Consider the following 60,948-nt stretch of genomic DNA (forward strand, 5'->3'; position numbering starts at 1 on the left):
CCGTATCTATTTTCTAAAGATATGTTATGCCACGACCCATAAATTGCAATCACCTTAAGGGAAACCAAGAGTCGTTGGCCGACCATGACCCCAGGGAATTGCCCCGTTGCCCTTAATGGGATTGGGAATGGACAGAAATACCCTTGAACGCGCAACTTGACACGATGTAAATCCGACCCTATTACCCTGCCCATCACATCATACAAAATAAAATGTATAAACACAAACCTATATATGTAATTTAATGGCCAATAATTCGATACCATCTGTTCCTATTTCTTTTTTATTTTTTATTTTTTTAAATAACAAAGAGTCGTCACTTTCACTTTCATATGCAAATAACGATTACAAGTGATGGAAAAATCTATAGACTAGCGGCTTCTCAGTCTCAGTCCGCTTCATCATGGTTTTTAAAAACGAATCGCTGATCGAACTGGTTAGGAGTTTGGTTATTGGTTCCAACGGTTTAATCATTCAATTTAAATGGTTGATCCATTCTAATAAAAAAAATTAAAAAATTAAAAAATGGTAAAAACAAGCTGATTCAGCAATTTGTTAATCAAAATCAACAGTTTTAACGGTTTTAGAGGAAAGCAGAACTGATCAAATGGCCAGTTCCCGGTTTTTAGATCCGACCGTCCGATCCGATCTGATGTGGTTTTAAAAACAGTGTTCCACATCTCTTGCATCATCAAATATTGTTCTCTCTCTCTCTGTCACGTTGATGAAGTTACTTTTGTCATTTTGTTGATGAATTGACGGGGGACTAAGTACTAACGAAAAAGTCATTAGTTACTGTGTAAGCGGGGACTTATGTGGATTCTTGCATTGGGAATCTAGCATTTTAAGAGTAGTGGAATAAAACTGTAGATCCTCAATATATTGCAGACAGAAGCTGGCCCCCATCTAAGATCTAACCATTCAATTGACCTAGAAAATTAAGGGTTGACCCATCAACACTTTTGAATGCAAGGTAGTTGCTATTAGACTAATTGGGTCATTCAATGTTTGAAAATTTAGCACCAAGTAATCACGGGTCACCAGTGTCTCGATTCTCTTCGCCCCAAATTTCCTTGCTAGGCCATTAACAAAGTCAAACGATTTCTTGTTAGCTTAGTACAGGGTTCTTACCAATAACCCTTGATCTGACCTGAATTCAATTGTTAACTAACAGGCCGTTTGCCTGGTCTGAATTTGTTTTCAGGTTTAGTTTGAAAGGAGTGACTGCAAAACCTTGCATTTTGTATTATTTTGTATGTATTTTTATTATATATATTTGTATTTCTATTTCTTCTGAACTGAGTCTTAAGGTTTGGTTCATTTTTCAGTATCTCACAAGCCAAAAGATGATGAATTAGGTAATTGACCAATTTCTCTATATTTTCATTCTTCTATAATAGATTTCACAGAAAATAAATTCCTCAAAGAGCATCAGATCCTCAACGGTGGTAATTAAGTTGTTTATTCACCCACCAAAAACGTTAATCCTCTTTCACCTATCCTTACCCGAATAAATGGAAATGTGACCCAACACTGACTGACACTGGAAGCTACTTGAACAACTTTTGCCCGGGAATCACATGCTTGGATAAAATTCTCAAAGAAATCTCTGGAATTATACATGGGTTTCTATCCTTCACACAGGTATACTTGAGCATCAACAGTGAATGAACACCATTTTGCAATGTTGACGTGTCTTGGATACTAATTGATGACTTGGACAACTTACTAACTTATGATTCGATATATATGTTATACTTGGACTCATCTATAAATTAATCAAGTCTTTACTTAGGGCCCGTGTTTGGTGTGTCTTTCCGCGTGGTCTTTTGATTGTTTATAAGTTGTGAAGGCCAATTTTTGGTCTATTTCCGTTTGTCTTGCGGAAGATCTAGCCACCAAAAGACGGTGCACCGAAAAAACGCAAGAAGGCCATTTCAGGCTGATTTCGGGAAGTTTAAAATGACTGTCAAAACTACAAGAAGCTTCAAATGACTGTCTTCGGGCTGCCCAGATCTTATATCAAAAGCTTAATGCTTATTTTGACTGTCAGAATTGTAAGAAGATCTTCTCAAAATGACCCACCAAGCTTTTAAGCTGGAACCAATTGACAAGACAAATAAACCTGTGCGTCTAGGCCCATAACAGTATATCACTTGTTTTTATCAAGGGATCATGATTTACTAAGCAATTAATGAATCATATTTAGGGATGACAAATGGGCGGGTTTGGAGAGGGTTTAGTGAATTTTAGACCCTACTTACATTCCTAACCTCCTTACCCATATCTGTTTCAAAACCCGTAGTGTGTTGGATTTTAGGAATCCAAGCCCTTCTCACATATAAAAATGCAAAACCCTCCTCGACCCTACCCTCCCTGCACTCAAGGGTAGAAGCGGGTTGGATTTAGAATCCACATTTAATTTCCTATTATTTCTTGTCATATATAAACAATAAATAAGTAAAATGACACAAATATACAATAAAATTTTTAATTATTTGATTAAAACATATAGAAAATGCATAAACTATCAATTATCCTTCACATAAAATTCAAAATGTTATTAAATTCAACACCTAGTACATAAAGTTTATATGCTTTCCAATAATATGCGAGTCGGGGAGGGTCGGATTTAACATAATATCATACCTTACCCATACCTGTACAAGTTGTAGAATTCCAAAACCCATATCATTGGAGAGGGTAGGGGCGGGTACCCATTGGGTAGGGTAAAATTTGCCAATTCATATTGAAACAAATGGCAAATCATTATTTTATATGTTGTACTCTTCATTAAGGAATCTGGATTTCCTCCTCACATAATCTTATTCAAGCCCACCTAAAAACACTTGCAGTGCTGTATTAATAACATTTTCCCATGAATGAAAGCATATAAATAAAAAAAAAATATTCCTTATATGCAATTACAATGTGCTGTGACAGCGGGTGTGAGAAGGAAATCCGAGCTCTTGATTAATTAATTGTTTTTTTCTATACCACTTAGAAGAAAATTATTTAACACTCTAATCTCTTTTAAGAATAGACTTCTAATTAATATTAGAACAGAAAGATGATTCAACCTTTCATCCCCATACCATCCAGATCTGTTTCCAACAAACTTTTCAAGGAGCCTTCCAATAAGTCTCTACATCCACACAATGGAAACATCTCCTCATGAATGACATTGGTGATTTTCTTGATGTGTGGCTGTAATGGATTGTTGGGACTTAGAAGTAGATTTGAAATACAAAATATTTATTTATTTTTACATCCCAAACTTTAGTCTAGGTGGAGGGGCAGCCACCTTAAAATTTTATTAACTATTATCAAACGAAAAATTTATAGATACAATTAATAAGGCAGGACTTAACTCGCCTTGCTTCAAACCCAGAACATAAAGCTCTAAACCTGACTCTGTGAAGACCCACCTTAAAATGCTTGTTCTCTTCTTTTCTTTTGAATATGCATGTTTCTAAATTTCCATTTAAGAGATGGCTTACACTTAACACTGTAATACTATTCTCTGGGTTGGATGGGTTAACTCGTTGAGCTAAATAAAATATATGTACTTTCTATCTAAGCCTTTAGAATATTAGGGCAAATAAATGAATGTATATATTTCAGAGAAGAGAATAGGGACACAATAGAGTGAGAAGGAAGGAAAGAAAGTAAAAAAGAAAAAAAAAAAAAGAAGGCATCTCTCTCTACTCTGATTTCGTTTCTGTTCTCTCCCTCCCTCTGATTTCATTTTTGTTCTCTCTGTTTTCTTTTCTCGTATTTTGGTCTTTCTCTCTTTTTCCACCCCACCAACCAACCAGTCAATTTTCTCTTTTCTTCGTTTTCCCCTCACCGATCAGTCAACACCTATTTTTAACATTTTATGTTATTTTGGTTTTTTTTTAAATAACATAATTTTTTGTTATAAACTGTGAACTGTTGCTTGGGTCAAACGGTTCAACCATTCAACTATTGGTCAGTGGTTTGCTAACCCAAGCAATGAGTTTTTTGAAAGAATTTAGGCCATGGGCTAAATGGAACCAGATAGGGATGCAAACAGATCAGATCATATTCAAATTAGGGTAATTCGAATATGGTACAACACTGTTCATAGCAAATCCGATCCTATTTGTTTTCTTTAAAAATTATTTAAATTATTAAAAGAAAAATAAAACATATCAATTTAAATAAAGAAAAACAAAAATGGATCCCACTCATTTCGTACCTCTCCGCCTCAAAAGCCCCAACCTTAGACAACGATCAACCCAGAATGTTGACCGCATCGTTGCTATGATGGAAACGCTAGGACAGTTAGCATAAGCTCCCCCAGCAACTCGCCCTGCTACGCAGGTGCCTATGATGGTTGATCCTTGGATCGAGGACCCCAAAAGACACCACACAGACTGACAAAGGGCCTAATTAGATCACAAGTGCCTTTAGCCATTCCGGAAGTCTGATTCTCCAGCACGGCCTTGTGTATGCAATGCCCATAGAAGATCCCACCACTCCAACACTAGAATATCAGTGAAGGAATGGCTCAACCAACGTTTGTAGCAACCTTCGGTCTCGATAGCCGAATCCAGCTCAGTTTGAGGCCGACAAGCACCCCTAAAGTGGAGAAGTCCAGAAACATGGTCTTAGCCGATTGGGATGTTGAGATTAAAAACCTACGAGAAAGGTTGGCCGAACTGAAACACAGCCAAGCAGGTCATAGTGCATCTCTTCCAACAGCCCGACCAATAGAATAACACCATGGTCAGCACCTCTCAAAAGAGTTCGTCCTCGTGCAAGAGATCATGGACAAGCTCCACCTAGCTGGATGGAAACCTCCTCAATTCAAGAACTATGATGGGGCCTCGGATCCTAACGATTAGCTCGAAGGGTTCAAGGCAATAACGTTGCTGCACAACTCATTTAAGGGTCTCATGTGCAAGGCCTTTGTTGCAACCCTTCATGGAGTTGCTAGAACCTAGTATGCTTCACTCTTGTTGTGGTCCATAGCCACCTAGGAGCAGCTGGGGAGCGCAATTCCTGGCGCAGTTCACCACTAGCCAAAGGTATTGGAAGACCTTGGCCAACCTCATGCAAGTTCGGAAAAGGGAAGGAGAAACCCTCAGAGATTATCTAGCAAGGTTCAACACTAAAACACTTCAAGTCCGGACTTTAAACCATTCGGTGGGCATGGCTGTCATCATGAACGGATTGTGCTCTTTGATGTTCAGCTTCTTTCTGCAGGAAAATCCTACGCTCACTCTGACTGCACCCATGACGCACGCGCAGAAATATATGAACGCCGAAGAAGCTCAAGCACTGCACAGGAAGGAGGAAGACCAACACTACTAGAAGTGGAGGGATCACAATGATCGGAAGCCGGACCGGGAAAGTAAAAGATAGGAACACCAAGCTAATTGTAGGCTGATGACCCTACTGTCGATGTATCACAACTTCACTCCACTCAATGCATCGTGGGCCAAGATATTAATGCAAATATGCAACCGTAGCTTCATTAGGTGGCCCAAAAAGACGAAGTTTCAAGGCAATAAGAGAAGTCGATACAAGTACTGCGATTTTTCGCTAAGACCACGAACACGAGATCGAGAGCTACCATTACCTTTGCCACCACCTGAAGACCTTGTCCGACATGGGTACCTTCGTGGATTCATCAACATTAAAGAGCATAGGCCCAAAGAAGAGCCACACCGCACCAGAGCTCCCCCAACCCAAGCTCCCCCTACCAGGGTCATTGTCGTCGTCTCGTGCGGGATGGCCTTTGGAGGGGAGAGCGGCTCAAAATAGACAACCTGTAGCGAGAAGCTGGAATGTCAGGAACTTAACACATTGACAACAATCGACACCGAGCTCTAATGGTGGCCGGAAAGCTTTGTGCAAACTTAAGGTCAATGATTAAACACCCATACACAGTTCGGCTAAACTTTAATGGAATGGGAACACAGATCCACTGCGTACATACAGACACACACACACCAGCCCAGACTAGATTCAACGGCCAAAAACATAAGACCACAGTGCATCCATGTCAGGCCGCTGCACGCATTGACCAAATTGGGTTTGAGAAGTCGTGGCATGGTGGCAACCTCGTCAAAGGCCCAATAGATCTTAAACGACCGAGGCCTAATAGTCATCACATGAAAGACCCAACCACAAATAGTTGAGGTCTGAACAATCCCTCAATGAGCATCGCAAGAACAATGTTCCTACTACACAATGGCAAGAGGACGACCACCGAACTCTATGCACCCACCCAATTCTTAGTCGAGGTAGAGCCAACCGAGGACCATAGTCAGCCCAGTCAAAGAGAGTGAACTCTCCAAGACCAAGTGCCACCGAGCTCACCGACAACGTTAAGAGCTTGGAATCACCTTGGCAGCATAAGACCGAGGCCACGAAGTTTGTGACCTTAGCCATCTAGCATCAAGTCCGAGACCTCGACCAACATGAGATCGAGGCCATGAAGTTTGCAACCTCTACCATCTAGGATCAAGTCTGAGACCTCAGCCAACATGAGACTGAGGCCATGAAGTTTGCGACCTCGGCCATCTAGCATCAAGCTCGAGACCCTGGCCAACATAAGATCGAGGCCATGTCACAAGATCATAGTTCACATTTAATTCACTTCGAGTCCTGAAGTGCAAAACAAGCTCGCCATTTTGAACTAAAAAAAGATAGAGATTGGGCAACAGAGGTTGATTTTCATTAACACAAAAAGTCAATACATTGGTAATAAGCCCAACATACTGAGCTGAATACAACAAATCAGAAAAGGCGAAAGCAAAAAAAGGGGAAGGAGTAGAGCTCGATGGTTAGCTCTTCGTCGGGGGTCCTTAACTTGAACATGGTCTTCCACCACCGCAACTCCAGTCACTCTGGTGTTCTCTTGAGCCGTCTCCTCGGGATTGAAGGGGCCAAACTTTTGCACCATGCTCACCACCTCGGGGAACCGACACATCACTTTCTTCTAATAGAGAGCGAAACCCTCTTGCTGAGAGTTGGTGGTGTAGTCGTCTAGCTCATTCTGATGGGACTCTGAAGCCCGGTACATGGTGACGCCTTCCTCCTTGGACCTAGCTACCTTCACTTCAGCCTCCTCTAGCCCTCTCTTTAGTTGTTCATGAGCCTCCTTCGAGTCATGAATGCAACTTCTAAGTTTGTAGACAGTCTCGTTCCTCTCCTCAATCCCCGCTTCAACTCCAATAGCTCGGCTTTCAGTTGAGCATTCTCGACCTCCCTCGCCTCATATAGCTTCTACAGCTTCTAAAAATGGTCGACCAGGCCAACAACTGAGCACACCGATTGCAGACTAAGGTACAGTTAGCAGAAAGAAAGGAAAAGAAACTAGGCAAAGCAAGACGAAGCCGAGCTTACCCCCATGTGATCTAGTGTATGGCTGAACTCTCCAGGAAGCTATTGGCCTCCCTCCTGATGTTGGGGAGCATCACACCCCGAACAAGTTACTCAGCCACCTTGTCGATCTCAAGGGTGTCATCTAGCCATACCAAACAACACGACATGTATATACTAGTCGACCTGTCACCCTTGATCAAAACGTTCTCTGGAGTGTCCCCCCTACGATGAAGACCACGCGAGTTAAGGAGTGGCCTCATCAGAATCAACCACCACTACCTCCTTCATCGACTTAAACCTCTTCGTTTGTTGAGGCGTGCCCTCTGTTGGACAACATTGGGGTCCTCAACCGCCAACAATGCACCTAAGGCCCTTGCTACTTGGGCCTTCCTCACGGCTGCAACCTTCATGCATCGAACTCTATCCTTAGCGTCATCCATATTGGAATCTTCACAAATCATCACGAACAATCAAAGTAAAAATGAAAAGAGGCTTACTGAGAAAGGACTATGCAATCTACGGACCAGACTAAGATTGGTCGATCGATGGACACATAGGCCCATCAAGGGTCAACATTCGGGACGATGTGTACTCCCTAATGTGTACCTGTACTATCCTCCTTATGGCAACAACCTCCTCCTCTAACAACTCGGCCTGGGAAGGGCCCTTATCCTTAGTCCTTAGTGTGGATAGGGTATGGAGGAACAACCAACCTCATTGACGCTTAACAAAATAGAAGTCCTCTTTCCAATGTTTGGTGGAAGAGGGAGCCCGACAAGCACTTTGGTGTTGACCTAGAAGACAAATAATAGTAACCTTGCTTGTGCTTCTTCAGGTGGAGGAAGTACCTAAACATTGGTAGGGTAATCTCGACCTCTTTAAGAGTGCAATAGTAGAGAAACCCGACTAGTAGACCTGTTCATGGGCCGGGCTTTTACTCTTCATTAACAGAATTTTTTCAGGTCCGAGCCCAAGCCCAGCCCAACCAACGGGCCTATAACTTGGGCCCAAGCCCAGCCCTCATAAAATGCCCAAAGCCTAGGCCTGAGCCTAAAGCCTGACCTAACAAAATGATTATCCCTTGTTAGGTCGGGCTCGTGGTGATTGCAACGTTCAACAGCCCGGCCCTCAATAGACGTTCAATGTATTATCCCTTCACAAAGGTCGCTTTCATCTCATGGTGATAGCAATAGAGGCAGAATGGCTAGAATTAGCTTTGTAGATGTAATGGAGATGCAGTCTAGTCAGTAGAAGGCAAAAAAGCTCTACATAGAATTTAATGGTTTTTGGAAATAAACTTCAAACTTACCACTAGAGAGAGAGAGAGACACAATACTAGAATATTGGATACCTGTAAACCAGTGGCAATTCTTCCAAGCTTGGAGGATAAGGAGACATGACACAAAGCAATGTGTCTCTCCAATTGGTTGCTCTTGACTGATACAAATTAAATTACTGTTGAATCTTACCTTTCGTGTGGGATCTCGTTTATAAAACTCTTTCTTCACCTCAACATCCTGCTTGTGAAATCTATGTATCCCTTCAATCGTTTCATGCAAATTACTGAGAGGGATTCCATGATTCATTACCTAAAAGAAGCCCCATGCCTTTGAAGCATGCCACACACAGGGGATCTTGGCCACTCCAGTGTCAACTAGTCCTTTGACGCTAGCTTTCATATCGTCAAACTCTCTCAATTCTTTTGTGAGAGAGAGAGAGAGGGAGGGGGGAAGGGTGTGTGTGTGTGTGTGTGTGTGAGAGAGAGAGAGAGAGAGAGAACTTGGTCAGTGGTCATTGAGACTATGAGAGAGAATGAGAAGACAAAATTATGAAAAGAGGAAAATTAGGAAAGGTTAGTCGAGTTAGGGAATAGGGATTTAGGGTTTAGAAACTAGTTAGGCCGGGTCAAGCTCAGGCCAGGCTTTTTTGACAAATCCCGAGCCCACCCAAAAAATAATCGAGCCAGAATTTTAGGCCCGAGGTCAAGCCCGCGGGCTAAAATCATGTTCAAGCCCGGCCGAGGGCTGGGCTGTTTGGATACCTGGCCCATGTACAAGTCTACCAACCAAGGTACCGAAATGAGTTCAGCATCAACTAGACTGGCAAAACATGATACCACCTCAGCACAACAACTACTTCAAGATCTAGAGAGAACCTATGGCTAGTATCCAAGCTGTGGACACACACACAAATCTCCCCAGGTCGAGCCGAAGTGGCTCTCTCACTAATCCCCAGACATCTCGGCTCGAACTCCTTCGGTATGCGATACGATTCCTGGATTCAGGCCATGTCAGCTGAAGAAAGGCTACATGGAGCCAAGGCGAATCCCTCCCCAAATCTCCTCTCAAGGGCTCGCCCTTCTAATTCCACATAGGCTTCGACAATCTCGTCGGCACTGGCCTCCCGAGCATCATCTCCCTAAACTCCAGTATTGCCTCCTTCATCAACCTCGGTAGTGTTGGCATCGGTCTCCAGTGCCCTAACCTCAGTAGCCTCATGCCGAGCACTACCCTTGTTCTCACCCCCCGAGGTGTACCTAGTAAAAAGAGAAGAAAGGGAAGATGTAGTGGAAGACATCTTAGCGAGGAAAAAAGGAGCTCGAAACACCTGAAATAGCAAGCAAGGAAACAACATGAGACACCAGCCAAACTCCAAGGCACAAACACTCTCCAAATGACAAAATGAAATGGCTCGCCTACATCCCTTTTTATAAAGGCAGCCAACGGTCTAGATAAAACCAGATCAATGACACCGATTTAGCATCGCACTTCGCACGCACATAACCTTGAGAAGACGAAGTATGTCCATTAACCCATAAAAGAGACAGTACAAGCGTCAAGTCACCTAGTCCGACTTTGGACAGGCCAACTCAAAGAAACTAGAGTTCCTCAATCGAGGACCTTAGAACTCTTCTGCTCGGCTGCAACTGGGCACTACACTCCTTGACTTCAGAGTTAGGGGAGTGGTGTTTGGCTGGTTGCTGATCTGGCCAAGGATGCTATGTGGCAAGTTTCGTGGTCGCCCTCTTCAAACCGCATCAACATCGTTGCCCAAAACTGTGTGACGGAAGAGCGCAGCCAGAAGCAGTGTTTCATACAAATAAGGAAGCTAACTCTGTCGAGGAAATTAAAGGGGAACACCCCCCACCCCAAAGACCTCGGCGAATAACCTCATCCTAACAGCCCCGGAAGCCCTATCCAACCAGAACTCAGGCACTTGGATATAAATAGTACTCCCACCTCAAGGTAAAGGACTTTTGATTCTCCACTCATTCAGTACCCCTTCATATCTTCTCTTCGGCTTTGAACTAGCATCATTCTGACATGCTCGTCCCAACTGATCCCATTACTCTACTAACTCCTCAGACCTTTGATTCTTTTTGTGATTGTAGATCTAAGTGTGCAGTTCATCCTTATACCTTGGCCTCATCCAATTAACAGAACTATTTAATTACATTCTCAATTCAAAACATCTCGGATGGAACATCATCAGCTTCCTTGATGAAAAATTAGATTTATCAACTACGGTGTAGCTTGCAAGTAAGTGAAAGAGATTTTTGTAACGTCATCCATGATGGGGCGTCGTAGAATTTTTTTGGTAGATAACATATTCTCACTAATAAAATACTGATCAAGAGAAGCATAGCTGAACTGTTATACTCTAACGTACCTTATTTTTTTAATTAATCTAATTAGAAGAAGTATTTAATTGTTATTCGACTAATTAAAACTGATGCTGATAGCACAGTGTACCAAATCAACCTCAACTCAAGATCCTCAGATGTTGCGGAGCCCATTCAATTGGGTGAGAGTGGGGTTGACCCATAAACATGACAACGACACTTAAATTAATATTACAACGTATGGATATCGTGCTTATCATACAAATCTGTACATATGGGTTTTGAACCCATTGAAATGCTAAGAGTCCAAATATAAATATGAACCGTGCAAAACTATGCATATACGATATTTTTAATCCTTGTGTTTGCATGCACGGAGCATATTTATATATAATGCTATTCACAAAAGACCATTCTGGTTGATACATTTCCTATAAATGACCTAATTCAAATAGTAACCTGAAACAATTTATACTCTTCATTTATATTTTATAATGTCTTTGACTTTCCTTTAGATGTGGTTAGTTGTTCATATCCTATATATGGCGTGTTTAGATCTCCTTCCCACAAGAATCCTATCCTCCATGCATCACTACATCAATCGCATATTCAGAACATCTCAGTATTTATACTTTATCATTCGTGGGTAGAAGATCTACATTGCAATTTGGCATGATCTGCAATAATATTGGGAATTTATCTGTAATATATAACAACCTGCAAGACAATTAAGATAAACGGCAGTTAAAACAGATTGGTTTTTAATGGAATAGATGTTTTTTTAGGGGGAGAGAGAGAGACTTCTGATTTTTTTGACCAAATACTAATAATTAGTAAAACCTACAAGGCTACAAATATATATAGATGCTAATTAGTTAATAAATAATTAATAAACAATAAAGTCTAAATTTCAACTACAAAAAAAGTCAATGAAGTGGAGTAATCAGTAAATAACAAGCCTTACAAGTCAAACCCATACTTGATAAATAAATTATATATTAATTGTTTTGAAACAATTTCAACTAACGAGTTTGCTTCTTAAGGGTTTAATATTTAACGTCCTTGGTTTCTTAGAAGTTTGTTCAAGCAAGAGGTTCCCTTTTATTTTCTTTTTTCGTAGAACACATTGCAAATATGAAATTTAAGTACTTTTTTCAAATAAAACTAATTAAGTAGAAACTGTCCTTGTATGTGTAAAAGATGGAAGACTTGTTGCTCTTTTTTTTTTTTTTTTTTTTTTTTTATAAATGTGCATTATATTTTCCAATATTTCTTTAAATTAAAACTATACACAATATTTGGATGCATGGTCTTTGACTTTTGAGCATGATTTTCAAAACTAAATCAGACTGGATGGTTGGACCAAAAAACTTGGAACTGGTCAGGTAACTAGTTTCGTTTCATCCTAAAACCACTTTTTTGCCAACTGATTCGGGCAGTTGAATCATCAAATCGTTAATTCAAACAATGATTTTTATCAATTTTTATTTATTTTTAAGTAAGAACAGGTTATCCATTCAAACCGGACAGTTAGACTATTCAACCTAGGAACCGGTCCCTAGAACGATTCCCTGTCCTGTCCGGTTTTAAAATCCTTGCTCTTGAGGTTAGGTATCAGTCGAGTTGAGAGAAAAGAAAGCATTTGAACAAGACTGTCAATGGGTCGGGTCTTAGTTGGGATAGGGTGGTCCCATTCCCAAACCAATTATTAATTAGGACAAAATCATAATCCCAAAGCTGTATCGATTAATAAATTAAAATTTATCAGGACAAAATCACAGAATCAGAAACTGATATAATCAGTTAAATTTGGTTGGGTTTCAAGGAGCCAGGAAAAATCAATTGATTGTTAATCCTACATATGGATTAGATTTCTCACATGGTAGTTTGTTTTTTTTGAAATTGCAACATCAGAAAAAAAAACAAATTAATACATGTATAGTATAACTCTTGGACTTGATTTTTATTTTAAGAAGAAAAAAATAAAAATAAATATTGGAGTATATATATTGCATGATTGATGAAAGATGACGTTATAAATTGTATAGTTAACACACAAACTTGTTTTTCAAACCATAAATTTCATAACATATTTTTTTATTTCAGATTTAAAAAATATATACATTTACAATCAAGAACATATTTTCCAATTTCCATATTTTTATTTCAAGAAAACAGATTGTTTTCATTTGTTTTTTTAGAAGTCAAAATAAAAACAATTCACCTCGAAGAAAACGCCCTTAATTAATTTGAAGTATGAAGTTAAGATGCATGACAATGATTGCAAACCGGTTTAAAGTTTAGAGGCCGAACCCCAACTGAAATGAACTAATAGTAATAAGATGCCCACCCACCTGCCACCCCATAAAAATGTGGGCTTACCCGCTTAGGTCAATCAGGTGAAAGGATAAATGGTGGGGAGAAAATGTGGATGTACATTAAGGCTGCAATTTGGGCCGGGTTGGTCCAAATCCAATTCGAAAAAGTTGGGTTGAGTTGATGTTCAGTTAGGGTTAGGGTTAAAATTCATGAATTTGACTTTACTTCGGGTTAGATTAGGGTTGATCCCTTAACTAACTTGACTCAACCCGAATCCGACTCTATAGTATATGTCATATATAAGTATATACATTGATTTATTTAGATGCATGATATTTGTATAGCCCCTACCATATAGTATCATGTATTTCGTTTAAGATAATCACTTCACTTAATTCTAATTAAAAAGACAAAACCTTAATAACATTATATTTTGTTTTTTGAAAATTTTATTCTTCTTGCCACTTAAGAAAGATTTATCATAAGTCATAATTCATAATAAACTATAGTCATTTCTAATACTTATTTTTCTCAATTTTGTACCAAAAGAACAAAAAAAGAAAACGTCAACAAATAAATACTAATGAAACGTAGGATAATATATGTAATAAGAGTTGAATTAAGATCTAAAATCAAAAAATTCTATGAGGCTTTAAGAGATGGGAAGAAAATTAGGTTGGGCCCAACCCAAAATTGAGTTTGGATTGGGTTGGGTTGGATTAGGGTTGAAGGAATTTAGTTAGGATTAGGGTTAGGATTGGGTTAGTTAAATTGAAGGCCGAATTGGATTAAGATTTAGAACTTAAGGTTGAATTAGGATTGGTTTCAACCCAACCTAACCCGATTTGCAGCCCTAATGTACATTTTGTTTTGCTTTTTGCATGAATTAGGTGGCGATTGGTAAGTTGATACCAGCGAGCATTGGGAGGGATGGGATTTACGACGGGAGCCTATCTTCCAGGGACCATGGTGATATATTAATGGGCCACTACATTTGCTGTCGACAAAAGTCAAAGAAGTGCTTTATTTTTGGGCCCATTCTTGAGTTCGAGCCATGCCCTAATATAATATAGAAACGGAAGTTTGTATGTTATGCAATATCTTATTCCTATCTTTTAATTTTATATTTTTTTAACTTTTTCCTATCTAATCACATATTTTCTACATCAAAAATATTACAGCCTACAATTATACACCTTAAGTCAAAATAAACAAAATACAAAAAATAAAATAGTAAGGTACGTTATTACCTAATATCTATTATTAATATAATTTTTTTGTTATTTATAATATTATCGAAATGAACCCAGGCACAGGGTGGGCTTAAAAGTCCAAACCCGGCCGAAAAAAATAATCAGGCCTAATACTTACAGCCCGACCCAAGTCCGCAGGCCTCAAAAATTCAAAATATGTTTGAGCCTGATTAAAACGGGTCAGGCTGGGCAAACTCGCCGGACTACCTGCTACATGAATAGATCGTCTTCACCGGTTCTTCATTTAATACGGAAGAAGTGGTAATGGCATCATCAACAAAATTTTGGTGGGAGACCAGGGATGCGATTCATGTAAATGTGGTTTCTTGCCTCTTCAATAATAGCTTAAATTTACAAAAAAAAAAAAAAGGTTACAGTAAAGAAGTTTAGAAGCCGAGGGCTCCAAGGGGTGTCTTCCCTTGACCAGCCTCAAAGTAGAAAATGAGCATGGCTAGCATAGCAATCCGGGCGTGCTTGATCTCTGCCACCTTCAATCTTTCCAGCTTCTCCACATCAGGGATGTATACACCATCCTTAATATTGCCAGCAAATGACAATGGGTCAAAGAATTTGCCACCTGGGTAGCCTTGATCACCTGTGGCGTTTGCAAAATTCTCGGCAGTTCTGGACCATGGTGTTGCCCACTCAACTGACTGGGACTCTGGGTTGAAGAAGTCGACCCACCTCTTGCTTTCCACCCATCCCATGAGCAGGAGTTGGGTGCCCAACAGGGAGCCAAAGGAGAAGGGTGCAATTGCACCTGGGTCGGCACCAGCTTCGAACCATGGAATACCACTCCAGGACTGGCCAACGAAGATCCCAACTACAGCTGCCATTGCCCACCGACCATGGATAAGCTCAGCTTCTCTGTACCACTTGAGGAAGGCTGGATCCTTGCCTAGTCCCAATGGATCAAACCCGTAATCTCCTGGCAGCCTGGAGGAATAATATAATTGGGTTAATCATGGGATTAAATCATCGGTGAGCCAGTGCTCGGGAGTGACCAAGTTCAGACTACAATAACAATCCCATAACCCGATCTACATTACGCAGGCCAAGTTCACCACCAACTGGTGGGATCTAGTCTCAAAATCAATTCCAAACCCCAAAATGAAATGAGATTAGTTAATCATTGAAAATCTGTTAAAAACAAAGCTTAGATTAAAGGCCTATAGCAGAGCATAAGTCGATGCTTAGTGATCTCCTAAAAGGTTAAAAGCTAAAACAGGGGCGTGAGGAAGAGAAGAGAAAGCTTACGAGCCATCGAGCCACTCAGGATCAATGAGGTTGCCGCCTCTTTTAACGGCTGGAATCCAAGACTTCTTGACAGCTGCAGCGGCAACGACTAGCTTACGGGGTGCAGAGGCAGAACCAACTCTGGCTCCGATGCCCCAAGTCGACGACAGCAAGCTCTGGCTCTTCTTGCCACCTGAAAGGAAGGGTGAGCTCAAGCCGTTGAGAACTGCAGCAGCAGATGTTGCAGACATTGCCATATTCCCAACTCTTCTCCTTCTCCTTCTACGACCTACCACCTTGTTTGCTTCTTACACTAATGTTCGCTTGGGAAGTATGCGTAGTGTAGGCCCTGTGAAATCTCGGGGGGAAATCTAACATCCCTCGTGGATAGATTTCGGGCCAATGGGATTACGAGTTTTGCATCTCTGCGTTTTCTCTAACCACGTGGACATCGTCTTCGCCACTACTTCTGGGTCTCTGATTTTGTGCTCTCCTCACGTAGGGCACCTGACACGGACCTCACAGACCGCTCATGTAGAACCCACCATACCAATGTGCGGCTGTGACGTGTTCTGATTGCCCTGATTTGGATTTTAATATTTTGAAATTGAAATAAGTTTTGATTTATATCGGCAAACAAGGGTCAATTGGGACTGTTATCCTTATTTATTCTAGAATTTTGTAGTGGCTGTATTTTTTTTTTTTTTGTTACTTGGAGCTGTGGAAGGCTATACATGAGACTTTATGTTTTGTGAATGAAGGATTTCAATCAACTATAATTAAGTTTAAAGACTAAAACATCTCCCGTTCTTTTTAAATTGGACTAAGACCGAGCTTCCCTGATGGTGGGTAATATCCTGTTATCCAACAAAAAAACGAATTAGGATTTAGACCTTACAGTTACAGAGCGCCCTCACACCGCGGCTGAAGATCGGCTTCATTCAGTGGAAGGCCTGTTCGAATGGTGTTCGAACAGCCCTTACAGCCTTCCATGGAGAACATTTCTGTACTCCTGTGCGTTATTTTATGGGGAGACATTCTCAATACAAGGCTATAATAACTGTTAGATCGATTCGGCACTGATTGAATTCGGTTTCGTGTGGCTGTGCCGTGTTGTGAGGAGCACTGATTAACTTGGTCAACATAACATGACATTATGTGCTGGTTAAATTTTTTTTAAAAGGCCAAAATTTTCTATAATTTGGTTTTTTAATTTCGAGAGGCATTTTTTTAGAAAAACATTTATCTGAAAAACACGCTTTTATTTTTTCTATTTGGTTGGACGTAATATGGGTGTTTCAAGTAACACCCCATACATTTACTTTTCAGCTCAAATAAAGTGTGCCATATCAGTATTTCATTTCAAAAAATGCTAGGCATTGGGGGAAATATGAATTTGACATTTTCCCAAATTCTCGATGTACATGAATGAAAGTGTTTCAGTTTCTAGCGTTTATTCGATAAAGGGTGAAATTAAATAGTAGTTTCAATAAACACCCACAAAAAAATCAAACATATACTAAGTATGTGGATGTTTGGTTCTATTTACGTTTATTGATGGTGTCACATAGGTGCCATCTCAACATTTTCTCTCTGTTGCTCTTCTGCATATATTGAAAATGTAAAAAGTGAATTTTGGTTTACGTGCATATCAGCCGTTTGTAGAAGTTATTTTTTGAAGCTTCTACAAACGGCTAGGCGTTTATTCACTGTTACACTGAAGTGGCGCCTAGTTGTCATAAACAATTGCAATTATTGCATTTCTCGGTTTTACCAACAAATAAAGTACAAATGTTTATTTAATAAACATATTGGTATATATTCTATTTATTAAATAAATGTTTGTACTTGATTTTTTTTTTTAAATCGAGAAAAGTACTCAATAAACTATTTATTGACAACTAGGCACCATTAGGCATCACATCAGTAGAATAATGAATAAATGCTCAATTGTTGGGGGAAGCTTTAAAATGAAGATTCCCCTAATAGTAATATATATAGTTGATCATGATAAGAAAATTATTGATTTGGCGATGACATGATTGTGTTTTGATAAATACCTATCACGAAACACGCATAAAACAAAACACACGATAAATCTAACTCTTGTTAAAGCCATTAAAAGGGTGTTTGGTTCCATTTATGTTTATTGAGTAAATGTTTTGTAATTGTGTGGGTGCAAAACCGAGAAAAGCAATTAATGAATGTGTTTATGACACATAAGTGCCATTAGACACCACATCAGCAAAGTGCCCGTAAACGTCTACCCGTTTTAGAAAATTCCAAAATAAAACTTCCTAAAATGAGAGAGATGCATAAATTTACGAACATCGATATATACGAATGCAATTAATGACGCCTTTGCTGATGAAACGCCTATGACAATTTACTCAATAAGCATAAACGAAACCAAACACATATTAAGGAATTAGAGGCTAATCCGTCGATGGAAATGTGCAAATACCGTAGATATCAGAATTAGAGGCCAGTACATCAACACTACAAAATTTTTTAACTTTCTGGACAACTACAATGCATCACAATTCACAGCCCGCCCCCTGCCCCTCGGATGGGTCCTACCCAAGCTATCTGTTGATAAGCTAAGCAAAAAAAGAAAAAAATCAGATTTAAATAAAAGATGGAAACACATTCATGGACTCCAGATAATTTTGTGCCCAAACCAAGCGGTCAGAATTCAGAAATCATCTTTAGTCTATGTCCTCACTCGCCAAGATCGGCTTAGCAACTAGCATCACTCCCCTTCAAAGAGAACATACTTATCCTTACAACCAAACGCCCTGCCGTGTATTAGCAACTAGCATCACTCCGTTCTCAAATCCTTTTCAGCCGTGTATTAGGAACATCTCCCATGAATATAATAGAAGTATTGAAGATATTCATAATGCACGATTGAAAATGGTTGTGAGTACAATTTTGAGAGTATCGAATCCGTCCTCACCCTGGTCCGCCGTCCGCATGTGGCCGAAACAAGCGTTTTCACTTTTTCAGTTTTCACGGCTCACGGGACACGGGCCAGTCAAGACTCAAGTGTCGCCTTGTCGCTCGTCTTCACTCTTGAGTCACGTCTTGAGAATAAAAACCGATGGGCGATGGCTTATCCAACTCAGAGTCTGAGGTGAGGAGACGGCGAGACGCGACTGGTGACGCTCTTCTCAGTCCCCCCGTTCTCCCCTCTCCAGTCTCCACGCGGTGAAGTCAAATATAACCACCTTCAGTCCTTCATTACGTGTTTCCTCTTCTCCTTGTTCTGTACCCTGGAGCTCCCGCTTATTAATTTTCTCTACACATAGCACCACAGCACCAACCAATGGTGGAATTCTCCATCTTCCGCCTCCGTCCATTACATATCCATTTCTTGTAAAAAGCTTCTCTCCTGTTAACCATGGCGGACTTCGTAGGTAGGTTTCTCGACCATCGCTCCTTAAAAAATCTTTCTTGCTTTCGTGCTCCATGCATTTCCTGCAACATCTCCCCGAAGCCGTTTGGCATATTCCGGATTTCTCCCATTACGCCATTTCCGAAGCGAAGGTTAGCTCACCAGATATCTGCAAAGCCCTCTTCGTCCACAACCCAACTCTCCTCATCGGCAACGCCTTCTCCGGACTCTACTTCTTCTGGTTTTATTGTAATTTCGACCACTGGTACATTTTACTGCCTCTGAACCTTACTTTTCTAATGAATTGCTTTTAATTCTTCAGAATGACTGTGTTTGGAAGGTCATCCAAGTGATCGGGCCTTTCTTTTGACATCGATTTGCTTTTGCGTTGCTTGTTGCTTATTCACACCGAATTTGGTGCTTTCGGCAGAGCGTTCCGATGGAAGCATTATTTTCCGGTTTGGAAAGGTAGAGGAAGCGAAAACCGATGTTGTATCTGGTGAATCGTCGAGTGTTGCAGTGGGAGGTGTGCAAATTGAAGGTTCCACTCCTGTGGAGAATGAAGATGAATCTGTATTCTCTACTCTTGTTGAAGAGGAAGTAGAACTTTCTGAAGAGAAAAGTGAAATTGGAACTTGTGTAAGTGAAGAAGAAGAGACTCAGATGACTACAGATACACTGGAAATTCTGGGGACTCTAAATGGAGATCCTGTGACGGAGACCATTACCGAGGAAGAGACTCGGATGACTACAGATACACTGGAAACTCTGGGGACTCTAAATGGAGATCCTGTGACGGAGACCATTACCGAGGAAGAGACTCAGATGACTACAGATACACTGGAAACTCTGGGAACTCTAAATGGAGATCCTGGGAGGGAGACCATTACCGAGGAATTTACTGGAACTTCGCATGAACAGAATGTAGTTGCTCTTACAGAAGATAGACCGGAAGTGGCTGGTAGTAGTACATTGCCTAACTCTTCTTTGGATGTGGAAACAAGCAATTCTTCTAAGGAAGATATTGAAGAGAAGAACGCCGTTGAAGTTTTTCTTCCTTCTAAGGCTTCAATGCCAGATTCAGTTTTTGATGTAGAAACAAATGCAGAAGCCGAAGAAGCAAGCAAAGATGAAACTGTGATTCTTTCTACTACGACTAATACTACTCAGGACCCAAATAATGTTCTCGATGCAGGAAGTAGAACTGATACTACGGAAGACTCTGAAGAGAAGGGTAACGGTGAAGGGAAAGGCCCCAAAGAGATGCACGAAGATGAGAATCCATCTCCTACTGCTTCTCTCGATGGAGGTAAGGTTCTTCGTATAAAGCAAAGTATTTCTTCTAAAGAAAAGACTGAGGATCAAACTGTGCTTCAATTGACTGCTTCAGAGGATGTAGGTGATGTTCTCTATGTAGAGCACAATATTTCCTCTGAGGAAGATTCTAAAGAGAAGAACGAGGACCAAGCCGTGCTTCAGTTGACTGCTTCACAGCCTGACTCAATTCTTCCAGTTGGAAATAGTTATGTGTCTAAGGAAGATTCTGAGGAGAAGAGTGAGGATGAAAATTTGCCTCAGTTGGTTGCTACTGAGCCTGACTCCGTTCTCGAAGCAGAAAATACTAATGCCTTTAAGGAGGAATTTAAAGAGAAGGGTAAGGATGAAGGTATTGGATCACCTTCTTCTGCGCAGTTCCACCAGATTACTGATGCAGAGACGAGTCATGCCTCTGAGGAAGACCCTAAAGAGATGAATATGGCATATGTAACTCCCTTTTCTGTTGGCCTGGAGTCCATGAGTAATGTCTCAGAGGATGATTCTAGAGAGAAGGTTATAATTGAAGATGTACGTTCCCCTCTTGATTCAGAGCCTGAACCTGCTTATGAAGCTGTAGGGAATGCCTCTGAGGAAAACGGTGCAGAGAATATTAAGGTTGAAGTTATGTCTCTGTCTACAGCTGCAGAGCTTGATCGCATTTTGGATACAAAAACCAGTCACCCCAGTGAGGAGGATGATGTGGTTGGCATTATGCCAGTTATGCCTCCACTGGCTTCTAATCCCGATCATGTTTTGGATGTTGAAACAGGTTCCAAAACCATGGAAGAATTTGAGGAGAAAGATACAGTTGAATCGTCAGCTATGGTCAGCATGATTTCTTCTCTTTTCCTCTTGAACCTTTTACTATTTTTAAACATTTCATTGCGAGGGTTGTTGTTTTAGAATATATGGTTCTGAGAATCATTTGACAATGAATACAAAACAATCAGATAGTCCTTCCGTGGTCAACATATATGGGTGATGGCATGAAAAACAGGCACAGAAAGCAGTGACAGTCTATTTGACATATAAGCTTTCTGCCTTATTACTTTTACTTTTTTTTATTTTTATTTTTTGAAAGCCTTTTGCCTCATAACTTAGCTCAATATCACTGTAACCATTATCAGCAAATTGTGGATTTAGGCAACTAAGGTAAGTTCAGGGAAGACATGATCGCAAAATGTTCTGGTCCAATGGTCCCAAAATGAAGAGACCATATCGTCTCTTTTCATACAATCCCTATTCCGCATCATTTTCTTTTCTTTTTTCAGATAATGTCTTTGTGCATCCCAGAGTAGATTTAACTCTTATCCTTTCCATTGTCAGAAGCCAGCTAAGACCCTATAGAGCTGACCCTGGACACTTTCTATCACCTTATGGGAACTAATTAAAAATATTGATGTTTATTAAGGAATTATAGTCTTTTATTTCTATAATCTAGTAGTAACTAAACTACCATTCACTTTTATACTTTTTACAGGTAGAAGTTATTGAAGGTGCTTTACAAAATGAACATGGTGTAGAAGTGGCAGGAACAGAACTAGTAGAGTTACAAGATGTTGAAACTACTCCTGATCCTCATGGGTATGGTTCTTTTTCCCTTTTATTTCTTTTGAATCATTTCAGTATGCCCAAATATTTGGAGCTGTCTGCATGACTAAATGACTTCATGCTCCTTAATTACATCATAGAATTTTAACTGGCCAAGTAACCACATGAGAGAATATCAAAAGGAAAAGACTAAATTGATGTTGTTTTATATTGTGTCTGCACTTTTATTTAGATACTGATTTATTGATGCATAGCTAATAACTTGACACCTGCACATGCTAAGCATCCTGTAAACAGGTTGGCAGTTCTATTTAGAGGCTGAATTGTCAATGCATAGCCAATAAGTTGATGCCTGCACATGTTAAACATCCTGTAAACAGATTTGCGATTTGTTTTTTGCCCTTGTAAATAACTGAATCTTTGTTATCTCCTTAATTACTATTTCCTGTTAAAATAAATTTTATTGATAAAAAATGAAAAAGGACTGCCAGATCCTTAGAAATGTATATTTCTTACCCAAGCTAACTCTCTTTCAACTAAATATCAAAATTCTATTGTGGGATTTAATTTGCACCGGAGTGGGAAGAAAGAGAAAATTTATTCTTTTTCTCCTCCTTACTCTTTTATTTCAAGATTTTAAAATTATAACAGTTCAATTTATTGGATATATATATATATATATATATATATATATATATATATATATATATATATATATTTGTAATTTTGACTCTCAAATCTGTTCTTCATGGTTTGCTGTTTTGTTTATAATAGGGGAGAAGAAATCTCAGCACCAGAACTTTTCCTCTCTTCAGGTGCTTCAATGTTACAACATCCTTCTAAGGTACATCCAAGAATCCTACTTTAAATTAAATATCTATTTGACTACCTGTTTTTGGAAATCAAGCATAGAAGAAACAAAGATAGCTTATTAAGTTATAAGCTCTATTATCTGTTGCTTTATTTCTCAAGGCTTTACATCTAACTGCAAATTTTAAAATGAGCCAATTTGAACTTTTAGCATTTCTAAATTTCAGCCAATTTTTGAGCCAATTATAATAAATAATTACTAGTATTTTGGCTAAGTTTCAGAGAAATTTGTGCATAGATTTTTTTTTTTTTTCTGGTAAAGAATTTGTGCATTGAATTCAATGTTGTAAAGCTTGGATTGGACACAGAACTGGAATGACCTCCAGTTACCGGGGCTGAACGGTCCGACTCCAGGTCAAATGGTTCGACCACGAGCCATAAAAATAAAATAAATAGTACATTTTGTGAGTTATTTCACGTTTCTAAGAAGCAGCTTGGTTAAAGTGCAGGTTTTTGATACAACTGCACAGGGTTCAAGTCTTGCCATTTGCATTTTATTCAAAATATATACGTATTTACTTAAGATGTGTACACATGATTAAGAAGTTTCAAGTTAATACACGTTTTGGACTAATGGTAGCATGTTAATATGCATGACTAAGAAGTTTCAAGTTTAAATCTTCCTATTAGTATTTGAACGTTATAACAATTTGGTGACCCAGGCAGGTTGTGAAAACCGGCTGGTTTTCAACAGTTCCACTGGATTTTGACAAGTTTGATTGGTCATTAAAAAACCAAAATGGCCTCCAGTTTCCAGGTGATAAGGCTCATTTCAGTGTTAAAGATATGAGCTACTTCGAGGGAGCCTCAACCTCCTGAAATGGAGTTACAAACTTACAATGGTTGGGAGATAAGATGGGAAGGGAAGGAAGAAGAGAGAATTAGGGAGGGAACTCAAGTAGTAAGTTCTTATTCGCCAAGACTGATTACATCCATCTATATATTGCCTTCTATGGGATCATGACAACAGCATGAACCGTTACTGGGTCTGGGCCTGTGGTTCCCTTGGCTTCCTGGTATAAACCTTAAGATGTGTACACATGATTAAGAAGTTTCAAGTTAATACACGTTTTGGACTAATGGTAGCATGTTAATATGCATGACTAAGAAGTTTCAAGTTTAAATCTTCCTATTAGTATTTGAACGTTATAACAATTTGGTGACCCAGGCAGGTTGTGTAAACCGGCTGGTTTTCAACAGTTCCACTGGATTTTGACAAGTTTGATTGGTCATTAAAAAACCAAAATGGCCTCCAGTTTCCAGGTGATAAGGCTCATTTCAGTGTCAAAGATATGAGCTACTTCGAGGGAGCCTCAACCTCCTGAAATGGAGTTACAAACTTACAATGGTTGGGAGATAAGATGGGAAGGGAAGGAAGAAGAGAGAATTAGGGAGGGAACTCAAGTAGTAAGTTCTTATTCGCCAAGACTGATTACATCCATCTATATATTGCCTTCTATGGGATCATGACAACAGCATGAACCGTTACTGGGTCTGGGCCTGTGGTTCCCTTGGCTTCCTGGTATAAACCTAATGAATTGGAGGCTTGAACCCTGGACTGGATGACTTGGCTAGTACCTCGATCTTCCGTGCCTGTACGAGGCTGACCTGGGCTTGGGCTCTATAACTGGTTCTGGCAGTCTGCCTGTACCAGGCTGGCAATGGAGATAAGAAACCATGATCTTTTATTGTTTGCACAGAATCTGATCTCATGGAATCTACTTAAGCCAGATATTTTGTCCAATTTATCAGATTTTATTATTCTTTAGAACATTCAAAGGGTACTTCTGCATTTGTGCTTCTTTGGGTGGTTCAACTAGCCCAACTTGTGATGCTAAAGGAGTATCAGAATCAAGATTACTCTGTGGAATAACACAACTCATACTGGTCTGTGATGCTAAGTTGGAAGGAGCATATAATCTATGATAGATAGGATCCAAGCATTATATTGGGAAAGTTTGAGAAGAGGAGGCAGTTTAAATTCATATTTTTCTCTTTCTCTGTTTTGGCAACTCAGACATGCTAATATACTTCACTCCAGAATGTTGTATCTTTCTCCATGATAACTATTCAAAGGATCAATCTTAACAAAATGTATTATATCTGATTAAACTTTTGTCAATTCTTTGTTATATTAATACGTATTTGTTTTCATAAAGAAATTATGTCTGCTTAATGCTGTTCTGTAGATTAGTTTTAAAATTTTCTATTTTGTCATTGGTCTTCTGGCATTGTCATAAGTATATATCCTACTGATTTTAGATAGAAAGTCTAGATATTTGATTCACAACTTCACATATGATGCCCTAAAACCTAGTTTTTTTCTTTGGTATGAAAGAATTCAGCATCAATAATTCATAGAATAATAATGCCAGGCATTGACAGGTGGAGAGGATGCTTTTTTCGTCACAGGTCAAAACTGGTTAGGTGTAGCTGATGGAGTTGGCCAGTGGTCATTTGAAGGTATTCCTTCATAAATAAAATGATGTATTGCTACGTGTTAAACATTACCATTTCCTTTGTTCAACTCTTGTCAAGTAGGAAAGATCATGATTTATGTGACAAAGAACATAGCCTTTCTGATGTTCACTCGATCATTAAATTTCACCAGTTAAACAGATCAGACTTATCTAAGCATGGCCCTAGAAACTCCTTTAGGCTATAATATGATGTACTTCAAAAATGGATCTGTAACTTGGGTCGATTATGTGCCTTCACTGTCTGCATGTATAAAAACTAAATATTGATGATGGTATTAACCATTTCATTCTGTTCTATTTCCTTTTTAGGTCCTTTTGAACTCAGTTTGTCGCGTACTCTTGAGTTTCAACTAGAATGTCAATAATGTCTGAGCAGAAACTAACAGAAGCTGCTTATCTGATTTTTAATCTACTGGATGTTTTTGTAGAAGTAAGCTGAGAATAAATGACCTACTGGGAAATGGTCATCCCACTTATTCATAACTATCATTTTGCTTCCTATTTCTCTGGAATCTGGCTATTGATGAACCCCTGGTGCCATGCATATTTCAACTTTCATATGGTTGAAGAACATGGGGTAAACAATTGAAAAAAATTTAAAAAGTAAATGGTTGAAGAACTTATGAAGCTTATACCAAAGTACTAGTAGTTTAACTGATGATATATTTATGTCTTTGTATTGTCATTATAAAATACATACATGTGCATAAATATTCACAGAACACATTTAACTGATGATATATTTATGTCTTTGTATTGTCATTATAAAATACATATATGTGCATAAATATTCACAGAACACATAAAAAGAATAACCAAACTTGAGGCAAATTTGAGTACCAAATAGTGTCCACATATCTCTGCATCCCATCCATTTCTGCCTAAGGGAGGAAGCCCATGGCAATTACAGGCAATTCATCAGATAGAGGTCCCTCTGTGTCGGCCATGCATCCACTTTGTCAGCCCTTTACCCACCTTTATTGGAGTTTTGCAGGACTAATGATGGCCATAAAGATTACCTTTAGAATGTGATATCAAAGAATTGGGCCCAAGTTTAAGATCTAGAATTTGGTTTATTCATGTTACAGTGTCAGCTTATGGCAAAAAAACAAAAAATAAGAATTTTAGTTGAAAACTAGTGCTGATTACTGATGCTAAATAAGAAAAGGTCTATAATTAAATAACAAAAAATTCAAGACAGTTAAGAATACATGCAAGACCATAAATAGTTATATGCCAGTTCATCCCAACCCCATAAAAATGATGATGTATCAAATCTTTAAACCCCACCAAAGCAGATTTCTAATGATTGAGGGCATGTTAAGCTCTCCACTTTGCTTTTCCCCTGCTTCTTTTTCTCTTTTCCATACATTTCAAGTAATGGAAATTGGCAAATGAAAGTGATCTCCATATCATCCCGCTTCATTGGACAAACTATTGGGCTTATAAAACTGGAAATCAAGTCATTAAAGATTCTTAACATCACCCAGGGGATCGCTTAGAGCAGAACTAATGGCCCTCCTCCAGGGGCTCAGATTGGCCAAGCAATTGGGCATTGAACAGTTAGAAGTGGAGGGAGACTCAAAATTAGCAGTAGGCTGGCTGCAAACAAATAGCTTGGGAACGTGGTCTCTTAAACAACATGTAAGGGAAGTATTGAGCCTCACAAAGGAGCTGGGTGCACATGTTAAATGGACTAGGAGGTCAGCAAATCCTTTACCTGACAATCTAGCAAAGCAAGGAGTAAATCAGGAGTCTTTGTTTTGGACTGTTTTGTAATTTGATTTTTGATGAGGGGTCACCTTATGTCTCTGTAGGTGACAGTTGTATTTCTGTTTTTTAAGCTAATGAAAGTTACCCTTTTCTATTAAAAAAAAGTCTTAACATCACCCAGTAAATGGTGAATATTCAGAAAACTGATTCCAAATGCTACCAATTAAGAAACAATTAATGATCCATTATTCTTGCCACCACTTGACATAAAATGTAGCCGTTAACATGAGATCTAGCAATTAATGTACCTTCCTCCTTGGTAGGTTGTCTGTTATGAGTATTTTGTCCAGGCACACTAAATAAAGAATGCCACTTTAGTTAGTACCAAGACTTTGTAATATAAAGTTGTTTGGGGAGTCGTCTCCACCAAGGAGTCAAAGGAGAGTATCAAACCTGAAAATGCTTTGGCATTTCAATTCCAAGTCTACATACATGCTCTTATCTGAACTGAATGATAGATTACCTTCATAACAAGTCATTAGCTAATAGCTATAGCACATAATTAACCTCCCAATAAACCGAAGATCTGGAAAACAGAGATTTGGTTATTTGTCACATGAAAAATTTATAGCTTTCAGTAAACTGTTCCTCGTTTGTTGCATAGGGAAAAACATGGGAAAACCATTGTGAAAGGCCAAAGGTCCACCATACATCTTTGCAAGAAATTGATATGGTCACTTTATCCAACTCTAAAAGTATCATGTTTCCAGAAGTCATAATGTGCCTATGCCTTTACAAATGGATGTGGGATAGCTGCTAAGTGCCAGCACCTCACAGATTCCAACCTGTGCCTAGTAATTTTTTAACTCCCCTCTGATTTTCATAACCACTTAGGAGTTTATGTTTTATAATTCATACTTATAATTGTTCTAATTCCTAAACCACCAGTGCAGTGGATGGATAAACACAGGTCCAATCCATCATATGGTATAAAATGGTCTATTTGAAGTTTCTTGGTTTCTCTGCAAGACTGCAACATTTTGCAGTATCATGAAAGTGATAGAAATAGATAGGAATGTTCTACAGAGATTTTAATCCACATTACTTTACCTCCTGCTGGTAGATACTTCCACAATTCAACTTCCCCAATCTTTTAATTGGCATGTCCCATATCAAAGTGACCTCCATAACTTTGCCCGCCACCCTGAACATTTGGCGATTTGTAAGAAATTTCAAAACTCCCCAGTGCCATAAATTATGCCCTTTCTATGATTATTATAGATGTGTTTGATAGGTTTTCTCGGTAATTCCCACTTAAGCACAAGTTAGGACCATGGTTCAAAGTATCGATACGCCTCTGTGTATTAGCAGAGGTGTATCGGTACTTAGATACAAGCGGAAATGGCTTTTTTTTTCAAATTTTGGTTTTTGGGAAGATATTTCATCATATTTTTTATTAAAAAAGAGTGGGGTCCGAAACGCCTGTTTGACCCCAAAAGATACGATACGATACGCCCCGGTATATCGTATTGCTACTTTGAACCTTGCTTAGGACAACCATGCCACAGCCTCATTTATCCAAAGCTCAAGATTCTTTTCTTCATACATGCATCATGATGGATACTTTCTAGAGTCGATTCATATGCTACCAATTCCCATCTTTGTACATATCTGATCTATTCTTTTTTATCAGGAATAAATGCAGGGTTGTATGCTCGAGAGCTAATGGAGAACTGTGCAAAGATAGTTTCAGAATATCAAGGAGTTCAAATAACAAAGCCAGACAAAATTCTTATCCAAAGTGCTGCAGAAGCAGAGTCTCCTGGCTCATCTACAGCATTGGTTGCTTGCTTTGATGGTCAGGTAATTTCTTCCTAAATGATGGTCTCATTCAAACTGAGAGTAACCATGTTATTTGTAATATTTTTTGTTTTTTGTTTTTTTTTATTTTTTTTATTACTCTCATCCTTCTTCTGAGCATGTGCATCAAGAAAGTATCTGGGAAACCCAATTGATAATCTTCCATTAATCCTCTCCTAAACTCCAACTATAAATCATATAATCTTTCCTTGTAAAGAGAATACTTCCATGACTTCTGAATAAATTTTCAAATGCATAAAAAAAATGAGGGTGGGCCTTGATGCAATGGTTGGGTCACTCCATTGTGACCTGGCTGACCAGGGTTCAAATCTTGGAAACAGCCTCTCTGTATGTGCAGGGATAAGGCTGTGTACATCTGTCCCTCCCCAGACCCCACATTGGCAGGAGCCTCATGCACTAGGCTACCCTTTTTAATTGCATAAGAAAATAGATTTGTGAAAAGTAATAAGAAAATTGACATAGGGGGGAAAGGAAGCAATCAAGAGAGGGTGAGGGGAGAGTGGGCAATTTGGACATGTAAAGTTATAGTTTCCTAGGTACTGTTCTAACAAGCATGCAAACTCGACCACTTTATTCCCCGCGATGGGTAACAAATCACAAGATGTAGGATGGAGGGATTTCTCGCTACAAGTCTTGAGTTGTACAGAAGAAGAAAAATTCAAAAAATTTGTGGGCATTCGTGGAAGAAATGACATCTTCATGCTGTTTTCCCCTTGCTATTTACTGGGTGAAGAATTTTTGAAGCCAAGTCAGTTCTAGTGGAATCAATCATTGACAAGATTGAATGGTCTTCTGTGAATACCCATACAGTCATCTTTTTGTACAGATTTGGGGTTTTTCTTCCTCTATTATACTGATTAATTTACACATCATTATCACTTATCAAAAAATTATTCATACTGTTATTAGAAACAGAGCACCATGAACCTCTTAACTTAGAATTGCTTAATAGAATAAAGTAAATGAGATGAAGAGTTTAGGAGCAATTAAGGCCTTCTGCTGATTTTCTTGTGTCTTCAACACCTTCTAGCCTTCTACATTGTTCTTCATTTAACAAACAGGTGATGTTGCATCATGTGCGGTTCTTATCTGTTACTCATGAGAGCACTCAATGCCTGGCTTGTCTTTAGCTTGTAATATTGGTTTCCACCTTATGGAGGATGTTAAAAAAATATGATATTTTAGGAGTTCCAGTATGTTTGTCTACATCCATGTGACATGGTGACATGCTTTCTGAAACATCTGTTATATAAACTTACATGAAGAAAGTTATTATTGCTAGGGTGATGATGCAGTTTCCTGTGGCTGACCATGTCAACCAGTAGAATAGAAACCTCACTGGGGTTTCTTCCATCATTTCTAGTACTTAATTTTCATGATTAAAACATAGCACTTATTTGTGTGGGAGTTGCTTTGTGGAAATTATCATTCTAACTGCTATTAGAAAAAAAATCTTGATTAAAAAAGGTTGCAGATATTGTTTCCATAGCTCTTCTATGGCAAGGATCATTTTAACTGCTATCAGAATTTCCAACAGGCTTTCCATGTGGCAAATATTGGGGACTCTGGATTCATCATAATAAGAAATGGTACCATTTTCAAAAGGTCCTCTGCAATGGTTCATGAGTTCAATTTTCCATTTCAAATTGAAAGAGGAGATGATCCCTCAGAACTGATAGAGGTAATGTTGTCTTAGGTTGTCACTTCCGCTGGCCTTTAAAGTTTCTCTTTTTTTTTGGTAAAGGGCCTTGAAGGTAAGTAGTGGCACAGAACTAGCTGATCATTCATAATGCCACAAGAACTTGTTCTAAGCCACTCAGATTAATTACTCATTTTTCATATCTGGATATAATGGCATGGTATATATTTTAATTTGTTGTTTTGCTTCTTGTTTCAGGCTTACACAATTGATTTGGATGAGGGGGATGTAATCATTACTGCAACAGATGGCCTTTTCGACAATTTATATGAACAGGAAATAGCGTCAATTGTCTCCAAGTCACTGAAGGCCAGCTTGAAACCTAAGGTCTTGAACACTTGTATTGGTTTGTCTATGTGACACTTTCTGAGTGATTTCGTAATGGAAGTTAATAATCAGGAAACGTCCAATAGCCAATATAAGAATGTACTCTATGAGCCAATTTAGCAAACACTTTTGCACAGGTACTCAGCTTAACTAAGCCTTACATTTAGAAACTCTGTACTCAATGTAATTGGATAATAATTGTTTGGGGGGGGGGGACTGGATGGCCATTCAGGTTGATCTTTGACCAAGGGCACCAAGGGCGTGAACCTTAGTTTTCCTCAAGCTAACCCATTTGTTACACAAATATTTCCCAATCACAGGTTTCTGCTAATTCCTTTAATGTTGCCATTTTCTATCATTTTTTTGGTATTATTTTTCTATCATCTTTTAATCGCTTTTGTTTGGCGTTTTTTCAGGAAATGTCAGAGTTCTTAGCTATGAGAGCACAAGAGGTGGGGAGGTCAGAATCAGCACGAAGTCCGTTTGCTGATGCAGCCCAGGCAGCTGGCTACACAGGATACATTGGTGGCAAGCTTGACGATGTTACTGTTATTGTTTCCTTGGTTCACCGGAAATCTGAGTCTCAAGTTTGAGTAAGTATACTTTCCCTTTTTGAGGTTTCATTAATTAGTGTAATAAGATATTATAAGTCTTCCATATTGGTTGCTGGAATTGCAGTTTCTTGTTCATGTAGCACTGTAGTTCCTGAATGTTCTACAGTTCTCCAGGTATCATCTGGGTTAGATGCGTCACATGGACATCCCATGGAATGGTTGCACCACGATGCGGTTGTGGAACATATACAATCATCAGTTGAAAACATGATGATGAAGACATGGTATTGACAACCAATTGTGAGACAATGTGACACTAGTATTGTATAACAGTACCCGTCCAAGCCAAGACATGCTCTATCAATCCCTGTCTTGATGCGGTAAGGCACTGATCTTATGTAAATCCCTTTACCACGAATATGCAAAATTCTCTTGATGTGATGGTATTGCTTAATATTCCTTTTGTTGTAGGATGCCAAGTTTTTTTCACATGAAAACGATGTCCAAATGTATTAGCGTACTTTGTATCCTCGATTAAGTAAAATTACATATAGGATGTTTCTACCCATATTGTAGTTCGATGGGCTAAAACTTCTTTTGTTTCATGGTGGCATAGGCTTCCCCGGTGGCTTGAACAATGTGTGAATTTTGTTACCTCTAGGCTCTAGTTAATAGTCTTCAAATAGAGATAGTTTAGTTAGAAGGAAAACTAGTAAGGGTTAATTCCCTAAGCATGATGATGTCAAGGCCAGCTCTTCGTTTCTCGCATCAGATGAGCTGGTGACTCAAACATCCTTAGTCTTAGTTCAGTAGTTGTTGAAGATACTTTGCAACCACAAACATCTTTCAAGAGTAGATTCCAACCTAATGGCTTCTGATGAATGTATTGGTTGATCGACCACATCCGCAAATCGTTGAGATTAACAAGGCTGAGTTCAGTTTGATTGTAAAAATAAAATCGAGACGATCCATACACGGTATTTTACAGATTTACACTCTACGAAGGCACGAACAAGAAAGTAAGGCCCTGTTTGGATGTACTTTTCGAAGTATGAAAAGTACAAGATTGTATTTGTTTGATGTATTTTTTAAAGTAAAAAACACGAAAATCATGAAATTAGCTTTTGATATGTCTTGCTTTTTAGCCCTTTGACATGTTTTATATATTTTAAAACGTGTGAATCAACCACATGTATGATACTTGCAAATTCTAACACGCGGAAGCATATATGGATGTCACGTTATTAGGCATATTAATGTATTTAGTGACATGTGAATATCACGTGGCATTCATATATTATTGACCCAACATTTAAATATCATGTGGTATTTATATATGCCACATGGTGGCATACATGGATGCTACGTGGCATTTGAACATAATTAATGACAAGTGTATTTCATGTGGTATCCATCTATTCTGTCATGTGTCATGTAATATCATTAACTTACCTTTAAATGTCCGGTGGCATCCACATGTCATTGACCCTATATTAAGATGGCATATGGCACCCAAATATGATTTCGTGTGGAATCCGCATGTTGTTGATACATGTGTGTCATGTGGCATGTACACATAAAACATTTTGTTGTATCCAAACACTAATATTTGCTTTTGCTTTGAAAAGCATGTTTTTGAAAATTTTCATTGAAACAGTTTTCAAAGTAAAAGTATCAACATTTACTTTTATACTTTTGGATAGACTTGACTTTTATAAAATACTTTCATATTTTTGAAAGTATAAAAGTATGAAAAATACAATATGGCATTTGTATCATGTACTTTATACTTTTTGCTTTCATACTTTTAAAATTATGAAAATTCCCAAAAGCACGAAGTTAGCTTTTTATGCTTCATGCTTTTGACGAAATTGTGCTTTTGTTTTCATGCAAATAGGTGGTCGTGTGTGACCACCCTTCGATAAAACTTTTGACCCTACCCTTGATCACCGTTGCTAGAATTAGACTGCTATCGCCGGTCTTAGACCACAAAATCACCTGAAACTGTCATTGGAAGTACAAATGAGCATGTTTTTGCCAAACAGAAAATGGTACTTCTATTTTGGAAAGCATACCTTTCAAAATTTTTTATCCAAACGGTTTTCAAAGCAAACATACCAAAGTAAAAAGTATTTTATGTACTTTATACTTCAAATTTTTAAAAAGTACAAAAGTAGAAGTCTATCCAAACAACACCTTCTACTTTTGTACTTTAAAAATACCAAAGTATAAAGTACATAAAGTACTTTTACCTTGGTATTTTTGTTTTGAAAACTGTTTGAGTAAAAAATTTTGAAAATTATGCTTTCCAAAATAGAAGTACCATTTTCTGTTTGACAAAAGCATGTTTGTTTGTATTTCCGGTGACAGTTTCAAGTGGTTTTGTGGTCTAAGACCAGTGATGGCAATCCAATTCTAGCAACGGTGAGCAAGGGTAGGGTCAAGAGTTTTATCGAATGGTGGTCAACAAAAGCACTATTTCACCAAAAGCATGAAGTATAAAAAGCTGATTTTGTGCTTTTAGGGTTTTTCATGCTTTAAAAAGTATAAAAGCAAAAAGCATAAAGTATATAATACAAATGTCATTTTGTTTTTCGCACTTTTGTACTTTCAAAAGTATGAAAGTACTTTATAAAAATCTATCCAAATGGGGTGGCCGTGTATTTTGTACTTTAAAAAGTGAAAGCAAAAAGTATAAAGTATATGATATTAAAGTTATATTGTGCTTTTTGCACTTTTGTACTTTCAAAAGTATGAAAGTATTTTATAGAAATCTATCTAAACGGGGCTACCATGTATTTTATGCTTTAATACTCTTAAAAGTATAAAATACGAAATACCACCAAACAAGGACTAAAATTTTGCTTATGAAACTGCTTCACAATAATTATTATCAAGAACTTAATTAGTATAACCCAAACGGGAACAAACATCTGAATACAATACTGAAAACAAATGGCATAATACGAACCTTCCCCGGGGAACTCAAAATTATCATCTGCCAAGTAGTTACAGTTCTCTCTCTATCTTGGAAAATCAAATGAACTTAGAGACAGTAAGGTATTGAGACCCAAAAACAACATATGATCACCCAGGTTCCGCACCCCAATCCACTTCAACCCAGTAAAATCCAACATGTAAACATTGAACCGAAATGTCTTATGAAGCACTTCGTCGGAACCCTCGTAATACGCGATTACAAGTACCTGCCACCTTCCATCACTCCACCGATGATGAGTAGACCAGATAATTCTTGTCGAAACCCCTCATCTTTGGAGGGCGACACCATTGTCTTTTGGAGGTTGATCACCAAAGTCACAAACTAGAATCCTTTCTCCATCATTTATGGCAATAGAAGTGCCCCTTATGACATCATGAAATGGGCACCATGGATTTTCTATGACAATCCATGTCTTTTACTCAGCTTCTTTGCGGAAGGCCAATTCCCTTTGCCCACTATATGCAGTCATACACAGTCATAGGTGTAGGCATCGATGATAAAATGGCCTTGGTTGTGTAAAAGTTACGTATTTAACTTCAAGTTCATAACCTGATTTCAAGGTTCAAAGTACCCATATGTATTGTGTTGATGACTGTCTGATACGTCCTTTTAGTGATTGTATCCGGTCAGACACTAGTTCAGAGGATAGTCGGGCTTTAAACTAATTTAAAAAAATAAATAAATAAATAAATAAAATTAAAAAAAAAGTAATGATACAGACCAATACACTCTACCGTTGCCTGACTTAAAAAAAAAAAAAAAAGGAGAAACGATTGATTAAACACTATAAGGAACCATTGATAGTTCTCCACGCCTATAACAAAATACATTGGACCCACAATCATTTATCTTTTCATTGTGCTTCCATGTGTTTTGTCACTGGTGTGACAAAATACAGAGCTCCCTTCCGAGAGATCATAGAAGCCGACACCTACAAGGTCAGAAAATGCTGTCAACGGTGGAAGTTGAATCTGCACCCTTGCGATTAGGTTTTGTAGATGAATTTCTGAATTCTCATGCATAGTTACTACCAGTGTTCTGAAAAACCGAATTGGTTGGTTGGGCCGGTTGAACCATGACCGAGCCTGTGACAGGTTCAGTCATACCCCCAAAATTGTAATGTGTAAAAATCCGGTCAAAATTGGTGGCTCAAATGGTTGAACCAGATAACCGGTGACTCAGTCCCAATTTTAAAAACCAACCGGTTTTTGGAAATTTTTTTAGCACATAAATATAAATTTCTAGAGGTCATAACTTTGTGTTTGGATGTTCGATTAGGGTGATCTTTTTTTTTTATTTATTTTGGATAATTTTTCAAGATCTACATGTTCCTAATGTGCAAAAGGCGCCTTGCCCCACTATTTTTGCTAAAAAACACTTTTTTTTTTGCTTTAAATCTTAATTTTTAATATAAAAAATAAAACTAAAATAAAAACTATATGTTATAGAAGAATGCAATTATATGTTTTGAATATATTCATATAATTAATATAATTGTGCATATAATTATATATTTTGAATATATTATAATCTAATATATAATTTATAATATATTATATATTATATATAAATTATATACATACATATACATATATGTATATGTGTATATATATACATACATGTATACATGCGTCATCACAGTTCGAACTCCGATTGGACCCCAGTTTAACCTCTGACCCGTGAACCTCTCCCTTTTCTATGTCAATGCCCGGTCCAATTTTCTGAACATTGGTTAGTACCCATCCACGAGAAACTAACAAATCATTCAGTTCATCCCTTCAACTGTTATCAAATGGCCATAGATTAGAAAAAAAAAAGGTTTCCATCAACCATAAGCATTTTCATCAAAACAACTGAGTAAATAACAAAATAGAAAAAAGAAAATAGGAGTATATATGTATTGTCCTTTTCCCAATGCGTTGATCTAATTAGAGCCCTTGTGTTTGAGTGAGGTTCAAAGTACAAAATATTGGCATATTGTATCGGTAAGGTTGAATTTAAATACATATCACAATATGTTTTGGATACACATAATGGTGGAAGGACATGGATATACTTAGATAAATTGGAGAAACTCTAATATATCTCATAAATACATCAATAGCACTAGCCTAAGTTCGAAATAACTATGAACAAAATATATAAATACATAAGAAATGCATAATTTAATAGTTTAGAAAAGAGATAAATTATAATCAACAATACCAGGAATTTGAACATGTAGATATCATACTAATAATACATCAAACAATGTTTGAGATTCCAATCTACTAAAAATCCATTAGGAGACGCATTAAATTGTTATTACATTAATGAGGAGTTTGATAGATCATTAATAAACCCATCTTATAATTCTTGTTTACCATCATCATCTAACCCTTGTCCCAACTATACGGAGATTAAGCTACATGTACGAATATTGTTTTGGCATTCTGTGCATTTAAATTATTTTATACCATTGCCACCCAAATCCTTTTCAGTTTACCCCTATTCTTCTAACTCCTTAAACGTGTAACAGAACACTTCTCTGAACAGGTTGAGCTGCATTGATGCCTAAGCAGTGTGATTGCTTATGCCAGAGCAAGTCCTACACTGATGTCGCCCAAGACTGGATTAGGTCTGTGCTAGCCCTATATTTGGATGGGCCACAGCCCAACCCAGCTTTTGACTAGGCATAGACCCTAGAGGAGGTGTCAATTGGACCAGATATAATTCAATCCAATCCGATTCAATAATGAAGCGGGCATAGACCCTAGAGGGAGTCAATTGGATCAGATTGGTCTAATCCAATCCAGTCCAATATAAGTCCATTACAAATGGACCAGGTCCAAACTAATCCAATGAATACTCAATTGGACCAGTCTTATTCAATCTCTGGACCGCCCAATATGTTCATATTGGTTCAAACTCAAACATGATACATTGACACCTGTGTTCTTGTCTTCTATCAACCGACTGGATATTGGTTCAATCTGATCAATCCAATGTAAATCCATTATGAATGAATCAGGTCCAATCCAACCCAATAAATAATTTAGACCATGAAAACCAACATGTGGAGGTGAAATGTTTGATCCTAACACATCGCAACCCAAAAACTTCAACCCGAACTCAACTCATTAGCTTTATATTGCGTTCAGTATTTTTTCCCTTGTTTTGGTAAATTAATTAGGGTTCAGGTTAGGCCAGATATTAGAGCATTCAAAATATGAAAATAGTAGCTCGTTAGTAAGCTCTGAAAGTTGAATTGTTTAGGTTGGAGTAAGGTGATTAAAGTGTGGGTTTAATACCAACCCGATTTTGAATTCCAAGCATGAAAAGGTCCAAACTAAAATGTAATTAGCCATCTAGAGATACGATTTGTTCAAAATATTCTCAGCTGGTATAACCATCTAATGAGTTACTTAATAATTAAAAGGAAAGATCTTCCAAATCAAGAAAAGATTTTTGGAAAAGACCCCTCCCAGCTCCCAGACTTACTATATAAAAGAGACCCTATCAGAAAAGAGGACATTATATTCTTCCGCCATTATCATAGAATAAGAGCTGTTCGAGTTTGTCTTCTCCATTATCCTTTGACACCCTCGCGAATTTCAGAGCCCACAGACCTCAATCACTACCTCATGAAAACTATCTTGCATCTTCCTGAAGATGCATACTGTAAAGGCACCAAAGAGTCAAGTCTGTAACTTGAGTGGGGTAACCAAACCCCTACCGATGCCATGCCATGAAAGGTAATAATAGGTCGACCATCCGGTCCGGTCCAAGGATCTGAAAAATTGGGTTGATGCAACCAGGTAGTTTGAAGTGCCCTGCAAGTTGGGGTGTCAATTCGACTGGATTTAGTCCAATTTGATCTGGTCCAATAAGAGTTCATTACAAGGACCAGGTCCAATCCAATCCAATGAATACTTTGGATCAGTCCAATTCAATGTCTGGACTGTCCAGTTTGTTCAAATTAGTTTTAAATGAAATTTGTTCCAATTCAAACCTGGTCCATTGATACCTGTATCTTATCTTCTACCAATGGACCGAATGTTGGTTCAGTCTGATCCCATCCAATATAAACCATTATGGATAGACTTAAGGCTGCAACTTGGGCCAATTGGCCCGAATCCAACCCGAAAAAGTTGGGTTGGGTTGATGTTCGGGTTAGGGTTAGGGTTGAAATTCATGAACCTAACTTTACTTTGGGTTGGGTTAGGGTTGACCCCTTAGGCAACCCGATGCTATGGTACATATCATACATAAATACATGTTATATGTATTATATAACATACATTGATTTGTTTAGATGCATGATATTGTATAGCCCCCACCACATAGTATCATGTATTTCCTTTAAGATGATCACTTCACTTAATACTAATCAAAAAGACTAAAACCTTAATAACATTATTTTATGTTTTTTGAAAATTTTATTCTCCATCTCCTCTATGTTGTTTGTCACCCAAGAAAGATCTATTGTAAGTCATAACTCATAATACACTATAATCATTTCTTAAACTTGTTTTTCTGAATTTTGTACCAAAAGAACAAAAATAGCGTCAACAAACAAATACTAATGAAACATAAGATTAATATATAAAGTGAAAGTTGAGTTAAGATCTAAAATCGAGAAATTCTTTAAGGGATGGGAAGAAAGTTGGGATGGGCCTAACCCAAGCCCAACCCAACCTGAAATTGGGTTGGGTTGGGTTAGGGTTGAAGGAATTTAGTTAGGGTTAAGGTTAGGGTTGGGTTGTGTTGGTCAGGTTGAAGGTTAGGGGTATAGAACTTAGGGTTGGGCTAGGGTTGGCCTTAACCCAACCTAACCCAGCCCAATTTACAGCCCTAGATAGACTATGTTAATACTTTGGACCAAGGTTCTAAATATCAATATACCTGATATGCTGGTAGAGGCATATCGGGCAGTATCGGTCCTTTTTTTTTACTTTTTATTTTATTTTTAAACCATTTCAAGGGGGCCGATTTAAGATTCCTCCATCCCCTGAACTGGTCAAAACCCTGATACACCCTTTATAAGGGCATATCAGAGTACTCCCAATACGATATGTATCGATCAATACGTGTCGATACTTTGAACCTTCCTTTGGACTATTAAAATCTGAACTGTTTAATTCATTATATCACACTGCTTCGCCCTATTCATCCAAATTGATTTTGATTGGGACGGGGTTAACCCAAAACCAGTCCATGCGTGATTCATGGGAGGCTATGGATAGCAAGAGTAAGTAATACAGTTGTGGATTAATGCAAGTGGAAAGGGCCAAAAGGCCAAAGAGAAATTGTAAGGACCAAAGGCACAGATGACAACTTTTAGGGTTAGGTAGGTGTTACTGTGTTAGTGTTGCACCTTTTTAGTCTGGGCCAGAATATTGATATTGTTGGAGTAGCTACACCAGATTGCTTCCCTTAGGCCTTGTCTACCACTAATTAATAAACTGAGCTCCACGATCACAGGTGAATCGTGAGAAGGCGTTATGGACACATATACTCCTATCAACTCTGACTTCTTCCTTTTTGATATTCATCTTTTACATACATACAACAATAATTAATTGGAGTTGCCTAGGTTTAATTAATATATCGCCGAAAGGTTGAGAGAGGGAAAGTTTTCAAATTTTCATGAATGGGACCAACTCAAGATATCCATCATATTCCTTGGTAATGAATAAGCTTCTCTGTCCACGAATTAAGAATCAAAGCATCAAACTGACTGTTTATTTTTAGCTTTTTCATTCCTTTTGTTGTTGATTATTGGGGTATGGTAAGTGCCCACAGGCCACCCCCATTAAAAAAAAAAAAAAAGAGGGAGTGGCAGAAAAAGCTACCAACTGCATTCGTTCTAGAAGGAAACGATGAGCATGATCCATTTAGTCCATTTGGATTTGGTTCAACAAAATAATCAATTGTTTGGGAGAATAACCCAGTTGTGCAACCATCATTGGAGTATTGGGGGTTGGAATGGGACCTCCTTTAACAAGATTTTGCTGTCAGCAGAGATCTAGAGGTGGGGGATCAGCTTCCAATATTTCAACTCCCTAACATTTATACCACTTACAACCATAACAACCTTTTCTTTTTCGATGCTCAAATTGACCTTAATTTGATTCTTATTAGTTATGACATTACCGAAGAAAGGAATGCTCCTTGATGTCACGTCACGAACCACTAATTGGGCCTAGGCATAGGCAAGGGCAGGGCCCAACCTAAGGAGAAGAGTTTTAGCAAGTTGGGTTTGTCCTATATAAACTCAAGATTTTTAACGGAATTGATTGAGGTTCAAGACTTGAAGCTTCGGCTGGTGGCTCAAAAGCCAGAGGCCCAGAGCTCAGCCAAGCCGAGCACACGGACGGTGTGTGAATTAGTTCAACTCGTTTATACTTTACAGCTCTGTTTGTTATCATGATCCATGATGTCCGACTATGAAAAGAAGTAGCATAGTTATAGCTTGTTGGGGAGAGGCCCAGACTTTTTCTTACTAAAGCGAAAAAAAAAAGAATTAAGGAAAAAGGATCTCTCTCTCTCTCTTGTCGAGTCAGGAGTAGGAATACACTTGGGCAGAGGAGATATGTGGCAGCCTAGGGGAGCACATGATAGCTTAAGGTCCCATTGCCATCGCTAGCTCAGTAGCTGTATTTTCAGAAAGTTTGTTCTATAGCTTTTGAGAGCTAAAGGCCTAAAGCACCATTTTCATCCCAAGTAATATTTTTAACATTAATAACTTCAACTCTCCGCTCTCTTCCCTTTGCAGATTAATTCCGGTCTCAAATCTCTCTCTCTCATAATCTTCACATGGAGGGGCTGATATCTTGTTAGAATTACAGAATCATGTGGCTTTACAAAAGAAGGGTCCAATTGTTGCAAAAGTATTCTTCTCATAACAAGTATTCTAAGAACCAATTAAAATTAATCAATCTTGATGTATGGATGCCAGGCATTAAATTAAATTGAAATAAAGGAAAGTTAAAAGTTTACACTTGAGATACTAGGAATAAATCATAAAACGCATATTAATGGTACCAAAAACAAATAACTCGCTTTCCTTCCTTGTATATTTGTTTCACAATTAATAATCACCAAAAGTCGATTAGTTTATTTCAACAAAACCAATCAAAATGAGTGAACCTGTGAGGCTGTAAAATTGAGGAAGGATTAATCGAATTTGATAGCTGTTTTATGTATAGGACTTAAGCTAGTTTTTGGAAAAGGGACGGAATGAGCTTCCTTCTTTGTTGTTTCCTTGTTATCATAGGGTCCTACACAAATGCCCGTGCTATGACATCTCAGCTTTCGGACTTCAATCTCATAAAATAGAAATCCCATGTGTTATGTGTGAACAGTCCACGTGGGGTCCATCATTATATATGATGACCATTAAGCCCATGTCAATAGATGGGTGTAGAAACACTGAAACATGGGCCAAAACTGATGAAATCTGCTCCATGGCATGCATCCCAATGAAATTGCGAATAACACGCCAGTGTTTTCGAAAAGAAAATTTTGAACTGAAGCCCAATCCAGCAAATGTGAACTCACGTTCCGCATTAAACGTATCATATTGTTATCAGTAGACAGTAATAAAACATGGAAAGTTGGAAACACTATACACCAATACAGGGAAAGGTTTAGGGGTTTTAAAACTCTTGGGGGGGAGGGGGGCAACATGACTTCACCTACAATAAAAACCCTAAAATCTAATAGCACAAGGTTTTCAATTTGCCAAATCTTTTATCTAATCCCAAAAATCCATAACAAGTAGTCAATCCGAGTCCAACGCTACAACGTTAAGCATTCCGAATTTCTGATTCCGTCTTGCTCTTACAGTCATACCCACCGTTACATATCACCGTCACCCACCCCCCCCCCCCACCCAAAAAATGAGAATTTAATTAATCCAAATAATAGAAATTAAAAAGAAAGCAATTAAGAAAATAAATCAAATCTGTAGTCTAATAGTCGGAAGGCTAAGATTGATGACAAATAGGAAGCACTACAAGATAGAGTTAATTTTTACAAATTGGGTTTTCTTTCTTTCCTTTTATTTTTTTACTAGGGATTAGTGTTGCTTTCTGTAAAAATTACCTTCTCATGACTCCTATCACTGGAGGTCTGAAGGATGGACGAGATGGAGGACCATCAGGATGGACACGTGTACACTATCGTGTGGTAACGCAAAAGTAATTAGAGTATGCCGGGCCCTCGTGCTTGGAGCCATATTTTAATTTCCTTTTTCTTTTTCTAATTTATTTTTTTACCTTTTATATATATATATATATATATATATTTTGTCCACTGTCATCTCTATTTATTTACCAAGACCACTATATATATATTTTGTCCACTGTCATCTCTATTTATTTACCAAGACCACTCCCAAAACCTACTCTTGGTTTTCTACTTCATTCTTCAACTTCTCTCCCAACGCCTCTCCAACTCCAAACAGCGTATTCGTCTTCTTCTTCGCTTAATTGCTCTCTCTCTCTGTTTGTGTAAAGATGGTGAAGGTATCCGTTGTCCTTTTTGTTTTGGCGGTCTCGGCTGCCATTGGATTTGTCAACTGCACGTCTCCACCGTCGGCCGACTGTTCTACTGTCATCTTCAACTTGGCCGATTGTTTGTCGTATGTGAGTAATGGGAGCACGATCTCTAAGCCACAGGGGTCGTGTTGCAGTGGACTGAAGACGGTCTTGAAGACCAACCAAGAATGTCTTTGTGAAGCCTTCAAGAACAGTGCCCAGTTTGGTGTTACTCTCAATCAGACCAAAGCCGTGGGGCTTCCTGCTGCATGTGGGGTCTCTACTCCTCCTATCAGCAATTGTGGCCGTAAGTCATATGATCTAACCCCTACCTATTTTGTCTTTTAGATCTGTTTTTTCTTAGTTTTGCCTCTTTTTCCTTCTGTTTTTCTTTTCCATTATTTATTACTATTACTTTTTTTTTTTTTTGTTCTGTTGATCTGGGCAAAATCTGATTAGTATTGGTAGTACTAATTGTTTTTTTCTGGATTTGGGTTTTCATGATTGATTATGGTTTCTTTTCTCGTCTTGCAGTGCCCGGTGGTGCTCCTAGCCCTGCTCCTGGTATGTTTTGATTCTGATTGTATATTACATTGAGCAAGGTTTATTTTTTTATTTATTATTATAAAATGGGACTCTTCAATGTTGGTATTCTGGTATGTGAAGCATAAAAAAGCCCAAGAATGTTTCCCTTTAATTTAAAATAGAAAATTTAGAGAATATTTAATCTAATCTGATGGGAATATCGAACTAGTTGTAATAGTAAGATTTTTTGCATTGTGATGGTTCTCTTTCTTCTGTTTTTCTATTCTTGTTCAAAATATTATTTATTTTATTTGTTATTGGAACTTAAAAGTGTTTTATTGATAGAACTTAAACCTGTCTTCCTCTGCCTTGAATTGACTTACTGCTTAATTATCTGTATTCACCATTCACGAATCACAAATCACAAATCACAAACAGAAGCTTTTGTAATTATAATTTGTTTGGAATGTGTTGCAGCGAACTCGCCAAAGACTCCATCACCATCTCCAAAATCACCGAAAGCAGCGCCATCTCCATCGTCGCCGTCTCCATCATCTTCATTACCAGTCACTGAGACCCCTGCCACATCACCTCAGGCCTCCAACCCGGGTGCCCCAGCTCCAGGACAATCTGGTGCCTCCGCGGTCCCGGTTTCTTTTACGACTCTCTTTGTTGGCCTACTGATTGCCTATTTCTGAAATCTCTTTTACTTTATAGACATTTTGATGGAGGGAGGGGGGAATGTTTTTTGATGTCTGGGGTGGGTTGGTTTTGCTATTAGTATTAGAGTCTATACTTGGTTTAGAACTGGATCCATGAATTCACATTCTTTTTTGGCTCCCTTACTTTTGTTTTTGTTTCTTATACATCCAGTCATCTGTTCTGGGAACATGCTTTGAGATCACAGTTGTTGGTTTATGAGTGATATATCTTTGGTTTTAAACGATATGACTATTCTTTGGTGAGCTCATTGAATTCTGTTTAGAAATGTGTCAACCCAGTTGAAATTACATCTGGGAAGGCATAGTTTGCAAACAATCTGGGTGAAACGATACAGGGCAATGCACTGGCCACCGGAAGAGAGAATGTTTCTTTCAATAAAGTTGAATTGGTTGTCTACTTGTCTACGGTGGGGTTATTTTCTCGTTTGCCTGGTTATCATGCCAGAGACGGAAGTAGCAATCACGATGGTTAGGAGAAGGAAAAAAAAAAAAAGAGAGATGTCTACCAAAAGAAGAACGGGAAAACAAAAAAGAAACCAAAAGAGAGACCGACTTGGGCCCTTGCGTTTTGGACATCTGATTGGTCCTTGTCCAGTTTTACCTACCCCAATCCAAGTAAGACCGCGATCATCATTCACTAAGGCTATGTTTGCTTTGAAGGAAAGGGTAGGGAAAGGAAGGGAAACATAGGGAAGCCTATTCAAGGTTTGTAAAGGTTTTTCTACATTTTCCTTCTTTTTCCTATTTTTTTCCCTTCAAACCAAACACAGCCTAGAGTTGTATAGGCATATAGCCATCATCACGTTTCTTGAGATGTGTCATGTAAACAAAAGCTTCAATAGAATAATAGTGAATAAAGAGGATTCTTCTAGTGTGATACGGTGCCCATGTGAGTTCATGTGACGGATCCAAATGCCTAGGAAACTTGCGACATTCCAGTCCAAGTTTTTAGTCATGCATAGGGGAGAGAGAGAGAGATTTATTATCTAACTATGAAGGGTCACTTCGATTAATCCGAGTAATCTTAAATTTTTAATTAGCAAGGTCCTACTAATTAATTAAAAAAATAGTGCGTTAAAAATGCTTTTGGCAGGAGAATCGACCTCGGGATATTATTTAGTCCAAATATGTACAAAGAAGATCACGCTGCTTATTTAAATCAAAAGAAGTATTAGAATTCAATTCTCCACTTAGCACTTGCATTAATCAAATACTTGTAGATGAAGGAGAACCAAATTTGACTTCTGATGGAAATTTCATTACTATACCCACTGCATCTGCATTTGAATATTTGATCACTACGACTACAGTTTGCTAATTATTTTGAGTCAATTCGTTTATTCATCTTTCAATAGGAACTTGTGATGTTTCAAAAATTAAAAAAAAAATAAATGAACAAGTATCAAACCCCAACATTCTGTGACTCATAACAAAAAGAGTTTTATGTTCTATTTGTTGTTTGGTTGCAGCTTACACGCCCAAGTCTTCGTTTCCTTCTCATAGAGCTTCATCTCCAGCTCCGGCAGCACCAATGTCTCCAGCTCCTACACCTATGATCTATACAGGTGAATCTCCAGTTCCTGCACCCACAAGTGAGTCTCCGTTGAGTTATCTACCTGGGTCATCAGTGAGCTCCCCCCTCACTCCAGCTCCTAGACCTGTGAGCTCTCTCTCCGACTCTTCATCTTCAGATGAAGGGCAGTTTGGTGCTTCCTCGTTTCTGCTTCCATTAATGGCTCTTTTTGTTGGTCTAGCTGTTGCTTCATGAACTTCTTTATCGGCTATTAGTATTTTCCCTTAAAAATATACTGTTTGCCAGTATACTGAGGGATTATTATTTTGATGATTTCTTTCCGTTAGAGTTCTTATTGTGTTGTATTATCTCTGCTCATCTTGGAATGACATATTTTTAATAGTTAGTATACCTGATTCAATTCTCACAAAACCGTTCTCACACCATGTTCACGGTCACTTGCAACTGTGCATCGAGAATATCTCCCCATTAATAAAAATATACAAATAGGGACCTATTTGTATATCTCCCTGCACGACTGCAAAGGGTTGTGAACACAGTGTGAGGACAACTTTACTAGGACTGAATCCGGTTTTGTGTACCTATCATAATCCCTATGCATGAAAATCATGGAAAAGTCAAGGATCAATATGTGTTTGGACAATCATAGCTTCTTGTTTAACTCTAATCGTCTTTTGCTATAGTAATAATTATTTGTTTATAAAATAGAGCCCCCATGTTGAAGTTAATCAGTGGCCCTTTGGAAGGGCTTTCCCGTGATGACTTTTGACTTTGCAAGATAGGCCTCACCCCGTCACCCGGACCGGACGGTCTATAAGCAATGCCTGATGAAAATTCCAGAAAGCCCAAATCTGATGTCCTTCTTCCAAAATAAACGGCTTTTGTGTTGAAGTTTATCTAGTACCTTCCCTAAAGCAGTTTTGTTTTCCACTGAGCCCAATAGTCTTAACAGCCCATTAGGTAAGAAGACGCACTGAGTTTTTTGGGGTGTGGTTCGCATCGTGGTCTTCTGAGCTGCTAAAAGCAGTTGGGAAGGTTATTTTCAGCAGATCAAAGCTTCATTTGAAACTTTCCATTTTTTTGTATTTTCTTGTGCTCATCTTTGGCTCTTTTGATCCACGCGACACCAAATGACAAAAGACCTTTTTTAGTCTTTTTGAGCTTCCCACAGATCAAAAAATGAACCGGAAAGATGCACCAAACACCACCTTATTCTTTAAGACATCCGCAAAAAGCTCACGCTAAAATGAAGTCTAAAGAAGATCAAGATCCGCAACTTGATAATGGATCCCGCCAAACTAAAATGGCAGATACATCAATGAGTCTAAAGAAGTTCAAGATCCACAACTTTATAATGGGTCCCAGCAAGATGATCGATAGGAGATAGGGATCCAGAATTGAATGGGTCCAGATGCAAGGATGAGTAGGTTGGCTACTCATCCTTTTCTTTTCACCATGAGTAGGTTGGCTTTTCACCATTAAAATGGATATATACAGAATAAATGCACCCACTCATTCAGATCAAAATGTGGGACTAAATGACTCTCAGACCTTCCAATCCCCATTAAGGAGAGTTAAAGGCTTTCCTTACGTAGTCCTTTTATATTGGGACCCATACTGCAAGTTTGCCTCTAAAAGATTGAATAGTTTATCAAAAGTATACAACCTTTTCTTTTTTTTTTTTTCCTTTTTAATTATTTTTTCCTCTATGTGGGTCTCGATTTATGATATAATGAATCACTTCAATTATACCAACCATGATCACGATTCACAAGCAACCCATACTAAGATTTTGTTCCTCACTTTCGCTAATATAAGGAATTGGTGGAATTGGTTGTGTAAAGCCGATGTGTCACTAAATGGTGAAGTTTCGCTTTATTCAAAGGAAAATGTACGGTTTAAATTCAATTGATCAAACGGCCATGAATCGACCAACCTAACAGTTCGAACTGATGGACTCCATGTGGCACTGAATTCAGGAGACAAAATGATGTCAAGATACGGGGCCAGTTTGCCCATCGACTCTGGCTCAAGGACATGCCGAAGTGGGACCCCCCCTGTCGTCTCATACACCACTTCAACCAGTTGACTTCCACACCCGTCCTGTGTATGAACCTACCGTGGATGATGTCAGCGCCCATATGGGGCACAAGCAATGAAACACAGGTAGCCTACACCCGTATGGGCCATGGTCACACACCCTTGGCTTGGAATGATCCTTTTACTGACATAAAGGATGAACGGAGGAGTGAGGGACAAGTGATGTAAGGATATTTGGCTGACTTGCAGATTTTGACATGTGGCACCGGTTAGATGTATCCTAGTTATCCATCATCAATCATTGTCAATTGCCACCACCTGTTCTCAATTGCCCCTCTTCTAAGGCAACTCCATCTATAAAAGGAACTCCCACATTGAAGTAAACATACGGACTTAAGCTCTAAGTTTCCTCTTTTGCTTTGTCTAACCCCTCACAATTCTCGGCTAATTTGACCATTAGAGTCTACACCCCTGGGTTAACTCCTAGAGTTTTTGATATTTTCTTTTTCTCAACAAATTGGACCCGTTGGCCTTAGACACCAGAAATTACGTTGTTGCTCAACAATAGCAAAGATCACTTTTATGGTGGATTTGTAGTCCAAAAGGAAAATTATTTTTTGGAAGTATTCTTGTTGTAGGTACATAGTGCTCACTCAGTCCATCAAAGTACAGAAGACACCAAAGTGATACTATATGGACGTTTGCAATGAGTCCATAACTCATCATTTACTTGCGATGAACCTATAACTCCTCAAACGTCGGCGATGAATATATGACTTGTCAAACATTCGTGATGAATTTGTACTCGACACGAGTCAAGACATATTTTAGTTAATGTCAACCTGTGATGAATTTTATATGCGCATAGTTCTGCGATAAACCTTAGATACACGTGGTTCTATGATGATCCTCAGAGGTGTGCGGTCTTGCAATGAACCTGAGGCCATTATAGAACTGCGGGTCGCTATGAATTGGAGTTAAATATCGGTTAAACATGTTGCCTTAAGTGATGCATGTGATAAGGCACCATGTAGGCTCAGAAAAGATGTGCTCGCCAAACAATGATGTCACCAACACCACGTCGGTTAAGTAGGTCACGAAAGGAAGTAGCACACATGAATTATGAGAATCTTTAGATGAAAGGAAAGTTAGTCCTTGAGAGATCTCATAAGACACATGTCGAAACCCTAGCAGTTCCCCTTAATGACCGATAACAAATCTAATATTTCCTTTCCTCATATGAACTAAGCACTTTTGATTCCTTTCTTTCGGGACCTTGGGATCCCTCCTTATAAATGAGGACCCCCCCCTTATAACAATTCATTTGATCACTGATTCACTCAATCATTAGATTCCCCATTCATTCTACTCGGTTATCTCACCACTCCCCTTTGCCCTAATCTCCCAGTTGATTTTATGCCTCTGATCTTCCTTCATCCTAACCACTCCCACGAAGCCTCACCACCTCACCTACACTTGTAAGAGGTAAAATTTTGTTATTGTGGATTTGTGGTCCAAAAGGAAACTTCCTACACCAACCCACCTATTTGCTATTTTTGTCATGCGAATGAGTTATTTGGGCCATTTTGTTCTTATCAGATGGGAATCCTTCATTTACCACATGGGAGACATCCATTAGGTTGGCTATATATGCATCCAATCCTATATATGGGTCCTTTACCAAACCATGTATTGGAGTTTTATTTGGGCAGAACTTTTCATAATGAGGTGGAAAGAGTATTAATAGGTCCACTTCAGCTCAAAAATTAACTATTAAAGAGGTCCCCTTTATATTTTTAAGAAAGTACCTTTTTTGTCCCTAAAATTTACGATTTATAAAAGTACTTTTTTAGAAATAGGATGCACCCAAACATGAACTACATACCTCCCTTAAACGGAGTATGTAGTTTGGGAAGTTGGTAAAGTTTATGGTGCATAAAATATATCTTAAAATAGCGTGAATCAGTAATAAAAATTGGCATCTTTAATGTTGTTAATGTCTTCATGGTAAATACACTTTGGAAGTGAGACTAAAACTTGTGAAGCGAAGGTAAAGAACGGTAGAACAGACTCGGCGTTTTCTTTGAAAGGTTTTGTAGTGTCTTCCAATCTAAGCTTTTAAGGACAAAGACGGTTTTACTTGAGATGTTAGAAGCAATTAAATAATGATCCTCGCGAGAACACAAACGTCGTTAGGCTATGGAAAATCGCTGCAATTGTACTCGTAGACCTCTGGATTTGGGATGTTTTGAGATGCATGCCCCATAGGAATGACAAATAAAATCTCTTTCTACCTATTAAGACTAATTGTTATTAGAAGGCCCACCCACATGTGTACGCCGTATGATAGCTTACGTCTGATTAACACAAATTACTCAACTGTCTTCCATGGACCATGGCTAAGTCACAATATTGGAGGCCCAAAAGGCCCGTCTTCACTATTTGGGATGTTAAAGGGGGGTTCTATACTTAAATGACCCCATGTAAAATTATACAGGCGGGCTCGAAGCATACGAGGCCAGATTAAAAATATGTAAATTGGGGCTGGGCCGGGCCCATTAATTTCACATTGGACTTGCCTCCATCGGTGTAGCCAAAAGCGAAGGAGTCACGTTGATTCACAATTAATGAGAACGAAGTAACGGAATTGAAGTAGTGCATGCAAAAGACTAGAATATTCCTTTTACATAATGCCACCAATTACATGTGAAAACGTTACAACAGACCTGCACAAGTCCTTAAATGTTGCCATTCCCTCCTTCCCTATGACATCAACACCCACCCAACAATCCAAGCGATCATCATGTGATACCGATTTGTGGCTGGAAATTAAAGAAGAAAGAGAGAAACATATAAATGGACCAGCAGGCAAGGACCACTCCCAAAGTTTTCAGTTTTCACACAGACCTCACATAATCTATCTAAATCCTTAGAACCTCTAAATAAAAAATCGGGGACGAAAAAGAAAGAAATGAAGAAGCCACAGTTTATTGAATTTAAATTGCTTCACTTGTATTCCAAAATCATGTTGTTCTCAGGAGCCAGACCGATACAGGCCCTCAATATGTTCTCAAGCATTGCCCTCTGCTTTGACAGAGCGTTCACCACGGGCGTCTCTGGTGGAACCTGTGTGTCAATTCACACCCACGCAATTATATTAACTCTCTAGTGCTGAATGTTTAAACTTAATTCAAAATATATATACTGAAAAAAAAAAACAGAAAAAAGATTAAGAGATCAGGATGATGGTTGGTTGCTTACAAGTGGGGCTTTGGTGAGGTAGCTGAGAATAGTAGCCACAGGGTGGAAAGAGTGAAACTTGCCCTGGAAAAATAAAAAGTAGCCATTGTCAATCCAGTTTTTTTGATAAAACGATCGAATATTATGATAATTAAGAAGAGTCGAACTGGCGAACCTCTCCTTCAGCTTTGAGTTGGATCCTTGTGCTGAGCTCTGCCAAAAGGACCAAGTCTAAGATGATGGGAGCAGCCAACAGTGAATCTTCGCAGGTGTTGTGCAGGACGATTGTGCTCCGCCCGCCCATGAATATCTCCGACGTGTACTCGTCCATTGCCCTCTTGCTGTCTCCCACATATGGCACGTGCTGCACCAGCACCCAAAAAGAATAGTTAGTTAAGGCGGAGCATGCATGAGCGGAAATACAACGCCCGAGCCGCTTCTATAGGCTAGTAGAATACCTTGATGACGATGACATGGTCAGGGTGCTCTCCGGGCTGGTAGAGGATACCGTTACTGGCCACCATGTCGTCCACAACGTTGCTCTTCGATATCTCCTTTGACCGGAATGTCTGTGGCGCTGAGAGATTCATGCCGTCGTTGTTCCCCAAGTGGTTATAGCTCACTATGGATGTTGGCTGAAACATCCCGACGTCCGGCCGTTAAAAATTAAAGGTAGCTAGATTTGAATGAAGATTGATTAGAGTTGGAATTGAATGGTTTTACTGTACGTTACGTACCTTGATTCCAGCCCCAACAAGGAAATCAACCAAGACGGATTTCATCTTGGTCTGACCACTCTTGAAATCATCCCCACCAATCAAACAGTTCCTCCTAATAGCCAGATCAATCAGCCCAGGAACGAATGTGTTCTGAGGGCTTCCATTGATGAAGGGGACGTTTTCGAACACACAAGCAATGGCATATAAGGTGGAAGGAGAAATCTCTGCCTCGTTCTTCTCCAACGAAGCCAAGAGGTTCTCCATGGTGTCGTTTAGCCCCACAATTACATCACTATATCTCTCCGTGTTAGCAGTCCACAGAACCACCACCTTATCTACCTTATTAGCCTCCTTGAACTCCCTATTCACCATTCAATTCAATATTACAAATTCCAATATCATCAGCATGCATACATCTCTCTGCCTTCTGATCATCATCATTTTATATATTATTATTACTATTATTATTATTAAAAACAAAAATTTAAACCAAACCAACCTGATGTCCTTCCTCACTTGTTCAATTTGCTCTTTCTTGGTCCCTTTAATGACATTGTTAGCGCGGGCCCCCTGATTGGCTGCGATGAAATCAGGGTCGTATATCCCTGGAAGAGGGACCATGGACTCCATGTAGGGCCTCAGTTGTTTTTGCAGGTCGATGTCCAACACCTTAGCCCTGGCCATGGCGTCTGCCAAGTTCATGTCGCTAATGTCCCAACCCCCAAACACGATCTCATCTGGGTTCACCTGAAACTCAACAATTAATAAAGTATTTATTAAGTATTATATTATATAATGGCCTTTACTTAAAAAAAAAAAAAACAGAAAGTATTTATGTATGTATTTCACCATTAATTAATTACCATTGGGAGCAAGCTCTTGAAAGGAGCGTAAATTTCTTCCCCATTGAAAGAACCGACTCGGATGGTTGAGGCCTGGGTCAGTGAACCAAAATAGTTGGCTTGCTGTACTTTATCCTTGGTAGCCCAGGAGATTCCTCTGAAGGGGAAATAAGAAATCAATGATCCACATATTTAAGGAAAATGACAAATTCTGATGGGGAAAATATAAATATTTGCCATAAGAGAACCAATGATAGATGATTTATCATTATTCAACACAAGATCTCATCATAGAAGAGACAGAAAAAGTGAGGAAAGAGAGCTAAGAAGAAATTAACTCACTCCCGATTCGCGATTACACCACCGGTAAGGGTTGAGCCGTTGTTTCCTCCCCAACCCACAAGCATAACTCTACAAATTAAACATCATCAAGAAGTTACACACAAACAAAAAAATAAAAAAATGAGATTTTTTGAAGAAACCCAAATGATGGATCTTCATTATTTCACAACGAAGAATGGAAAAAAAAAAAAAAAAAAGAAAACAGATCAAAACAGAAAATGAGGAGGTTATTGAAATCCAACCCTAGTTTAGGAACGTGGGTGTCAGTCTTGAACTCGTATTGAACGGTCTTAGGCTTGACGACCCATTGATAGGTACCGTTCCTGTTCTCGTGGACAAGCTCGGTGGTCTCGTAGTTGTAAACAGAGTGAATTTCATTCTCTGTATACTTAACGTTAGGGCTCTCAACCTTGAAACTCTCAATAAACATCTTGACGGAATGAGAAGCAAAAGAAAGAATGTAAGAAAGCGAGATCAACTGCAGCACTTAAGATGGAAATGGAAGAAGAGAAGGAGAGCCTTTCTTTCCTTTTCACTTCTTCTCTCGCGATATCTCTCTGTGATTATTCATTCCGCAAGCTAAGCATCGTATTTATAAGGAAAAAAAATAAGCGGTGGAGTAGTGGCCTCCCTTCTTTCCCCTTGAATTGTAAAGTAAGGGTCGACCGTGCAAAAACCTTGGGCTCGTACAGGCCACCCACAGGTGACAGGCCATAGTCGATAGCGACTTGTGTGGAGAGCATAAACCTGGCGTTACGCGTGGCTAGAACTTGATGGAGACACTTGTAAATTTCCGGAATGAAGAGCCCACAGCCCCGACCACTCAGGGAAGAAGGTCCTGGAAGGAGGGAAGGCGACAGTTTTAAGGCCGTCATCTTCAATCTTCATTGAATAACTGAGACTTCTGGTATGACCAACAGAGTAACAGTCACGACCCGGTCCATCACCCTTTCTTCCTTCTCTCCTTATTTTCGGAGACGAGATCTGCTCCTCACACGCACATTCTATCATGCATTGAAACATTTTCCGTATTTATTAATGAATATTTACGAGAGATATTACGAATGTACGGTGGATGTACTTGTAAGCCACCTATTTCTGAAGCAGATCCCCTCACCTACTTTCCCTCCTAAAGCGTCTCGCATCCCGGAAACATAGACACCTTTTGGTAGAAACGAGAAACTATACGTTATTTTGATGACTATTTAATATTTAAATTCGTTTAGTCAATTAAAGAATCCAATTAAGTCATTAATAATTGAATTCATTATGTTTAGTCACTTAAGAAGTTGATTAGTTTAAGTTAAGTGAACATTCAAAGTTCAAACGGGTTTTGATTGGTGAGCTATTTTGATATCATACGTTTATAATATCATAGATGTATTCTCACGCCATTACTTAGATTTGGGATTAGGGTTGTAATTTCCAATTAGATTCGATTATTAAAATCTTACATTTGAATTTGATTCAAAATCTAATTAGATTTGAAGACTTCGATTCGAATTTGAATTCTAATAAATTTAGATTTAATTTGATTCGGTTTTAATTTTTTATGATATAAAAATATTATAAAAAGTTAATTCTTTTTTTAATTTTTATATATAATAAATTAATATAAATATAATATACTAAATAAATATATATATATATATTATTTTAAATATAATTATATAAAATTTATATATTAAAATCAATAAATATTATAATATAATCATATTCAAATTTTAATTGAATCAAATATCGAATCAGACCACCAATTTTCGGGTATTATTGATAAATCTATTTGGGATGGATTAGATCAAGCTTGATAAATCTAGGGATTGCGTTACCTTCTTCATTCAAAAAACTCACCACCACCTTCTCCATCGTTCATTATACGCCTTGGGTTTTTTTAGTTCTACTTTTTCTTTACTTTTATCTTTCTTGATTACGTTTTACTAATCATTTTGCAATTTTATTTTTCTATTGTTTTTGTGTTCCTTAATTATTTTAATCATGAATTCAATCGGTTGATGTGGTAATCCCAGCTGAAACTCAAAGTCGATTGGTCAATTAATTTTCTATGAGAGCAAGGTTCAAAATATTGATATGTCCAATATGTCAGTAGGGGCATTTCAGGTGAATCAATATTGTTTTTTTTTTTTTTTTGAAATCGGTTTAAGTCTCCTCCACCCCCTGAATCAGTCAGACCTTCAATACATTGACTATAGGGGCATATCAAAAATATCCCAAAATAATACATATCAATCGATATAGGCCGATACATGTCGATAGTTTTAATCTTGCACGAGAGCCTATAATACATCACGCATGTCATGAATTGATCTATCCCACTCTCATTTATTCTGTGAAAATCAAGTGTGAACAAAACCAAACTTACCATATTTTCTACCCGTACAAACATAAATAGGTACGAAAGGCATATCCATTATTAACTCCCCAAAAAATGCTTTGTAAGCCATTGATGACCTTATTGTTATTTAGATAAGATTTTTATTGTGCCATGACCAATTAATAGTACAGAAATGAAGTGAAACGGGAAGCAATACAAATGGAAGTGATCAGGTGTGAACCCTTGAGACAAGAAGGAAAATGCTAGGTAGAAGAAAAATGAACAGATTTTGCAATGAAAAGATATGGTTTGAATGATTTTAAATGGCATAGCTACTATCTTATCTGTTGGAAATGAAATAGACCTTAAGCCCAAAAATCCAATTAAAACTCTCGTATCAGAGCTTGTTAGGTGTCAGCATAAAACAAAAGTATCAAAATCTGATCGGGTTCACTTGTTAAAAGACTTTACCGCTGACATTTTGAGGAAGAATCGCATGGAATGTTTTGTTAACTTTGAGGACTCTGAGTTAGTTTGTTTTTGATGGAAAATTCATCGATGTAAAACTCAATCTATTGTTGGGGTTTTTGTGGTGTGACAATCGATGTTTATTGATGTGTTATTTATATTGATTATCGATGAAAAGCTCAACCGTTGGAACCTTTTATATCAATTTCCGATGTAAACATTACACTGAAAATAAACGCGTACAAATAGGAGTTTTAGGTTGATTTGCATTTACATCTAAAACAAACACAGCCTGAAAGAATAAACTTATAATAGATGTGACGTGCTGAAACAAATCCAAAATTGTAAATATTTGAAAATTAAAAAAAAAATACAGATATCCTAAAAGGTACTATAATTTGAGACAAATGTGATGAGGGTGCTTGTAATTCTTATTTATTTCAACTTTAAAAATTTCAAAAACTCTAAAAATTCTCAAAAAAACTAGTAAACGGGTTAAGAATGAAAGATGGGGGTATGCTAACATGTACAACTGCGTTTTAGAATATAGATCAAGGTTCAAAGTATTCATACAAGTCAATACATTGGTTGGGGCGTATCGGCCTGTATCTGTGCTCGCTTTTTTTTTTTTGTTTCTGAGCTTTTTAAACTAATCTAGAGGGGTCAATTTAAGGCCCATCTACCCCCTGAACCAGGTCAGACTCCGAAACTCTCCCTGTAGGGTATACCGGGAGGCCACCAATATGATATGTATCAGCCGCTACAGCTTGATAAGTATCAAAAATTTGAACCGTGGTATAAATTACTATGTAAATTATGTTATTAAAATTATAATTATTGCAAATAACAGTAGTTAATTGATCATAATAGTAATTAAAAAAATTATCAATTTATAGTTCCATTAATTTAACAACATTTGTACTAAATTAATAGTAATTTATGATCATTAAGGTAATTTGAAGTAATTAATGCTAATGAATTATTAAAATAATTAACATAATGAGCTTTTTATAGATTCCTTCACGTCATAAATTTTTATGAGGTTGTATAATTGGGAAGTAGTGATAGGTGGGGGAATCTATCACAATAGGAGGGTCCTGTAGCATAAATTGTCCAATAATTTTAATCATAATTAAGTACAAAAATAATTACAATGTGTAAGAATTTAACCATATTAATTATAGTATTAATTTCCCCATGTGTTAATCGCGGTGATTTATAATTGAAGCGTAATTAATTATTAACCATCTTTATTTCACAGTAATTAATACATTTTTAATAAATTACTTTACCTTTCTTTAAAAAAACCCACTATTTTACAATGTAATTAATTAAGTAAGTGTAAATATTTTAATCTAGTCTCGGGTCTGAATCTGTTGGCGCAAAGCTCCCACCTTAACCCAGTTATAAGCTACAGTGGTTGTTCCACACAGCAACCACAGTAGCAAAACAGAGCATCCAAGCCAATCTGTTTCCATCTGAAACCAGATCGTTATATTTTTTAAAATTCGTGTAAAAAAGTGTAAAGTTTTATATTGATAAAATTAATATAGAGTTTACATCGATTATCCATATAAAACTTTAAGCTTGATGAGATTAAAACTTCACTCCATTTAAACGCCAATAAATCCAAACTGAAATAAAGTTTTACATGATCATAATTATATGCTCCTTCTAAACACCTCAAAATTGAACTGATGTAAATTTTACCTTGATTCTTTGATTTACATTGCTTTGAAATGCAGCCTTTAGGCTGATAATTGGTCCTTTTGCCTTGTGTGACTTTGGCTTCATACAATTGATTGATGGAATTGAAGAATCGAGAGCCAACCCCACCACGGCCCAGATGGAAGGACCCGTGCCATGCTCTCATTGGCACCGAGTTGCCCGTGAATTTGGTTTTGCCATATTGGTGGAACTATTTTTGTGGCCTTGGTCACTTCTTTCAGCTTTTTAAGTCATTGAGATGGATGGTGTAGCGGTAGCCTGCTGTCTACTAGTTCCGTCTTGACTTGACCCTCAATTGCTTATTTGCTTTAAAAGTACATAGCACCCCCCATGCCAAAAGCAAAAGGGATGTGTTATTGAAAATTTTGGACAAACTACTTAATGGGGCTAAGAGGGCATCCTTCGCTCACAACTCTTAAGTCCCAATCGCCATAATTGTTCTGTCGAATAAAAACAACACTGCTCCTCTGGAGATGATACTCATTGAATTTGCCAAGTTTTGGAACTTATAAGAGAATGCAAGTTTTCTTAATTCTCCATTCACTTTAATTGGCACATATGGCTCTTTCCATGGGTTGCAATCAGAAACAAAAGTAGGAAAGTGTTTATAAGTTACAGAACCCCCGAATGTTTTGGGGATATTTGGAACCGTGGCCGTTTTTCATAAAAACAGTGTCACATTGGATTTATATAAGTATTTTAACAAACGCTCTTGTATTTCATTGCTTGGTTCAGTCGATTATTAAAAAATTGGATATGCCTCAAAAATCGTGACCCTACCGATACATGAAATACCACCGTTTTCTCCAACCGTTGATCGATATGTATCCTATGTGGTGCTTATTTATTAACATATACATGAAAAACGATAATAAAAATCGCCTTATCAAACAGCATAGTATTATTCACAACCTATGTAGTAGAAACGTTTTTTTTTATGAAAATCGGGTCTTAAAAGGATGAACATATTTTCTTGAAAATCGATCTAAAAAACACTAACGCTTCTAAACACCATGTTCACTAATTCTGCAGTCACAATCAAAGGCAGATATTAGTTGTTATCAAGGGAAAGCCTTAAGCCTTGGATCTGGAGAGGTAATTATTATTATTATTATTATTATTAGAAAAGAACCCAGAGGTTTAATTAACTGGAGAGGTAATAATTATAAAGTGCAAAATAGGTGAAAGGAGTGAGGATGCAAATATGCAATGCAAGTTTTTACACCTGCTAAAATAGGTGGTGTTGGAAGAAGCAAAATGCAAATTTGATTCTCAAAGATAACGATAGTTTTTGTCTTTAACTTCTGAAACCTCACATTTTTCACAAAGTCGATCGCAAGAGTTTTTGACACTAATATTCCACCAGCGGCATTCTTCTAATAATCTTTATCTCATGCACCAAACTCTGATGTGGATGCCAAGGTGGACCTAATTAATGTTTTCAATTTTCAATTTTCTGATGTGGATGCCAAGGTGGACCTAATTAATGTTTTCAATTTTCAATTTTCTGATGTGGATGCCAAAGGTTAAACATCAACATTCTATCACCTCCTCTTCCTCTTTGGGGAAATTAAATGACAGTGTCATGGTGACCACGAAATTGGTTTTGTGCAACTGCAAGTCTGCAACGCACACCATCGTGAGGCTGAACTGAAGGCTTGAATTTTCATTGTGAAATACGGAAACTGTAAAGAGTGGATGTCAGTCTCAGGAGTTATCCTTTTGATTCTCCATATGGTCGACCCCACCGTTGCTTTGGCTTTTCTTCCACTTTAATTGAAGTGAGGTGACTTTTTAATACCTTTTCACTTTTGTCAAGGGTTCCTCAGAGAAGAGAAATCAGAATGTTTGAGGCCTAAAATGATTCTACGTATTCTAGTACTAATAATAGGGATAACTAGACTGCACTCCACCTAACTAATAACGCACCTCTCTCTCTTAAATGGGTCCCGCCCCAAACAGGGTTTTGCATTATGTGGATCTGTAGAAAGGAGGGAATTTTGTATCAAAAGCTCAAGATAGGTTTTAAATTACAGTGACGAGAACATATGATTCCGGACTCACGGTCACCATTTTTTTTATAAGCAAAGGATCCATTAGAAACATCAAAATCAAGGGTACAAAATAAGACCTCGAGTGATTTATCTGAGGCAGAGGTCTGGGGATCAAAAATTGAGTTCTATTTACATTTACCCTCGTCGCTATAGTATGAACAGGGCTAACATCCCTCTTGTTTACATTCATTGATTTTAAATCACAAAAAAAGTAAGAAGATACTTGATGTGCTCTAGCAGAGTCTGTTCATTCCATCCAATGTTTCTAGTGGCTCCTTTGAGCTTTAACAAAACCTCTTTTGCATCTGATAAAAGAGTAGCTTGACTGATTCCCAATAAAATGAATCTTCTTACGCCTCTGATGAATGCCCAGATTTCAGCTTTTGTGGCATTAATGGCATGGCATTGTTGTTCTTGTCCAATACAAACATTGTATGTGTAAGACAATAAGTACAAACCTGTAGAGGCTGGGCAAGTATTTTGGGTTCCAAGATCCGTCTACTGTTGCTAGCGAGTGAGAGTTGAAAAGAACTGGTAGGTAGAAAGAGAAAAGTGATCATTTTGATACTGGGACTCAAGTCAATTGAAAGCCTCTGTATCTGAAACATACTTATCCGCCAGTCTTCTGACCTCTAGAGGGTTTGGAGACTTGCCCTTGAAGATCACGTCATTTCTATGATCCCACAGTGCCCTCAAGATGGCTAAAATTTTAGCCATGGAAAAATTCTTAAGGTCCCTTAATCCAGGATTTCTTTCCCGCCACCGGTTTAAGAAATCTGACGTCCCTGATGCAGTAAAGGCATCTGGATTAGCCAATTTGGGCCATTAGCTAAACTGCTCTTGTTAGAGGACATTCAAAAGAGGTGTGTTTGGATTTCTGGTGCACTCCCACAGAAAGCATAGGATACGTCTCCTGAGTGCCACAGATACCAAGTTGACTGATTCATCAAGACCTTCAGCCAAAGAATTGACACCGGAATGGAGCTTTTGTTGCCCACAACCTTGACCGCCAGATTTGCTCCCCTGAGGGAATCATTCAGGTTCACCGATTTCACTAACGCTTGTTTGTAAAGATTGTCCTATCTTTATTTTCCTTTTTCTACTTTTTCATTCAAATTAAACACAGATTGAAAAAAGTGTTAAAAGTTCGTAATTTAGAATTTAAACTACAATAATTTGGCAAATGTAAGGCTGTCAATGGGTAAGGTTTGGATAGAATCAGAACACCTAACAAGAAATATCAAACATCCAGAATTAAACAAACCTTATAGGGCCAGTAATTTTAGACCCAGAACTAAATT

At 38.1% G+C, this 60,948-nt stretch overlaps 4 protein-coding genes across 11 annotated transcripts; 2 read left to right on the forward strand and 2 right to left on the reverse strand.

Moving 5' to 3' along the window:
• Positions 1–14,860: 14,860 nt before the first annotated feature.
• Positions 14,861–16,170, reverse strand: LOC148851356 (chlorophyll a-b binding protein CP24 10A, chloroplastic-like). The gene is made up of 2 exons (XM_088946016.1): positions 15,811–16,170; positions 14,861–15,489 (listed from the first exon to the last, which is right to left on the reverse strand). The coding sequence occupies exons 1-2, from the start codon at positions 16,044–16,046 to the stop codon at positions 14,940–14,942; spliced, it is 786 nt and encodes a 261-aa protein (XP_088802142.1). The 5' UTR covers positions 16,047–16,170; the 3' UTR covers positions 14,861–14,939.
• A 2,669-nt stretch (positions 16,171–18,839) lies between these two features.
• On the forward strand, positions 18,840–32,146 carry LOC148851357 (Protein phosphatase 2C family protein). 8 transcript variants are annotated; one of them, XR_016099784.1, is made up of 11 exons: positions 18,840–19,451; positions 19,617–21,328; positions 21,984–22,087; positions 22,829–22,898; positions 25,300–25,387; positions 28,811–28,980; positions 30,536–30,679; positions 30,896–31,161; positions 31,257–31,344; positions 31,441–31,617; positions 31,745–32,146. XR_016099784.1 is itself a non-coding variant. In XM_088947389.1 (10 exons), exons 1-9 carry the CDS (start codon positions 19,193–19,195, stop codon positions 31,615–31,617), a joined length of 2,853 nt encoding a protein of 950 aa, XP_088803515.1. In that variant the 5' UTR covers positions 18,840–19,192; the 3' UTR covers positions 31,745–32,146. The 8 variants fall into 8 exon arrangements, 3 of the variants coding, with proteins under 3 accessions (XP_088803515.1, XP_088803516.1, XP_088803517.1); XR_016099786.1 differs by having other exon boundaries at positions 31,753–32,146; XR_016099788.1 differs by lacking the exon at positions 31,257–31,344 and having other exon boundaries at positions 31,703–32,146.
• A 10,775-nt stretch (positions 32,147–42,921) lies between these two features.
• On the forward strand, positions 42,922–46,272 carry LOC148851358 (uncharacterized). The gene is made up of 4 exons (XM_088945358.1): positions 42,922–43,408; positions 43,636–43,665; positions 44,104–44,259; positions 45,818–46,272. Exons 1-4 carry the CDS (start codon positions 43,081–43,083, stop codon positions 46,114–46,116), a joined length of 813 nt encoding a protein of 270 aa, XP_088801484.1. The 5' UTR covers positions 42,922–43,080; the 3' UTR covers positions 46,117–46,272.
• A 4,306-nt stretch (positions 46,273–50,578) lies between these two features.
• LOC148851359 (inositol-3-phosphate synthase-like) lies at positions 50,579–54,071 on the reverse strand. The gene is made up of 9 exons (XM_088943706.1): positions 53,308–54,071; positions 53,066–53,134; positions 52,745–52,880; positions 52,381–52,628; positions 51,900–52,242; positions 51,621–51,797; positions 51,338–51,526; positions 51,184–51,246; positions 50,579–51,048 (listed from the first exon to the last, which is right to left on the reverse strand). The coding sequence occupies exons 1-9, from the start codon at positions 53,493–53,495 to the stop codon at positions 50,929–50,931; spliced, it is 1,533 nt and encodes a 510-aa protein (XP_088799832.1). The 5' UTR covers positions 53,496–54,071; the 3' UTR covers positions 50,579–50,928.
• Positions 54,072–60,948: the final 6,877 nt, after the last annotated feature.

The sequence above is a fragment of the Nelumbo lutea genome, chromosome 5 (assembly GCF_056320005.1).
Source record: "Nelumbo lutea isolate HS-2025 chromosome 5, American lotus-T2T, whole genome shotgun sequence".
Lineage (NCBI taxonomy): Eukaryota > Viridiplantae > Streptophyta > Magnoliopsida > Proteales > Nelumbonaceae > Nelumbo > Nelumbo lutea.

Excerpts from the sequence above, each read along its gene's own strand:
- LOC148851356 (XM_088946016.1), bottom strand. The coding sequence starts at position 16,046 with ATGGCAATGTCTGCAACATCTGCTGCTGCAGTTCTCAACGGCTTGAGC. Across the intron at positions 15,490-15,810 it reads CCTGAGTGGCTCGATGGCTC|GCTGCCAGGAGATTACGGGT; the intron begins GTAAGCTTTCTC and ends TTATTCCTCCAG.
- LOC148851357 (XM_088947389.1), top strand. The coding sequence starts at position 19,193 with ATGGCGGACTTCGTAGGTAGGTTTCTCGACCATCGCTCCTTAAAAAAT. Across the intron at positions 22,088-22,828 it reads ACTACTCCTGATCCTCATGG|GGGAGAAGAAATCTCAGCAC; the intron begins GTATGGTTCTTT and ends TGTTTATAATAG. Across the intron at positions 30,680-30,895 it reads ATCCCTCAGAACTGATAGAG|GCTTACACAATTGATTTGGA; the intron begins GTAATGTTGTCT and ends TTCTTGTTTCAG.
- LOC148851358 (XM_088945358.1), top strand. The coding sequence starts at position 43,081 with ATGGTGAAGGTATCCGTTGTCCTTTTTGTTTTGGCGGTCTCGGCTGCC. Across the intron at positions 43,409-43,635 it reads TCCTATCAGCAATTGTGGCC|TGCCCGGTGGTGCTCCTAGC; the intron begins GTAAGTCATATG and ends CTCGTCTTGCAG. Across the intron at positions 44,260-45,817 it reads CCCAGCTCCAGGACAATCTG|CTTACACGCCCAAGTCTTCG; the intron begins GTGCCTCCGCGG and ends GTTTGGTTGCAG.
- LOC148851359 (XM_088943706.1), bottom strand. The coding sequence starts at position 53,495 with ATGTTTATTGAGAGTTTCAAGGTTGAGAGCCCTAACGTTAAGTATACA. Across the intron at positions 51,247-51,337 it reads AACTCAAAGCTGAAGGAGAG|GGCAAGTTTCACTCTTTCCA; the intron begins GTTCGCCAGTTC and ends TTATTTTTCCAG. Across the intron at positions 51,049-51,183 it reads ACCTCACCAAAGCCCCACTT|GTTCCACCAGAGACGCCCGT; the intron begins GTAAGCAACCAA and ends ATTGACACACAG.